This window comes from Psittacula echo (assembly GCF_963264785.1).
Source record: "Psittacula echo genome assembly, chromosome: 3".
Taxonomy (NCBI): Eukaryota; Metazoa; Chordata; class Aves; order Psittaciformes; family Psittacidae; genus Psittacula; species Psittacula echo.
This window is the reverse complement of record NC_137736.1, coordinates 55,921,484-55,993,572: the sequence shown is the minus strand read 5'-3', so window position 1 is coordinate 55,993,572 and position 72,089 is coordinate 55,921,484. Positions and strand designations below refer to the sequence as shown.

Here is a 72,089-nt window from a genome sequence, read left to right as displayed (position 1 = left end):
CAAGGGAGGTGATTGTTCCACTGTACAGTGCACCGGTACAGCCCCACCTCAAGTACTGTGTGCAGTTGTGGGCACCTCAGTATAGAAAGGACATCAAACTGCTTGAGGGTGTGCAAAGGAGTGTGACCAAAATGGTGAAAGGCCTCAAGGGAGTGGCTGAGGTCACTTGACTTGTTCAGCTTAGAGAAGAAAAGGCTGAGGGGAAACCTCATCACAGCCTACAGTTTCCTCAAGAGGAGCAGCAGAGGGGATGGTACCGATCACCTCTCTCTGGTGGCCAGCAATAGGACACAAGGAATGGAATAAAGCTGTGTTTAGCTTTATTTCATTTTTTCTTAGTAGGTATTAATATAATGTAAGCATAGATGTTCAAGCAAAGACTACTATGATTGGACAGAGAAAATACATCTTTTTAATATGAACTTCTAATGATTACTCATTATGTTTATGCATTAACATGTACCTTTAAGCCCAAAATGAAAAAAACTTACCTGGTTTGCAAACAGCTGATATCTTGCTTAAAAGCACATGTACCTTTTCATCAGGCCAGTCATGAAGAATACGTGAAAGGATATAGAGATCTGCTTCTGGAAGATTATCCTTGAAGAAGTCACCTGTTGGAAAGCAGAGTTAGTACATTCCTGCAGAAACCACAGAGGACATTCCTACAAAATGAAATGAAAATACTGCAGAAAAATGAGGAGCTTCAGCAGAGGTAAAGAAAGAAACAAGAATGAACAGGTATAGGTATGCACTGATTTGCAGATAGGAAAGCATAGTTAAAGAGAAGAGCAGAACACAGGTAAGAATTCCGTAACATAAACATGAGGAGAAAGCCTAAAGCAAGGAAGGAGACATCGAAATCTTTTGTAGCCACCATGTTGATCTTGCCTAGAAAATAAAAGCCTGAGATAACGACATGCAGCCTCTGCACCCAGTGGTATTAAAAGCATTACTAATTCATACTTCCTTATTTATCCATATTCTCCAACCATAGCCAGGTTTTTTTACTCCCACAGGCTTGAGAAATACAATGTCCCCATTTAGCGTAAGTAAGCATGCATTGCCTTGGACTAAGACAAGTCTGGGGTTGGAGCAGGATAGCAGACCACTTTCTGCAGCAAAAGAGTCTGTGCTGTGCTCTAGGATAACAGAAATAAGACAAAAGATCATGTATTACATTTACCTGATACAAATGTTACTGGAGCTGTGTGTTGTGCTGAAGGCTGAAAGTAAGAGGTGTTTGCAATGACTTCTGGAAGGTCAAATACTGTGACCTTGAGATTTGGGTATATTTGTACTAATTCATGAGCCAGAGCTCCAGTGCAACCTGTTGAAAGTTTAAAAAAGTAAAATCAAGACTTTTCTCCCAGCATTTGCAGACATTTTTAAAGACAAGGCTGTATATAACACTAAACCAGAGACATCAAATCAGAATTAAAACTACACACAAAACAAACCAATTCTAAAAGAATCAAAACTTTTTGTTCTAGCAGTGTAGTGTTTCAACTTTGACACCTCAATACAAATAAATCCTTCCTTACTTTTAAAAATCTTGGACATGCTAATGGACAGCAACAGCACAGTTGAAAACGGAGCTCCCAGCCCAATATTCTACCTCCTGAGCCACAAATCTTGTTTTCTGTGTTGAGCTGTGTCAGTAGGTACTGATTGTGACAAACACTCACTTCAAACTACCCAAAACCCATTTAAATAACTCTGCTTTCAGTTAATTGTACTTAACCCTTTTATCCTGACATTACCATACCAGAAATATGACTAATAATATGACTGCAGTTTAGTAAAAAAATACACATATGTTTTAAGTAATAAAATATGGAACTGAATAAAATATGAAACTGAATTCAAGCTTTTCCCTTATATTTGTTTTAAAGTTCAATTACAGGCAATACCTCCTAAATCACAAGCAGATTTAAACCGTGAAAGATCAAATGCTGTAGCCACGTCTCTTGCTGTCAGGTGGGCAATGCTGTGCATGGCAGCCATAAAACGTTGCTTCACTTCCTGGCTGTGATAATAGTCCTAAAAAGAGAAAAAAAACCCCACAGTAATTGAAGTTTAGTTTCATGACTTAATTAAAACTATGTACAACCAAAGCAGTAGTTGCACACCATTAACATTAGAATTCTAAAATTAAAAGATCAGTTAAAAGTGCTATTGACTAACTGTTCATCCAGCTTCTTCGCTGTTTCACTGTAGTGATATTAACATTAGGCTAACAGGACCTTAATTTCCAAAAGCCCTTATTTCCTTTTATCAACTGTGTATGAGGGATGTAGATATCTCCTCTAGGAGACTGGCTTCTTCAGCATCTAGAAGATTAGTACTAATTAAGAACCTCAGGATGTAGTCTGAATTACACTTTTTAGCCAGCTCTGCTGTCAGAGCTGAAGTTCTGACACGTTCTGCTCACTCTACTAGCCCTCGCCTTAAACAGGCACAAATATTTATGCCCCCCAACATGCTTCACCAGGTGGCTAATTGACAAGTCTGCATCAACCCAAAGTAACTTTGAAAACAGCTCTGATTATGCAGTCAGCACAGACTGAACTGAATGCACATCAGCATCAAGTGATTGGCATCCTATGTGGAAGGAGTGAATGTGTGATGAGGTACTACTATCTGGTGTTAAAAAGAGACACAAACGCAAACAGGCCCAGAGGTTGTTCTGAGTATGTTAGCTGGCTGGGCAACACTTTCGCCAGAGAATTTTTGTCAGCACTCAAATTTCCCAGTATATTCTGTGATTGCTCCAGACTTTAGAGTCTAAAGTTAAAGAGAACAGAAGTCTGGGACTAGTTACTACTAACTTTCACAGATGGCCCAGTCTCCATTTGCCCCTAGATCAGTTCTGGGCTCCTCACAGCTAGTTTTGATCCTAATGAGAGTTTATATTACCTTAAATAAATCCTCTGCTTTCTTTCCAAAGGCTCGATGGTTCTGCTTGCTGCCTTCTTTGACAGCAGACTCCAGGTATGTGAAGAGAGGCCAAAGGTGGTCATTAGAGTGGATAATGTAGCCATGAAGTGAGTATTCACCATCTGAGGTCAGATACGTATTTGTTGGATCTGTATTACTGTACCCTTATGGGAAGAAAACAATTGCAACCAGGCTTTGTTTCAGTATAACTGTTGCTTAAAATCTGAAGGCATGTCTTCCTGCATAGCTGTTAAACAGCAAGCAAATCCTGATGTTATCTTTACTGGGCAAATATTTATATGAAATAATTCTAATAGTCTTCTTATTCTTAAAGGAGCAAGTACTTTGTTTATAAAAAAGAATTTAGATACTGGATGATACAGATAGGCATTTATTATTATTTTTTTTAATTTTATTTTTAACCAGAGTAGCTCAGTTAAACACCTATTATTTAATGGAGAGTACTAGAAGTTCCTCATTCTTGGCTGCATTTTGCTTTAGATTACGGCTTCTCCTTCTCTTAGTTCAAGTTTTCTCCAGAATGTTTTGCCTTCAGGGCTTTCTCCTTGGTCTTGTCCTCTAACAGAGTTGAAAACCTGCTGTATTTCCTTTTCTTGACACTTTACCATTTCAAGTCTTACTATGTAAATGATGCATATGTAAACTTATAACTATGTAGAGTGGACTGGAAGAGTTAATTCTGACTCCCTCACCTATATACACCTTCAAGCACTGTTCCAGTTAGGAGCACTAAAATTTAAGTTGTTGTCCATGAAAAGGGACACATTCCAGAGCACTCCTTGTAAAAACCCTTATTCACTGCTGAGGACTGTGACTCTGCATTGCTGCATCAGGCAATGGAATGTGGTCCTTATTTTAGACAGAATCATAGGATCATTTAGGTTGGAAAGACCCCCAAGATCATCAAGTCCAACCGTCACTCCAGGACTGCCAAGACCACCACTAAATCATATCACTGACGGCCTCATCTACACAGTTTTTAAACATTTCCAAGGATGGTGACTCCACCACTTCCCTGGGCAGCCTGTTCCAATGCCTGACAATCCTTTCCTTGAAGAAATTTTTCCTAATACCTGATCTAAATCTCCCCTGGTGTAACTTGAGGCCATTTCCTCTTGCCCTATCACTCGTTACTTCTGAGAAGAGACAGATACTGACCTTGCTACAACCTCCTTTCAGGTAGTTTTAGAAAGCGGTAAGGTCCCCCCTGAGCCTCCTTTTCTCCAGGCTAAACAACCAGTTCTCTCAACTAATCCTGCTCAGCCTTGTGCTCCAGGCTCTTCACCAGCTCCTTCGCCCTTCTCTCACTCCAGCACTTCAATACTTCGTAGTGAGGGACCCAGAACTGAACACAGTATTCAAGTGCCAAGTACAGGGGGATGATCACCTCCCTACTCCTGTTGGCCACATTATTGCTGATACAAGCCAGGATGCTGTTGGCCTTCTTCACTGCCTGGGCACAAGCTGGGTCATGTTCAGTGGCTGTCAATCAGCACTCCCAGGTCCTTTTCTACCAAGCAGCTTTCCAGCCACTCTTTCCCAAGCCTGTAGCATTACATGGGGTGGTTGTGACCCAAATGCAGATGATACATCTGAGCTATCACACTGCTCCCTGAGACTGCCCACGGAACTGTCAACTTTTTCTTAGAAATCTGATCAGTGCTATATTCAGAGAGCAAAAATAATCTAAGGTTTCCTCGAAGACTTGAATGTATTCATTAGATAAAACCTGCCCCCTAGATGAAATAATTCCAGCTACTAATAATGAAAGCAAAGAAGTAACAATCCATTCCCCTTTCCCCCAAATCCAAATTACCCACAATATCAAGTTAAAACCTGTGACCTTCAAAGCAGCTCTTCCAGTCCTGCGTATCTTTCAGTACTATATGCAGTTGCAGGGAGGAGGAATTAGTCACCTTGTGGTGTTTTCTCCAGTAATCCAAGAGCAGCACATGCATCAAGAAGTCTTTCTGTTCCACACACAGAGGTTCCAACCTCATTTGCAATATCCACAGCCTTCAGTGGACCTTTATTTTTCAGGTGATCAAACATCTTCAGCTTAGAGGCTACAAACAGAGCCTAAAGGTAGGAAAAAAACCTGTTGGCATACTATGTTTAAAAGACTGGACTGCAATCAAAGAACCTTTCACCTAGAATTACTCTGCAGAACTACTCCTTAAGTACAACATAGTTTAATAAAACTCCTAAAAATTGCTATGATAATTACATCATCTGAGGGTTTCTTTCCTGCTATGAGGGTTTCATTATCTTAGCCAAGTAACAGAATTTTTCCAGAGGTGTCTGGGAGAGAAGGGAACTCAAAATATTCTGCAATGCAGCCTACAGATTTTGTATGAAGACCACCTCTTTATTCAGGCATTTAGCATATCTTGATCTGTAAGACTGTCCATAAGGTCAAGCATTCTTAAGCATCTGAACCAATGGCACAAATCAAATGAAATTTGATTTACCCAAAACACAAGGAATGGAAAGCTCCAGTAAGGCAGTGTAACAGCTTCAGCTGCTGTAATACTTGTCTGGTTAATAAAAATTAAGGGAAAAAAAGAAAAATAAAACTTCAGAGCACAACTGTCCTACATGCACACGTTCTAGAGCACAAGAGTAGAAGTGCACACAGCAATCACAGAATCCATTTCTTTGCAACTGCAGGCAACTATAATTATTTAATTAAGGCAGTCAAGAAAAAAAAAAAGATTTGACATTCTGTTTGATAAAAATCAAATGGAGAAAAAGAGATTAATTTTGGGGAAGGTTTTTACAATACTGAGGTAACTGCATCTAGCCTACAACCATTTCGTTTCCGAGACCTGACCAATCTTTGAACCGATATCACCCAGAAACTGTAAGAACAGGAAAGAGAAAGTAAGAAGTGAGGTAAAAAACTTGGTTGATCCAAATCACTCTTTCTACTATTTTGTAATCCTCAGTTCAAGGAGGTAGGGGGAAATCAAAGGAAAAACCCCAAAGGTCTGAGTATGGATCAGACTATGCAAATTCAGAACATACTAATCTTGAGAAAGTAGGATTTAACCCTGATCCCCTCCTGTTCTGCAACAGCAGCTGTTCAAAGTAAAACAGGTGGCAACAACTTCACCAGGAGGACGTTTTGTTCTTCTTTATGAAGTCCTTGAAACAACACTGAAGGCCCAAAACTAAACAGAACTTGAGAGCTTTTGTGAAACTAAATGCCTTTATGCTCTTATTCCTATTCTACAAGTGGAGAGATGTTGTATTTTGTCAGATCACAGGAAGTATTCACTGCAACTGGTAATTAATTTCACAAAGATACAAACCGTGAAAAAAAAAATTTCCCAGTAGTTCAACATAAAATTCAGCACTTCATGCTATGACTTTACACTGGATTAGTGGGAAAAGAAAGCTTCTGCTTCTATTTCCAGCCTCTACCCTCTATTTACTGCACAAAACCAAATTCTACGTCACATAACTGTAAACAGTGTACATAATGTGCAAAAATTGATGAGTCTCCATATTTTACTTGAATTGAAGAAATGCTAAACATCATCTCATCCATTCAAATCCATCAAAACCCATTCTCTATAGACAAAAAAAAGCTCAAATGCAGCAATCTCAAGTCTGCTTTATTCCAAATCTCAGTACTGCTTTGCATGTCTGCAAGCAGCACGCCGACAGATCTACACTGACCACATTATGGTTTTCCTTTAGATCTAAGTACAACTTTCTGCTGTTTCAGCAAAACCATTGTTCACTGTCTGGCGTTTTTCCCTTCATCCCCCTCAAAATTGTTCCAGGTTTGTCATTTCACTGCCACTTTAGAGTTTTTTTCACCTCTTCCTAAAACATGACTGACTGATGGAAATCAGTGACCCATTAGAATGATTGGTGTTTATTTCTCCTTTGCATTCTTCACTATTGTCTTCGCTGCGTTGGAACTGAGTAGAAAAACTGGTAGCATGTAAAATGTCTAGCTACTCATTTCTCATCACACTTGGCTGCTACACAGAGCATGTGACCTGTTTGTAAACAGTTACTTGTATGTCTCCTTCAGATACTGCATGAGTATTATCAGCTAAACATATCTGATGAAAAAAGGGTATATAAAAATCATGAGACATGAAACATAAAAAAATCATAAAAACATGAAACAGGGTATATAAAAATCTCCTTAACAGGGAATTAAAAACCCCATAAGATCCTACACAGAATTCTAATGCTAAGCATTACAAGTTAGAAAGGAAATATAATATATACAGTTACTGTCACAGTTTTAATTCAGATAAGCTAACCATGTTAAATGCTGTCTTTGCAGAGTATACAAAGGTAACTTCCTCTTTGATGTGCTCTTGTGATCAGTAAGAAACACAAACCACCAAACCCAAAAACACCAAAAAAACAACCCCAATTTTTTGCTCTCAAGAGACAAGATTTTTTATCAAATGGGTAATTAAAATTCCATAGAACAGATAAAAGCAAATCCCCAAAAAAACCCCAACATCTGTACTGCACCAGAAGTTTCAGCTATCTTGGACTCTCTAATACTTCAGTAGTCATTTACTAATTATTACTACATTCTTACACCAGCTCAAGTATTTCACATTACCTGTTATATATTGAAGTCTAATGAAACAACTGTATCAGCCAGCCACGTACTAAGCAGGCTTTTGTTTGTTGTTTTTTTTTTTTCCCTTACCTTTGAGGCTCTAAATCCATCCATCAGCTGTAGAATTTTAGATGGAAGTTTTGTTGCACTTTCTGGCACGCCGTTCTGATTTTCCAGAGGTACCGTAAACCCACTTCTGACACTAGAACTGTTTTCAGAATTGTAAATAGATCCCGACGAACACATCCCACTGCTGTCCAACTTACTAGCACCTTTGTGCTCTGTGAAATTTGAAGATTCACTTTCTCCATCACTTAGGTTCTCAAAAGTGTCCACTGAAGGGATAGAGTCATACTTTTTATGTTGTACGTTGTGTTTAGAAGGTGGGTAGTACAATTCTGCTAGCTTTTTGCAGAAGTGATTCAGAGGAAATCCCATCACGTTCAGGAAGTCTCCATGAACATACTCAACTAACATTCCACCAAGGGCCTGGATTCCATATCCACCAGCCTTGTCCCTGGGGGAAAAGAAAGCAAAAATGACATATATTTAATTACAGTTAAGAGTAAAGGTAGCAGAGATCACAAATGCTCCAGACATAGCGCAGAGTCTGGAATAAAGACAAGTGTACTCAACCTAAAGGCACATTAAATCTACTAGACTCAACACTTCAATTTATAAATAACAAGATAAATGCAAGGATCAGTATTTCTACTAGGGGTGAGCAGCCTAAGGTGTTTATCCTTCAGACAGTCCAAGTGCCATAGTAAGCTAAGCAGGAAAGTACATCAGCTGGCTGCAGTCAGACTGCATTGACATATGTCACCCAGCATTCTCCAAGTCCTGGCTACCAGAAAGGTAACAAAACATTGTTGACCATCAAAACCAGTGATATCATACTCCCAGGAAGGGCATTACCACAATTGCCCATATCTTGTTTATTTTTATACAGAGCTTCATATTCTGAACTGGATCCTGAGAAGGATTCTCTACTACAAATACAGCTCTAGTACAAAATCATGAAGCTATGTAGTTAGTAAAAGTTCCACTGTTTTTTCAACAAGTGTCTTCCACACTAAAATCCAGAGTATATCAGTATTTACACAGCTCTCAACTGTCTCTAGCTAATCTGACTGGGTTTTGTAACTGGATACTTTTATTAGCATAGCACTAACGTCAAGGTTTCATTTGTAACAGTATGCACAGCATCAGTTAATTTATATAATAATAAAAAATACAACTCACTTTAAAGACCTTTTGACAAACAGCAAGATCACTGCTGCAACTGAAACATTTTTCAGTTACCAACTGTTGTAAAGATAGATGATTTCAGCAGGAATGTGTGCAAGATTCACTGATTTAAAGACAAAACCACCACCAACAAAAAAACCTTTACAATCAGCCAACAAACAAACCCTCACACAATGCGGCAGTAATGTGTGCAACACCTACTGTTTTTTCCTAAAAAACCCAAACAGTCCCCAAAACCTAACAGACCCCCAAACAAACCAACCCACAATATACAATGGGGGGAAAAAGGTTAACAGATGTAAAATGGAAGTAACTCTTCCAAATGCAACATTAAAGCACATTTACTTTTTTAACTGTAGAATTTGAACATGCCACAAAATAGTATAACCATGTATACACTATTTGTATTGTTCAACTGAGTCAATGATCAAATAAAACACTTTTGCACTAACAAACACTTCAGCTCCTACAGATGAAGGGAGATGCTTGGTTGGGTTTTACGTGGGTTTCCAAAGGCAAGAATACATGTCTGACAATATATGTGTCTTGGTCCATATAGCCATGAATGTAGAACTATTTCATACAGACAAGTCAACTGTAGCAACATGACATGTAAAAAAACCAAGGTTCAAAGTCAATTCCAGAATAAGAACAGCACAGCTCTCTCTACTTCTGTAATCCTGCACCTGAAAGATTTTTGCCCTTACGCTCTCAGAACTGATAACCTCTAAGCTATCCCTGAGCTTAGTTATGCTGCAAGACTGATTATTTGCAAAATCTAAATTATACATTTGCTATAGCTTTGAAAAAAGTAACTCTTAAGATAAATCATACAAGCGAAGAAAGGCATTTACATTCTACATTTATTACTTCATAGTTAAGTCTGAAATTGTACAGCTCTAGCTTCTGTAATCACCTCTTTCCCAGAGTGCAGTAGGGTCCTTTGATTTCACTGCCACCATTCAGAGCAGAGTTACCAAAAACCACATAGAATCTTCAGACTGGAAGCTGTTAGCAGAAATGGAGGAAGTTGTTCACAAGGGAAACATTACAAAGTAAGAAGTCGGGTCAAAGAGGTGCGCAGAAACTAAGTCTACTCATTACACAAGTCCAAAACTGTTAAGATTACTACAGTCTAGCCTTTTTGTACACAGCAAGATCTGCCAGCCAGCAGAAAACCCTTGGTTGGAAAGAGAAACAGGAATAAAACAAGGGAAAGGCCATCTTTCTGCAGCCAAAATTTGAGGGGCTTTATAGCCTCATCACAAACTACCTTGAGTCAGCGCTCTTTCCTCGTTCCTTATGCATATGTTAAGTCAGCTATACACTTTTATAATTAGTCCCCAAGCCACCAGTGACAGACTTTTGAAATAATATATGCCAATTTTGTCCTTGCTATAAAAAGAACTCTGCCCAATCCAAGCAGCACAAAAGAGGCAATTTTCTTTTAGTTTTTCATGTGATCATTGATTTTTGTTTTCAGAAACTTAAGTAGCCATTAAAAAAAATAAACAAATGGTCATTTGAACTGCAATAGTATTTAGAAAAACCTATATGCACATAAATGTGTAAGTAGTATGTATGGGTGGCCACGGAGGAGGGGACAAAAAAGCCCAAACAAAGGAAAAAACCCGTAAGGGACTTCACCTTACTGTTTCGCACAATTTAAAAGGACATTATATTTAGTAGTTCTTTCCTAAGGCCAGAGGAAACTCTTCCTATTGTCTTGAAGACTGATTGGCTTCCGCTTCAGAGAGTAATGAAATACATTCTCTGAAACTCTGGTCCCTGAGAAGCCCTTGCTGTCACACACCCTGCTTAGCAGAATGAACAGAATTACCCAGTGCTGCTCATGAGCCTTTTTGCTTTAGCAAAGAACTGCTAAAGCGTATTTTCTTCCAGAGGAAATAATCAGAATATCACAAAATATTTTTCAAAATGACATTCTTCCTAAAAACCCATGGTCATTTCTCCTTCATAAAGTTGCAGTTCGATCAGCTGCATACTAAAGATCACCTTCCAAAAACCTACTAGGAATTTCTGTTACAAACTGTGTTCTTGCCAAAACATTCTTCACTGTGTAATCCAATTTAGCTTCAGTCTCTGTAATAAGGTGGGAACCTTACATGTTCAGAAAACTTGCCCCATTTACACATAAGCACTTAAAATAAATTCTAAATCTACAGTGGTTCTTCTTTCCCCAGTGAAAAGTGTCAGTGTTGTTTTATAGCACAAATGAGCTTAAAAAACACCAAGACTGATATTCTTACACAGTCGGAATTGAAGTTACAGAGCCAGAATTTCACCTCCGATCACCAGATATGCCTCCATAGTGCTAACTACGGCCTGATTTGCCTTCACTACCTTCAGCTAATACAAAGGAAAGGGAAAGTGGTTTTGTCTTCAAATAAGTTCTTTAAAAAAAAAAAAAAAAAAGCCAAAATAAACAAAACAATCTAGTCAACTTCATCTTAGGAGTAGTCAGACATTCTGTTCTCATCCTATTTATTCTGGGGAATCAATGTTGTTTGTAAGTAATTAGGATATTACAAGGGTAGTGGAAACATGGAAGTTAAGAGATAACTAGCATAGGAACACATATAAGCTGGCCACAAGAATAAGTGTAAATTTAGCTGTCATTCCTTGACGCAGAGCAGTGCTATTTTAATAAACTAAACCAAGTTCTAGTCTCCTTCAATAAAGTTGTCCAATACTTAGTCTATTCACCTTTTTTTATAATGAGAACTATCCATTGTCTCAGGTATCCAAGCTCCCTGAATGCCTCTGTTAACAGAGAGGTAATTGTACATTGCATGAGTACTAGCTCTAATTCAGATCATTTCAACAGCCTTCACTTTCCAAATTTCTTAGGGTACTAAAAAGGTAGTTCACTTTCCCTGGAGCAATAAGCTCTAGACAAGAAGAAAAGAATACCTACCTTGCATCACCCATGCTATCATTTATCAAATATACACAGCAAAGCTTCGCAGAACACGGGACAAAATGGTTTTATGCCTGTAGCTAGTAACACACCCAAAGGCCTATTCCTAAATACTGTGTGATAGCTTCTGGGTCTTACTTACATTGGCTCCCCACTATGAATGTACTCCCACAAAAGATCTTCAGACAGGTCAGAAAATTTTACTTTAGTCTCTTCATAGAAATCAGTGACTTCCATCTCTAGCTGATTATCTACAGAAGGGAAAAGGTCTCATTAAAAACAGAAACCGTAGTTTAAAGAGCATAAAAGCTCAGTTTTATTTTGTATTCATCTGACATTTTTGCTTGGGAAAAAATAAGGTATTACACAGATGTATGAAATGACTAATAATGCTCTTTAGGGACAATGGACTCAACTTTCCCCAGAAAATGAAAGTTTGCATTTTCACAGCCTCCTCCACAGCCCTGTCTTGGGACAATTCCTATGTGGGATGCACTCGTAAATTAACAATGCTTATGCAGAACTATTTATGGACTCCTAGAGTACACATCCAGCACTGTGAACAAAGGCGGCTACAAACACCCTTCTAATTTTATGACTGTTGTCAAAGAACTCTTAACAAAACTTCATAGTTAAACATATAGCTGTTATAAATGCTTGAATGTGGATTTACATCTACAATGCAGACTCAGGCATCCAGCAGTCCCATCAGTAACCATCAGTGTAATTTTTGTATCATCTCTCAAGAAATAACAAGATTATTTCTGTATCTAGAAGTGGCTGAGAGAAGGCCAGAGGTGCAATAACGAACTGCACACCTGGGTGTGGATCCTGTTGCTAAAAAAAGGTGAAAATCCTATCTGTAACATGTACGTGGTGCTTAACAACAGTGTTTTAATTATAACCTAAAACTAAAAATGTATTCTACAAAACTCAACTGATTGAATCCCTTGGGGAATATGCAGACTTATGGTAAATTTTATTCATTTGAATATCATATGGCTTAAATCTGTATATTTCAAATGAGATGTGCTGACACAGCATCAGTAGTACAGTTGTGTGTATTTTTACTTTCTTCCTAAACAATTATTATTCTTGCTGCATAGCTCATAGGAACCCCTTGATAACATGTTTTATTTATTTTGCAGCAGCTCTCTTTCTACTGTACTAGCATATTAGTAGGGGTACCAGATGACTGACAAGAGTTAGGAGCAATCATTTCATTAAAGATTAAAAGCTGTAAATAATTTGTCTACAGAAAGACTATGTCCAGTAAAATTTCACAGAAATGACCCATGCAAAAGTTCCATTGAAAGAATGTTGGCATAATTATTAGAGGAGGTCCCTCAAACCAAACACTCCTTAAATTATATATTAATGGTAGAGTTCTTACCCCACTTGCTTACTATATAAATTATCTGATAAAGAACACTAACATATTGCTTCCTACAATTCATTAACAATCTGAGGCATTAAGCCATTATTTCACTCATTGCCTAAAGCTTCCCTTATTTACTGAAAAGAGAAAAAAACAAGCAACTGCTTTTATTCATCAGCTAGTGTAAACAGAACACAGGAATAGTTAATATGGTTCGAATCTGCCCAGCCCCACATTTTGTAGTGCCTTACTTGAATTTCATTTAGAATATTCCCACAGTTTAAACTAGTCTTTTAATTAGTCCTATAGCTTTCAGAGACAGCATTTCTGAAGTCTACTGTATTTTGTCATCCTCCTTCCTGTGTGAAAACTGAATACAATGAAAAAGCTGGCTTTTGTGGGAACCCTTTAATTTACATATTGATAAGGTAAATCTCATCTGAGTAGGAAGCCAGTTCAGACTATGTACGAAACATTTCCATTCTGTTTCTTCACTTATACAAATCCTTATAATTTTTAATGCAAACACTGAGTTTTAATAAAATGACACATATACCTTTACTGCTGCAATGTATAATAGCCACTCCTGTGAAAACACTGTGCTCTTTCCCATTCAACCTGTGAGGAGAAAAAAACCCATGCTTTAAGCAACAGTTTTATGAAATCTGCCATGTGCAAAAATATTCTATATGATTATGTTACTACAGCCTGAGAGACAGACCGTTATATTTATATATGCTTGATGTATTATCCTAAACAAACACATTTTTTTTATTCCAATATAGGTGAAAAGACATTGACAAAAAAATACTATAAAGAGATTCAGACATTTCAAGTCTCCCAAATCTCACTTGTACTGATGTTCACAGCAGTCTACGATATCAGCTTATTTATTGTAAACAGGGAGAAGTGACTATTTCAAATGCATAAGAAAAAGCCAACCAGCATGAACACTACTTTTGCAGGCACCTTCACTGGAAGCTGGCAATGAATAGCTAGGTGTTGCAACTTAGACCAGACATTTGATACGCAACTAGAGGTTATGTACTCATTTCATCCAGACTGGCCCCAGGGATCCCATGGCAAGCCAGAGGAACAGCCGGAGAGTGCAGAGGAAGATCCTCCCCCGGGATCTTTGGTAGTGGCTCCAGAGCGCCACATTGTGGCCGATTCCTTTTGAGAGCTTCAAGTTTTTAATGTGTAAGCAACGGGAGTGTAATAAATAGCAAAAGAACTTGAATCTTTGAAGATAGTAGTTAAGGAATAGTCTCCTAAATATTAGCCAGTCTATTTGATATAATCCATCTCACACTCTTACTATCCCCCCTAGGATTCTACCTAACTAATTGTAAGATGAAACAGTGAGTGTCTGTACTTTATTCTTTTCATATAGAACAAAATTAAGAGGAGTTCTAAAAGGCTAAATTTTAAATGCATTTCATACCCATGATTAAGCAACTGACCTACTGAACTTAGGCAAAAACCAAACAAACAGACAAACAGAAAAACCAAACCAAAACAAAAACATCAACCAACCAACCAGCCATGGAGCTCTTCATATGCATCAATGAATCTGTACAGCTCCTTTTAGAACAGCTTAACATATACATTTGGAATCTTACTTAAAACTACAAACCTTGAGAGCATCCTGTATGCATCTTGCTTGTCAACTGGTTTCTCCAGAATTTGCTCATCCACAGACTAAAACAAAGATAGAGAAAGTGTGAGGCTTTTTTTTTACTTTTCAGAAACTGAGGTCAGAAATTATATTTGAACCATAATTTCAGCCAGGGCTTCAAACATGAGTCACTGAGTAGAGCAAACATCACAGGTATTTTGTCAGAACAGGTGATGAATTACCAAGCACATAATGAGTGCAACACTCTATACTCCAGTGGCTGCAGCTCTCAAACAAAAGGGTAATTCAACCTCTTCTGTCCTTATCCTTTCAGTGTTTCTGTGGAGATGACAGGTAATAAGTGATGCCCACTACAAGGCACAACACTGAACAGTTCACACGATCTGGACTTCTAGACAGTCAACAACTGCCTGAGAACAGAACTTCCCTTATATACTAGATGATCTAAGGCAATACTTAATATAATATTAGCATCTCTGCAAAAACAGCAGCAAAGCTTTTAGCACTCAGGATACCAAAACCTGCCTTGTTGGGAAAAAGTACTCTAAAACCCACACCCACAAAACCCACGAGATACATCATATTGCAGGTGTAACTTCTCAGTGAAGACAGCTTTCAAACTTTAAACCTAAAGATACAAGTACTTTCTACACTTGCCATAAATTAAAACAATGCTAAACCACAGAAGACTTCTTACCACAATAGTGTCTGCTCCTATGACAACATCAGGTGTTCTCAGGTGTTTCTGCAAAGGCATAAAAAAAATAAGGTATTTCTCAAAAGATGAAGAAAGAACAAAGCCTTTTATAACTTATGGTAAGAAAACAAAGCTTGCTGGTTTACAGGAAGGACTTAACATTGGCCTGAGAACAAGACACTCCTTTTGTAGTGTTTACAAAATAGTAATAATTTATGTCAACATGAAAGTGAAGAAAACAGGAGGCATGAGCAGACCATTCCTAGGTCATGATTTTGCCTAAATACATTACTGATGAACAAATACATCCAGGAAAGGACTACTTGCATTCTCAAAAGTCATGGTCTTCAAGGTGGCAGGCAGAATTCCTTTAAAGAAAGTGCCAAGTGTATGGAAGCCAGGGAATACAGCCCTCTAGGATTGTTCTTCACGACAAGTTTTGCTAAAAAAGGGAACACACGCTCTCCATTTTGGGGAATTGAGAGGTAAGAGTATAAACTCAAAACCTGTATCTGTCATCATAGCTGAGATTTGACTGACTTCCATGTTATAAGGTACATGGTTATTATTTAACACAGCAAGACAAGAAACTTGTTTGCAACTGTGATCATTGTATTAAAAGAAGTTTGTAGGCAGGTGATTTTTCTATAGAAAGGCTGTTGATGTGTTTTAAATAAAACTAATTCCTTGCATCATTAAAAAAATTTCCATTTTGAAACCCACTGAACTAGCATTATCACAGCATAGTGTTTTGCAATGAAAGGCCAATATAAGTCAGTTAGCAAGGCTGGGTTTAAAATTCACTTTGCTAATGTTATACCATTTTCTGAAAAGAAGCCGACAGAAACCTGGATAACGATTTACACTGGACATCAGGCAATATTTGTTCTGAAGATCGGTGACTTCTGGCAGCACTGTTGGTTTAAAGTGTTTAAAATTCCTTTTCTGACATCAGTATAGGTTCAAACAAACACACTCTTCTCTTCCAGAGTTGTATTATGGTACACTTTGTGGGATCTTAATCAGCTAGACTTTGAAATAGGTTCTGGTAGGGAAAAATCTTATGTACTCAGAGTGATCACAGCCAAGGCAGAAGTCAAATATGCCGTTTATGGTGTAAGCTGTATCACTGGTTTTGACAATATTGAGGATACAAAATGGATGCACTGACTACAGAACCTGAAATCATGTCAGCTTCTCCTTTCTTAAAAGAAAATTGCCTGTTTCTTTGCCCAAAATGCTTTAAAACTGAATTTGTCTTCTTTTTCTGCTTTCCCCCAGCACCTCTATACTCACAAATTCTGAGCTTGTTGTGGTTTAAACCCAGCTGGTAACTCAGTACAACGAAAGTCACTTATTCACCCCTCCCTCCTTTCCACCCCCCACAGGACAGGGAGGAGAATCAAAGGAATGTAAAACCCGAAGGCTGAGATAACAACAGTTTAATAACTAGAGTACAATATATTACTAATAATAATGATAAAGGAAATAACAAGGGGAGAGAATATAAAATTAAAAGGGGAAAGGAAATTAAAAAACCAACAAGAAACAGCAGTGATGCACAATACACCTGCTCACCACCCACCAACCGATACCCAGCCCAACCTGAGCAGTGATCTGGTCCTTCTGGGTAACTCCCCCCAGTTTATATACTGGGCATGACATGCTGTGGTATGGAATACCCCTTTGGCTAGTTTGGGGCAGGTGTCCTGCCTCTGCTTGCTCCCAGCTTCCCGTGTCCCTCCTCACTGGCAGAGCATGGGAGACCTAAAAGTCCTTGATCAGGGTAAGCATTACTCAGCAACAACTAAAACATTGGTGTGTTATCAGCGTTGTTCTCGGACTAAAGTCAAAAACACAGCACTGCACCAGCTGCTAGGAAGAAAATTAACTCTATCCCAGCTGAAATCAGGACAGTTACACTCCTGCACAACTGTTCAAATTTAACTACTGTTCAATGAAAGCTACTGCAATGTCCTGGATTCACATCAGTGTGTTTTTGCATAGAGTCTGCCTCCACAGACAACAAATACCTGGGGTGCACAACTGTCCAGCCACACATCTGACTGCTGGAAGGAACTATGGACTTTATGTATCCCAAGCAGACACAGGTGTGCTGCTGAGAAAAGACATGTCACTTCTGTTTGTGGCAAGCCTGAACTGCAGGCACAAGCCCTTCTGATTTGGTGAGCTAATTTCAGGAAGCTAACTTTTACAAATGACAGAACAACATGCATTTGCCTTCAGTGAGGAAAAAGCACTCAAGAGACCACCTAAGAAGTACATGCAAATTAAGTCACAGTAACACACACTTAAAGATGAAAATCTCATTGCTGAAATAGCTGGTGACTTACTACGTGCATTCTGTTTGCTACTTCAAGAGCCTTCTGTTTTGCTGTTTCCACAGCATATTCATAAGGGGCTGCAAAATATGACTTTTCAAGTGTCTCCTTGAACCAGGATGGAACGACCTCAAACCGCAGGCCCTGTAACAAACGAATGCAATACAGTCAATCTGATCTTGTTATTAAAGGTTGCTTCCATAAAAACCTAACAGTATAAAAACTTAGACATTTCACAGACTATTCTGATACAGGGCTTTTACTGAATCCATCCACTTCACTTTACTTGCATAACAGTAGTACACACTCTTACAGGAGATTTGCCACCCACACTTTATGTGTCATTATACATGTGATAAACAGAAAACATGAGACAGTTTCTGTGTGGTTTTGTCAAAATCTCCCCTCCCCCCTTCTTCCTATGTCTTGCCTCCAGGTTATACCTGTAAATTTACTACACTCAGCAGGCACACCGTGCTTCTATTAACTTTGTGCATGCTTGAACCTTGGTGCTTCCCCAGTCTCTGTTCTGAAAAGAATATACCTCTTCCTATTTAAATTCGACTTCTCCCATGAAGAATAACAATAGTAAGCAATCTAAATCTGATGCATTATAACACTCAAGTGCAACTCAAAAGCTCCCTGCAGCCTGCCCAGTGGGGTCAGCATGTGCTTCCATGCAGCCCGAATGGTCTGAATGACGGATTTCAGCTTCCTTAGTGTCCCAAAAGCACTTCGCAGAATGAATAAGGAACAGCTACCTATTCTCCCTTCTCTCCCCCTCATAATACTAATCCCATGAAATTTTCATACATTTCAGAAGCTGAAGTAAATTTTTCAGAAATTTTGGTATTAAATAGCTAAAGGGCAGGTAATGGAAGCACATTTTTAATTCATTTAGTCTGTTGTAAGATCCTCCAAATTTTACTATTATATAGAATCACAGAATAGTTAGGGTTGGAAAGGACCTTAAGATCATCTAGTTCCAACCCCCCTGCCATGGGCAGGGACACCTCACACTAAACCATGACACCCAAGTCTCAGTCCAACCTGGCCTTGAACACCACCAGGGATGGAGCATTCACAACTTCCTTGGGCAACCCATTCCAGTGCCTCACCACCCTCTCAGTAAAGAATTTCTTCCTTATATCCAATCTAAACTTCCCCTGTTTAAGTTTGAACCCGTTACCCCTTGTCCTGTCACTACAGTCCCTGATGAAGAGTCCATCCCCAGCATCCTTGTAGGCCCCCTTCAGATCCTGGAAGGCTGCTATGAGGTCTCCACGCAGCCTTCTCTTCTCCAGGCTCAACAGCCCCAACTTTCTCAACCTATCTCCATACGGGAGGTGCTCCAGTCCCCTAATCATCCTCGTGGCCCTCCTCTGGACTTGTTCCAACAGTTCCATGTCCTTTTTATGCTGAGGACGCCAGAGATAATTATGCTGGCGTTTTCCAGTCTCAGCAAGTCTTCCATTTGCCTAATCACACCAACCCCCTCTCAGCAGGATACGTTAATCCATTCTCATATTAACCTTGATGATAAGTGAAACTGACGCACAAGGTACTTGCTTACAGAGGAAACCTGACCAAGAAATACTGGTATTGAAAAAAACAGTAACATTCCTATGTAAGCTAGCGTGCGCTCAGGGACAGCACCCGCCGTTTGAAGCCCAACCCCGGGCCTTTCTGTCTCTGCCCAGGCCGGCAGGCGGGACGGCCTGGGGAAGGGCCGCTGGCATCGCCCCGAGGCATACCACACGCGGCTGCCGCAGGAAGCACAGCGCGGGCTTGTGCCGGCTCTGCGCCGGTGGACCGGCGGCCCGACGGGCGAAGGACCCCGCAGGCCCAGCCCGGCGCTGAGCACCTGCACACCCTCAGCGCCAGGGACCGGGGGTCGAGCTGCAGCATCACCGGCCTTGCCCCCCGGGCCAGGCGAGGCGGGGCGAGGCGAGGCGAGGCGGGCACTCACCACGTTGGTGAGGATCTCCTGCCGGCGCGGCGAGGCGCTGGCCAGCACCACCCTCTTGCTGACCAGCTTCCCCAGCACCGGGTGTAACACCATGGCGGCGGCACCCCACCCCACAGCTCTGCGCAGGTTCGGGGTAAGCCGTGGTGGCGGCAAGGCCTTATATGACGGCAGGGCCGCGGGGCGGGACCGGGCTGTGACCGTCCCAGCGAGCCACAGAGACATTGCGGAGCGAAGGCGGGGCAGCCCGCGGGGGTGGGGAGGGCAGGAAGTGCTGCCTCACGGCTCGCTCGGGACCAGGCTGGCTCCCAAGCTGGTGCTTCCGGGCCCTTGAGGCCGCGGGCTGGCAGCCGCAGCTGGCAATGGAAGGGTGAGTGCGTGGGGAGCCGTAGATGTACCAGCGATTAGCCGTACAGCACCAGCGGCAGGCTTAAATAAAGAGGGACAGACATCAGGCAGATTTCGTGTCGTAGGAGCCACGTTTAGCACCAGACATCCCCTTTCCGATAGTTCCTGAATAAACTGAAAGAGGCTAGATTTAGATTGGATATAAGGGAGAAGTTCCTCTCTATGAGGGTGATGAGACACTGGCACAGGTTGCCCAGAGAAGCTGTGGCTTTGCCACATCTCTAGCAGTGTTCAAGGCCAGGTCGGATGGCTTTGGACAACCTGGTCTAGTGGAAGGTGTCCCTGCCCATGGCAGGGGTTTGGAACCGGATGATCTTTAAGGTTTCTTCCAACCGAAAGTGTTCTGTGATTATGTGATTCCTAGCATTGGCAAAGAGGCAATATAATTCTTTTTTTTTTTTGGTCAGAAGGAACTATGATCATCACCTGATTTGATGCAAATCTTAGATATCTTCTATTTGGCTTTTTAAGCAAGTAAAGTTGAACATAAAAAGTCCAATAGAAAAAGTCAGATTTATTCCCAATAAAATAAATACATATTCAGCAGTGAGTCGGAGTTGTGCCAGCCAGCACACATGCTCACAGGTGTATATGTGTATGCATGGCTAGCCACACAGAGCGTGCTCACACAGACACAAACGGCATCGAAGGACTCCTTTTCTCCTCACTGGCTGGTCAGGATGAAGGTCTGATAGTGGAAAAATACATGCACACAGGCACACATCCGTATCTAACTACCTAGCCATATGCGGTGTGACCCCTCCAGTAGCAGAGTTCAGGGCTTCTGTGGTAGCAGGAGGGGCTGGGGCAGGGGACTCTTTTGCCCCTGTGGGGCTGCTGGGGTACCCCCACCCTTGGGCCTCCTGCTGCTGTCATGGTGCATGGGGATCAAGCTGTATTCACCACAACCTCACAGGTTGTACATCGTCCTAAATTACAGAATTTAAATTTTGAAACTTTTTTTTTTTTTTAAAATGGGTGACAGTGACTTGAGAGCAGAATTGAAAAAATATCTTTAAAGATGTTTAAAAAAATACTGTGAACCTAGAGAAATTATACTGAATTGAAAACGGAAATAAAATGCTTAGATTAAATACAACTGGGAATGAAGACAGCTGTCCTCTGTAAGTCCATAATGCTGAAAATAGTTCTGGGATAGCTGGCGAGCCAACTAGGAAAAATGCACTTTTGTGCAACAGGGGGAGGAATAGTCTTGTCATAGAATCATCATATCAAAGAATGGTTTGGCTTGGAAAGGACCTTACGATCACCTAGTTCCAGCCCACTGTCATGGGCAGGGAGCCCTCACACTAGACCACATCACCCAAGGCTCTGTCCAGCCTGGCCTTGAACGCTGCCAGGGATGGAGCATTTACCACTTCTTTGGGTAATTTCAGTGCCTCACCACTCTCACAGTAAAGAACTTCTTCCTTGTATCAAACCTGAACTTCCTCTTTTTAAGTTTAAGCCATCGTCCTGTCACCACAGTCTCTGATGAAGAGTCCCTCTCTGGCATCCTTGTAGTCCTCCTTTAGATACTGGAATGTGATTATGAAGTTTCCCCGCAGCCCCAACTTTCTCAGCCTGTCTTCATATAGGAGGTGCTCCAGTCCCCTGATCACCCTCGTGGCCCTCCTCTGGACTTGTTCCAACAGTTCCATGTCCTTTTTATGTTGAGGATACCAGAACTGCACACAATACTCCAAGTGAGGTCTCACAAGAGCAGAGTAGAGGGGCAGGATCACCTCCTTCGACCTGCTGGTCACGCTCCTTTTGTTGCAGCCCAGGATACGGTTGGCTTTCTGGGCTGCGAGTGCACACTGAAGCCGGCTCATGTTCATTTTCTCATCAACCAACACCCCCAAGTCCTTCTCTGCAGGGCTGCTCTGAATCTCCTCTCTGCCCAACATGTAGCTGTGCCTGGCATTGCTGCGACCCAGGTGTAGGACTTTGCACTTTGCTTTGTTGAACTTCATGAGGCTGGCATTGGCTCACTTCTCAAGTGTGTCAAGGTCCCTCTGGATGGCATCCGTTCTCTCCAGTGTATCAACTGAACCACATAGCTTAGTGCTGAAGGTGCACTCAATCGCACTGTTCATGTAGCCAGCAAAAATGTTGAACACGGACCCCTGAGGGTCACCATTTGTAGCCAGGCTCTAGTTGGGTATTGAGCTGTTGACAGCAACTCTTTGCGTGTGGCCATCCAGCCAATTCTTCATCCATCATTAAAGATGGGTGGAGTGGTCCATCCATCATTTTTGACTGAATAAAAGGACAAGGATCTCATCAAGTAAGAGAAGCCTGTTTCCTGGCACACATAGGACAAAGATGTGGAGTTACTCCTCTTGTAAAAATATTACATCCCTACCCCTAATGCCTGCAAGTTTAACATAGTTGTAAATCCTAATATGTGTACATCTTCTGTGTGATTGCAAGACTAACCAATTATATGGATGCACCTAGAACTTGGGACACAGTTCTTATCCAGAGTCATCTTTCTATATGATGCCTTTCTTTGTGTGGGAACTAAGTGAGATTAATAAACTAAATTGAGATACTCCAGAGGAGTAGGATGATAATGCAAAGTTTTCCATCTCAACAGGCCTTATTTTCTTCTCTTTCTGATTTTATTTAGTCTTCCGGTATAGTTTCATTGGTATAGAAGTGCAGCAATGAAGTTGTGAGTCCAACCCAACACATATATATGTATAAAACCTAGACACGACCAGAAAGAACACCACCTGTTCCTGCCAGCTTGTTTTGATAGACAATAACAGAACAGTCTTTAGTCACTTGTAGAGTCTGTAGAGATGCTTGCAACATAGCTCATCTTTCCTACATGTGGTGACTGATTAAAAGAGTGAGACACACATGACTTGCCTCTCTTGGCTGAATTCTGCGTGTATATTGCTCTTCTGACTTGCACAACAGACTTTTTGAGGGTTAGATAAATAAATAAATAAATAAAAGAAAGACATATGTGGAACTTCAATAAAATCTTTTCCATGAAAGTTTAGGCAATGTCTGAAAATGGAGATCACTAAAAAATTTTTTTATGTGAAGAAAATAAGATGTGGCTTTTTAATTACAGTTTTCAAGGAGAGTTAATTACTAAAACTGTTATTCTGGTAAACTTTCATGCCAGAGTGTTTTAGTTTATTGAAATGAGAAAAACATTAAGCTGTTGAAGTACGTGTTTTCATTTACCTATATCTTATTTATGCTGGTCTAAATATCTATCCTAAGAACCATATGAGAAAAAGCCAAACTACATCACATCAGCTACCACAGCTGGAAGAGATTTGACAAGTAATCAACTGCTCTGTAGCAGCCTTGCAAGCATCAAGCAGAACAAGTGTGAGGCTGCAGCGGGCTGACTGAGGTGACGATCAATGGCACCAGCAGTTATCAGAAAAGTTTCTGTCTTGGCTGACTGCACTAGTCAAAGATTATCTTGCCCAAGGTTGATTATGAAACTGTTGTCTTTTTCAAGTATCTGGGCTATTTTGAACAGAAGAAAAACAGCAGAGAGGGCTCTGAACTGCAGAGACCTTTCCTCGACATTTTTGTTCTGACCTCTCTGCTTTTCTGCCTATGCATTTACGCTGCGGCCATTAAGTAATACTTTTAAGCGTGTAAAGAACACTATGGTAATCAAAACCTTGTGCCTACTTTTATGTGTACCCCAAATGAGTGTATGTATTTCAATGGGGATGTATTATTTGCCTGAGTCACCTGTGCAACCACAAGATCAACTTGTTTGAGGAATAATGCATTCCACTGTGAAGAAGTTAGTGAATTCTGATGATATTGCTATGAAGGGAATGAACGTTTCATCTTTTACAAGGCAACTTGGTTTTTCTATGATAACCTCAATAATTCCAAGAGCTCAGACTTGATTTTTCAAGGACCCCCTTTCTGCCTTTAAAATACTTGCCATAGTCCAATGTGTCTACACAGTTCATGAAATATGTCTTGTTTCTATTACTACAGCGAAAAGAAGACTGGTGGTTTACAGATGGGTTCTGTTTCACCACCTAATCATCACGAATTCTCCTCTGATTAAATAACGTCATTATGTCATTTAACATCACCTGTGCTATGTTCTATTTTTATCATTTTATGTACAACTGATACTTAGCTAGCAGTCTTCTGAGCAAAGAATTACCTGCTTCATGTAACATTCTATCTGCTTTTCATATTGCTTTACATGTTCAGCTAAATTTGAGGGTTATGAAGAGGTGTTCTATATTTTTTTAATAAGTTCAGATCCTTTCAAGGTGTATAAAACAGAAGTACATGTTAGCTCTCAAACTGTTTTGTCATTGCTTGTTGCAGAGTGCTGCTGAAGTTTTACTGGAAAATCGTAAGATTTTCAAGAGCCATTTTTCCAGACTCAAGGAGCACTTGCAGAGCGGGTACCCCAGATTTCATTCACCAGTCTTATTCTTTAGCCCTGTGTTCCCGTAGTCCATTTTTAAGAACCCCTATAAATTCAGTTTCTTCCAGCTCAGGACTAAATGCTCCTTCCTTCTATTCTATACAACTTAGAAGGCCTGCAATAGCTCAGTGTGGCTACGTGATCACTTCCCAGAGTTCCCTTTCTGTTTGAAGTAGAGTGATGTTACAAGCACATAGAAGTATCTTGGGGAAACCACAGGAAGTCAGATTAAATAAGATTATAAGTTAAATATGTGGGCTGTATAGTATGTAATGTCCCTGTAAATGTTTTTGCATATATTTAGTTTGAAGATGTTTATCCCACATAGCTATCAAATAACGTATTACCTTGTCTGTGAGGAAACTTCACAACTGTTGAGGGAATGTCAGCCTGTTGACAGGAACATCACAACAGGAGGAATGCTAGCCTATCTTTCAGGCAGCCAGGGACAAGGAGAAGCAGCTACATCAAATGTGTGTAGCAATGCCCAGGAGGAGAATGTGACCATTCACAAAGCATCTTTTATCAAAACAGAAATCACTATCCAAGCCCCAGTGAAGGATCTTTGGCCAACATATTTAAATGGTCTAAAGAGTTTCCTTCCAAGAATGACTAAAGAAGGGATGTCAGGGAATCAGAGTTTTGGCCTCTGCTATGGAGAAAGTATTGCAAGGTGGAGAGGTCTGTAAAGAAGACCACTGTTTCTGAATTGTTTATATTTGAAAAACACATTAGAAAGTTCATAAATATTTTTAGAAAATATTTGTGTATGTACATGATGAATACACAACATTCACATGATATATGTAGTGTGTATTTATATAAAACATGTATACACATGTATAATGTAAGATACAAATACATATTTGCCTAAGTAAGAAAAACAAGTATTCCTTCTACTTATACAGTATAATGATTACTGCAAAGACAACCGTATAAAGTTAAGGAAAATGAAGATAAGATTCAGGGAAGAGAAGGTTTATTGGCTAAGCTGGAGTCTAAGCTCTTCCAGAAAATGACTTCTGTTGCTCCAAGGTCAAGAACATTTGTGGAGCTCGTATGTTCATTTTTTAAATCTCCACAAGAGGGCAGTGCATCCCATAATTTTTCTACGAGTTTGCTCTCTAATTTTCAGGTAGCTGTAGCGAGCTATGAATTCTAAGGACTAAAGGATTGCTTAATATAACTGGGTATGCATGCATGTTTGTACATATGGGGCAATCAGAGCTACTGCTAATGTCAGTAGGTCTAGCAGTGTCTTGAGAGAGATGCATTGAGATTGGAGCCATAAAGAGACGTTATAAACACAGTAATAGATGCTAAGATATGTTTGTAACAGAGCTTAAGGCCCCTCCAGCAAATTGGCATGATTGTAAGAACAAGAATTTCCACCCTGTGACCCAAATACTTGTATTGAATATGAAAATAAAAATTACTGTAAGATTAAAGGCTTTTTTTGTGTCTTCTATCTTCTCAATCTGAGCAAATTTATCAATTTAAGAAAAGTTATCTGCTGTATTTTATCTCATTTATTTATCCTTTAAAGGTGTAGTTTTAGCAGCAATATGTGGGAACACCCGTCTTGGTAAAAAAAAAGCTCAAATATACGGACATTTTACGTGAAAGTTTACAGAGTAGTTTGCATTATCAGAATGGGGTGAGGTACAGATGAATTTTACATATAGTATGGAATGCAAGGTGAAATAGGGAAAGGAAGAATGTCAGCAAGCCTGTTGACAGTAACGAGAAACAGGGGAAACTGGACCATCAGTATTGCAGTACTGAAAATTTTTGAAGGAGAAAAAGCTGTTGTACTTCCATGGAGAGTTTCTAATTGGGAAGGTGAACAGACTCTGTGTAGAGGTAAATGATGTGAAGAGGCTTCCAGTCGCTCAACATCATTATTTTCCTTTATTTTCCCATGCGAGCCTGGGAAGGTGAGAAAGACCTACAGCCTGTGTGTTTGATCAGGTCCCCAGGAATATTATTTCCCTGGCCATTAGCCCTCATCAGATGAACAAACTGCTGTTACAAGCATGAAGATGCTAAAATCCAGACAGCTATTAAGAAGAAGGTAGCAACAGTCCTGGGATGCTAACACTGCTTTTTTGCTGTGGGTCTGTGTTAACATGAGAGTCTACCATCATCTGGATGTCTGAATGCAACCAGTAGCCAAAGCAGCTACCATGTAGGTTTTGGAAACAGAGGAGGCAATCAATGTGAATGCTGCAAAGCAATAAGATGATTAGAACAATACTTCATATCTACTTTTGATCAGATAAGCTGCACCGTTTGTGCTTGGCAAGCCCACATTTCCAGAGATATGAGTCCCTCTGTGAGATGTTTGCTCTGTATCTAGGTAGTGGTTTATTTGTCTGTTAATCACATTCCTTTCCTTGCAGCAGAGATCTGGAGATATGCTGCTGCTTCCAGCTTTCATACTGAAAGGGCTCCACATTTCTAAAACGAAACTGGCTGTTTATGAAGAAAACTATTTACAGACATTCTCTAGCTGCAGATGGCTTCTTGCAGAGACTAACTTTCTGGATCCTTTTCCAAATTCTCTTTTACTGTATTTCTACCCCAAGCTGCCACAGAGGTTACTTCTTCAACCCCTCTCCCATCTCTAGCTTAAATCTCTTTATACCTCCCTTAAGTCTGTTGTCTTTTCCCCTTTGACAAGGCTGCTCAGGTATACAGCAGAGGAGCCAAACCATTATGTTTCTTCAGATTTAAGGCACTCAACAAAACACCATTTTCCTGGTACATTATCATATCCAACAACAGCATTTAAGGGTGTAGAACATCCTGGGAAAAGCTTCAAATGACAATTAGCCTTTGTAGCTCCTAGCAGGACAGCATGTGCCCTTTGCTTTCTTCATCTGAGTAACTGTGGCATTGCCAGAGCCAGGTCATATGGGCAGTGGTGCAGAAAGTGGGGAAAGAGAACAGTCAGTGTCCTAGTGCTGCAAATTTCTGCAGAAGGAAAGAAAAAGACTGACTGCAGGACATCATCGTGAGCGAGGACAGTCAAGCAGGGGACTGAGGTATTTATTTATGCTAAAAGCTAGAAAGTTATTCTGTCTGGCAGCTCGGAACTTCTTGTTTTGTAATTAAAGAGGCCTGAGAGTCTTCTCACTTGATAACATATTCCAACTGTTTAGACTTGAAGGAAAAATATTAGAAGCCATAAGACTTGAACAAAGTCATGAAAGACCAGGAGCTCAATAGGAGCTCAGACTTCAGACAGGCAGGGTTTTTTTTTGTCAAATAAAACCCCAAGCTTTAAAAATGATATTTCAGCTAAGCATTATACTCTTATTATGCTGTCCATAAGTACACTTTGTAGGTTTGACAAGAGAACACTTACAAAAATTTAATCCAGAATGAAAGTAATCCAAATATATCAAGATGAACAGTATGATTGAAACTTTGCTCTCAATAGCTCCTTTTCAGACTATGAACTGCTGCATAAATGAGGAAAGACAGTACAAGATTTATTCCAGTAACGAGTTCCTCTTTATTTCAGGATGGATTTAACTACAGGGCAATCACATAATGTCACTTCCCCTTACTATTCCTCCTGCCTCTGACCATTTTAACCTTATGGGTTTTCCTGAGTCTACTGTGGTTTGCCTATTAGTAATGTCTAATGGATTTCTTTTTCAGGTGCTTTTCCAGTCTCTCTGTGGAACCATGTACTATGTGCAAACACAATGTTCTTGTCAAGATGTTCTCCAATGACACTATGTGTTGTGAGAAAAGATACTAACTTTTCCTGGTTTTAAGCCTGGATCTCATTAGCTTAATATTCCCCAATTCTTGCTTAGGCAAAAGCAGTGAAACTTGTCCTGATGAACTTCTGCACTCCACTGAGGATTTTGTAGACTTCTTTCTAACCTACCTTATATTGTCACTTTTCTGAGCTGAAGAGCCCTAAACTATTTAACTCATAAGTTTTAAATTCATACCCGAGATTATCCCACATGCCTTTCTCTTGACCTTTTCCAGTTTTTGTAGATCCTATCTGTGATGAAGAGACCAGAAGTGCACAAAGTAAGCAGGTGTGGGCAAACCATGGGTTTCCACAATGCTGAGATGATGCAAGGGGTTATGTTTTATGATTCATAGTGGTCACTGCTAAGAAACACCATTTTGTATACAAAGCTATTACTGGATTTCCCCATGTGCATTATTTCACACTTACTGACATTGAAATTCACCCTCAAGCATTCATGCTATCATGCACACCTTTGGGCATATAGCATATACCCTAATTATCTCCTTAGAGAAACGCTGCTTTAGTGGTTATCAGTGTAGACATCACGTTATTTTGAACACTTTGACCTGGAAAAAATGGCAAAAAGAGATTGAATAATGTTAGGATGATCTCTGTTCCTCTCATGTATCAGCATAGATGTAGCTAAACAGACATTGAACCCAAACCAGAACATAGTCAGCCTAGGAAATGTTTATCAAGGCACTACCAATTCTGGCTGTCCCTGTCCAGTCTCCCAAGGGCTCCTCCTACCCTGCCCAGGACTCAGGACCCCGTGTCAGGGGTGTGAGCCCCTGCCCCAGCAACTCCACAGCAGGGCCAGACTCCAGCTCCCCACAGCCATACCCAGCCATGGGTCCTGCTCAGCCAGACCCAACCCATGGGCCCATGTCCCAGCCTGCCCTTGGCCTATCCCTATACCCAGGGAGGTGCCCAATGCCTGGGGCTGGAGCTGCCCTGATCCTGACTGGGGTGGGACAGCCCATGGCTACCAGCCCCCTCCAGAAATGCACTGAAATTTAAATATATATATATATATTTGGTGCACCTACTGAGCAAGGAGAAGGATTCCAAGTTAGCCAACATCTCATTCAAGTATTGCTGCTTTTAAAATTTATGTGAAGGGAGTATGCCAAAGCCAGCTTCTAAGATATAGATATACAAAAAGAAGAAAAATAAAAAGTATGAAGAGAAAAATAATAAACTTCAAAAGCATGGGAAAAATAAGAGAATTAAAAACATACAGAAATTTTTAAAAAAGCCAATAGCAATTGGAAATGGATTAATTTAGAGAAGAGATTCAGAGCAGCCCTGCAGAGAAGGACTTGGGGGTGTTGGTCAATGAGAAAATGAACAGGAGCCGGCTTCAGTGTGCGCTCGCAGCCCAGAAAGCCAACCGTATCCTGGGCTGCATCAAGAGGAGCGTGACCAGCAGGTCGAAGGAGGTGATCCTGTCCCTCTACTCTGCTCTTGTGAGACCTCACTTGGAGTATTGTGTGCAGTTCTGGTGTCCTCAACATAAAAGGGACATGGATCTGTTGGAACAAGTCCAGAGGAGGGCCACGAGGATGATCAGGGGACTGGAGCACCTCCTGTATGGAGACAGGCTGAGAAAGTTGGGGCTGTTCAGCCTGGAGAAGAGAAGGCTGCATGGAGACCTCATAGCAGTCTTCCAGTATCTGAAGGGGGGCTATAGGGATGCTAGGGATTGACTCTTCATCAGGGACTGTAGTGACAGGACAAGGGGTAACAGGTTCAAACTTAAACAAGGGAAGTTTAGATTGGATATAAGGACGAAATTCTTTACTGTGAGGGTGGTGAGGCACTGGAATGGGTTGCCCAAGGAAGTTGTGAATGCTCCATCCTTGACGGTGTTGAAGGCCAGGTTAGACAAAGCCTTGGGTGTCATGGTTTAGTGTGAGGTGTCCCTGCCCATGGCAGGGGGGTTGGAACTAGATGATCTTAAGGTCCTTTCCAAGCCAAACTATTCTATGATTCTATGATTCTGCTTCTAATTTTATTTCATAACTTGGGTTTCCCTGCCCTCTGCTAAGCTTAGAAGTTTGTCATATGGCAGGTGCAAACAAAGGGAAGAATCTTAAATCATCTTTTTATGTTTGTTTGGTTTGGGTTTTTTATTGTTCTTATATATGCAAAAATGTCCAAGCACATTCATAGATTATATTGCTAAACAATAATTAAAACAAAATAACAACCCTACCAAACACAAAAAACACCCGCTAAAACTCAAACAGAAGCCTATATATTCATGTCTTCTCAGTAAAATTACATTAACCACAGAGGCAACTAAGTAAGCATGTTGCGCAGGACCCATATTCCCTAAGTCGAAGGCAATATAGTCATGAACTTCTCAATAACCTCTAAAATGGCAATCTCCATATATGTGTACATGTTTATAAGTATATACATGTATGTCAACTCACACCCATTGACCAAGGAGGGTAGAAGTCTTCCTACCTTATGATGCCCCAGTAGGGCATGCCCCAGTGTCAAAGAACACTTAAAAACAATTTCTTCTTCTCATCTCTGACAAAACTCTTCAAAACTTCACAGTGTACACCATTGGACTTGAAAGATGGCTGTTGTTGGGTTCATTTAGATATTCCTTTCTCAAGGAATAATCCCACTCACCTAAATGGGAATTTTGCCTAATCTGAGCTGACTAACGGCTAGTCGGTAAAATGGCAGAAAGAGGTACCTGAATGAGCCATCCTTCCTCTTCCCTTTTAGACTATGTCGGAAGAGGGATGAAGGGCTATGAAGAGCTGTGTGAGGCTGAACAGAAGAACATTTTCAGTCAGTTGTGAGCATCTTTTCTCTCTTGCAAAAGGAGCAATTCAGTATTTTTCAAAACATAGCAGATGATGTCCAAAGTGCAGTTTCTGCCCTTTTGGCTGTTTGGTGTCAGTTGCAGATCAGGCACATTGCAGCATGTTTTAGGAGGCACTAGGTGCTTGAATATCAGGTTCAAGATAAAACAGGGTGAAAATCTGCATTAGGGCTAGGAGAAGTAATGATTTTCATTGTAAAAATACTGACATGCTTAAAAAAAAAAAAAAAAAAAAGATAAATTTTAAAGGAGAGAGATTTCAATATAACCTCCAGAAATGTTCCTGCCACAGCAAAATGCTGAAAACAGTTTTGGTAGAGAGAAAGCTGGAATTCTGTGAAAGTGGATGGTCAAGGGGCTTGCACAGCAAGGTAGACTCATACAGAAACATGTTCAATGGACACGCTTTTAGCACATGTGAGGTGATTTAAAGTAGCAAGCTCATCTCACGGCACATATGCACACAGCACAGAGGCTGGTAGTGCAGGGTACCTTCCGGGCAAATTGATGGGGAGGTTTGGACGGATTCTGTATCACTAGGGCTGGCCTTGTGGGCAGAAAAATTGCAGATCAATTAAAACCAATGCTGTGAAATGCCACAAAACACTTCAGATGGCTTTTAAAAGGTGGTCCTAGGTCCACTCAGATTTATCCTTCTCCAGTAACTGACCATAATTTAGCAGAATGTAGGACATACAAGTATTTCACTGTTGATTTTGTGGTTATCCAGCTTCTATTGTGAAGAAACTCATGGTGATTAGTGGTAGAAAATTGTGCCTTAATCATGTCATATACAAAGAAAAAAGTCAGATTTTAGGGGCCTTGGGTGTTGCCTTTTACTTAGGCACAGGAGCTCAGAAATCAGTACAGGCCTGCTCAAGGCAGACCTAGCATGTGATGTCTGAACCAACTATCCACGATGTCAAAGACAGCCTCATGCTCAGCACTGAATGGAGTGACAGTGCACAAAAGGATACCATATAGCTTTCTCTTGCTTGTGAAGGGAAGCTCGTATGGTGCTGTCAGGTGTTTATTGACTCTTCTCTGCCAGTGAGGCCCAAAGGCACTTAAAAAGCTGTAAATACTACAGAAAAAACTTTGCCTTGTTCTGTCCTCAGCACATATTATGTAGCAGTTGTCTTTCCAAGCACACAGGCAGTTGTTGAATTGTGAGAATGATTAAACCATGACATAGTATATGCAAACAAGCTGGAGAAGGATATTTCAGGGTGGAGTCCCAAACACAGGACTGCACATCAACCTGCCATAACCTATTTCCAGAGTATTTGGTCCATCTCCCATTCTCAATCCTTGCTTCATTTGTTAACTTTTCTTTCTGTTTGTCTGTTTGAAAGAAGTACATTTCTGACATCTGGCCATAGGAACAGGATTTTAGCTAGCTTCTGCTGACACAGAATCACTCCAGTCTGTGATTGAATTCTCATATATCCGGCTGAAAATCTGGTCAATAATCAATACTATCACCATAAGAAAGGTAAACTCGCTGCCTGTACACTATATAAAGCTAAGTTCTCTGCTGAGGGGGATGGTGCTTCTGTGTATAGCCTGTAGGGAACTGGTGAAAATGACTTGTTGATACCAATCACATAAGAGCAGCAGCATTGTCACTGTAGTAGGTCAATGTGAAAAAAATCTGTTTTCTTAAATCAACTGCTCCCCACTGTCCTGAGAAATTAGTAACTTCAACAAATGAAAATATCCACTCACCAGCTGAAGTAGTCTCAAACTACTAGCTCTTGCTTTCCCTTCATTGTATGAGATATTTTGCTGTTTAAAATTGAAATGAATAAGTCAACCTAAACTTTTCAAAGGTTAGTGTGGTTTGGTTCTGATAAACATTTGGGTGACTGTTGTGGTAAATTCACAGTGGCTATGCATTATGCATTAATGGTAGAATGACAAGCCATTTTTTCTCATTCTTTTATAGAAATACAAGAGAGTAAGCAGTACATTAAAAAGAAACCAAAAACAAAACAACAAAACAAACAACGGAAAACCAAACCCACAAACAAAAAACTCAACACATTGCTTATGAAAATAACTCATTCCAAATCCAACTTCAGTGTATACTCTAATTCATATACAGTAATATTTCACATTCACTGAGAATCACAAGCCTTTGGTTAAACACTGAGGTCATACAACCTGGAAGTATTTTTTGTTCTAAACTTATCCCTTGCTTTCATGCAGTAGGACTAATTCCAGGCCAACACCTATTAATCAATACTGGATTTGCTTCAGTGCCTTGAATAAACTCAGTTCCTCCAATGCTTCCGTTTCTTACCAAAAAAACCTGAAGTACAAGTATGGCTTGAGGTCTGTCACTGGAGCAAGGTATTTTGAGGGTAGCTATTCAAAAAGAAATGTTTTCTGTGTCTACTGAGGGATCTCATGCCTTTCTTCTAGGGATCTCTAAGGCTAAAAAACACTCTCTCGCCTTTGCAAATAGACCTTTACTCCCTCTAACCCATCCACAGGTCCGCTTGACATCGACCTGGCTGACATGGTCCTTCCAGAGAATAAGCTTTCCCTTCTGGTTTCCAAACTGTCACTGAGCAGAACCTTAGGGCGAAACACTTCCATGAATTTCTGATAAAATTCTTTGCATGCAAAATAATAAATGAAGGGATCTATGCAGTTGTTGAGGCAACTGAAGCATAAGGTGAGCTTGTAGGCAGGGTACAAACTCCTGCCATAAAACAGGCGGATGATCATATGCACAAGTAGGATAAAGTTATTGGGGGCAAAGCAGGTGACAAATACCAGAAGGACTATTATTGCCAGGTATATGGATCTAGTCTTCTGCCTGTTACCATATCTGCTCGATGTCTGAATAAGCTTCCGAATTATGCCAATATAGCATCCAACTGTTAAAACAAAAGGGATCAGGAAGAGCACGACAAATAGCGTGAGGAGAAAGGCTACCCAGGCTGCAAAGTTGGGCAGCATATCCCACTTGAGGACATCGAAACAGGTTATAATCCCCAATTCTTTCACTTCGTAGGTCAGATCCGTGCTTTCTAGTGGGTAGAAGGCTAGTAGCAAGAACATCCACATACCTAGGCAGGCAGCAAGGGCATATCTTTTTCTTCTCCACTTAATCAGCTTCATGGGATATACCACACCCATGTACCGCTCGATGCTGATGCAGGTCATGGTCAGTATGGAAGAATACATGTTGGAGTAGAACATCACGGTCACAAGGCTGCAAAGAGTCTTGCCAAAGGTCCAGTGATTGCTTTGGATGTGATAAGAAATCTGGAAGGGAAAGCAGCTGGCGAGCATGAGATCCGTGATGCTTAGGTTGATCATGAAGATAACAGAAGGTGTTTTGGGTTTGATGTGCCAGCAGAGTACCCAAAGGGAGAACAAGTTGCCAGGGATGCTGATCAAAGCCACCAGTGTATACACAACTGGGAGGGTGATGGAGATAGCTTTATTCTGGAGCATTGCCAGTGTTTCACTGTCCAGGTGGGATCCGTTTTTAACCATTATTCACAAGGGGGTTGTTGATCCCTATAAGCCTGCTGGATCATATCATGAACACTTGGCTTAAAAACCTGGAGGACAAATGTCAAGAGAGAAAAGAAATGTCAAAACAGAAATGAAGAATGTACTTCTATTAATCAAACTAAAAACAAAAAAAAAAGTCATATATAGCTTGACAGATTATATATTTTATTTATATTTTCTTATTTCCAATGGGAAAAGGAGAACATGCAATCAATTATTCTTGGTATATTCATGACATAAACAGAATATATAAAAAGCACCATGTATAACTGAGAACAAGGGACAGATTGCATTTGCTTGGACTGGTTTACAGGCTGAAGGGACCAGGCCTACAGAAGTAACAAACCCTCTTCTAACAAAGAGAACGGCTATTGAGTTTCAATTTCTGCAAGATTTAAGTTGTTAAAAAATGTTCTCTTTGCAGTGGTCTTTTTGGCATCACCTGTAATTCTGATGTAAAACCGCTCTTTCACTGGCTGGCCTATATAGATCTTTCTTGGCAGACACAATAGTTATGGTTTAGCTCATTTATTTCATACAGCATAGCAGCATTTAGCAGCTGCAAGCAAGAACTCATGCCTCAATGTGCCATACGCATGCATGCTTACTTTCATTAAGTTCTTCTTTTCTTGGTGCTGGTTGACTCTAGCTGGAAGTGACCATTCTGACAAAAATTGTGATTTCTGACAGAGGCTCTTACTGAGTAACTTGCTAGACTTTTCACAAAATAGCTGTTGGTGATTCCTGATATCTGGTGAAGGTGAAGTCTACTGAAGGCTGTAGTGCAGTAAAGAGATACTCAACTCTAAAAATAAAAGGAGTGCAGACCCAGAAAAAGTATAGGTACAGCAGCAAGAAGCTCAGTGGGGGCTTATTTCTGTTGTTTCTTGATCTGATCAATCTGACATAGTGCTTCAAATGTCAGCTGAAAGTATTCTGAAGGAGAGTCAGCATCAAACAAGTGATGTTAACTAATGTTGCCGGTCTTCCAGGAGCTTCCAGCTGAGCTGTTGGAAGCCCAGGAAAAGGCACAAGAAAATAGGAACTGCAAAACAATCAGCGATGTGTTCATAATATATCATGCATGTGACACAAAGCAAACATGTTCCAAGTAATGAGCACATCACATGATCACATCTGCAAAAAGCCCTTTGAGCCAAATCCATTGCAGATGAAATTCTGTTCTTGTCAGCGGAGCTATATCAAGAATGAAACCAACTCTTCAGTTTTCAGAGGAACTTGAAAAATGGCTCACTGACACAAAGCCCTTGGAAAAACCCTTAACACTTCTATTTCAACTCTTTTATCTATGACTTACTATAGTAAATACGTATTCATGAACTTTATTTCCTCAAAAATCCTTCTCAAGTGGCACCCCTTTGTGCCTAACAACCCTAAAATTTCTCAAAACAAATAAACTTTTTTTATTTATATGAAAGTACCTACAAAGCTCTATTAATAAAGCCTTTGTAAGTGAAAGATATTTGCTCTCACAGGATAAGGGATCTAAATCCTAGATACTATTCCAATAGAAACTACATGTACTTGGGAGGTAGGACTAGGTGAAAATTTCCATTAAGTCTACCACACTGGTCATAAAGCTATTGAATATCTCTTATGTTCAGGTTTGGATTAGGGCTGATCACAAATCTATTTTGTTCTAAACTTGTTTTTTCTAGCTGCTGTAGTAATGAAAACCATGTCGTGGCCTGGCTAAAGGTCTTTTTATGCCTTTGTGGAGCACTATGATCAGCAAAACATAAGTGCCTCTCAAATTTAGGCACCTTTTTGAAGAGAGCTTGAAAGGCACCAGGCTTTGTGTTTAAGTGCCTACAAGAGCTCTCCAAAAAGGGTAGGTCCCCTTGGCATACTCTCCAGTCTCCATAGTAAGGAAGATGTCTATCAGAAGGAGCAAAATAAGAATGATGCAATGGTTTGCTAGTGTCCTTTCCAGGGGAAGATAGGGCATGCAGAGTAAACAAGACTTGTTGCAAGTCATTCTTGAGAGCGAGGAGCCTCTTGGGGAGATGTGTAGTGCAGAAAATCCTTCTTCCAACTTTGTCTTTCCTTTTGCCAAATCCTTCTGGGGCTGTAATTCTGAATTCCGTGTTCAGGATTGCTGGGCTAGCAAAATCCCTGCTCTGAGTCACCCTTATTTGTGATGCTTTGCTTTTTAAATGCCCAGGTCAAGCTGCTGGAACCACAACGTAGCATTAACTTACTTTACCTCTCCCATTATTGCATCTGTTTGGGTTTAGTTAATACTGGATTTATATTTTCATCTTGTTCAGGGTAATTTTATGTTCTTCCCCCACTGCAACCACAGTCTCTGTCTGCATTGTGTGGTTTAACTTAAAAATGTCATAAATCAAATGAGAAAGTAATTTTTATGAGTTTTAGATTCTCCTTACGTTTTATGAGTTGCTTCCTTTCAATTTCAGATTTTCAATTCAAATCAGTGGAGCTTGAATGGATTCTAAAAAATCATGGACTGTAAAAAATCAACTCTCAGCTAAGGTTTCATATCCATAATCTGTAAGAATATAGTTTTATTACATCAATATCCCTGTTACAAAGATGTGCTTTTGCCTTTATGTTGGAGAAAGCTATATTTAAACTACAACAAATGGACATACAGGTAAACTGAAACAAAAACTCAGTGAGAATTCTTCAAGTGAGAAGATCCTGTCTTACTACTATTTGCATCAGTCCCCAAGCTTCTGAGATGAAAAGAGAAATGTTAAGCTTTTCTGCTGGCCTCATTTCTGAAACATTTAGTGGATGGATATATTTTAGTTTTATATTAGGTACTAAGAGCACCTACAGCCTCTGAAGTATCGCTTGCTAAATCCAGGTAGGATTTTTTCACTTGTCTTCTCACCAGCTCATGGCACTCTGCACAGAAATCTCACTTACTTAGACATTCATTAACACAGGTTTTCATCCAAGCTGTAACCATAAGCGAAGGCGACAGCTGCTTGGTGCCTTTTTGACAGAAACAGTAATTCCTTCCTCTCTAATTGACAAAAGATGACAAAACATTAAAGGTTATACTGAAAATCAAGCAGTAAAAAATCAGAAGAGTATTATTTCTTTGCCATGGAACAGTTGCAATAAAGATGTGTCTACTTCCTTTTTAGGGGACTACTAAATTAAACTGATGTGTTTCTTCTCTTGCATATATTCTTTTCCTGTTGTCGGTCAAGTGCACGTGTGAAAAAGACTGAAAAGCCTGTGAGCTTAATGAAAACCAGAATTACCATTTTATAAAAATGTTTATAATTTGTTTTGTGATTTGAGATGGAAAAATAAACCTCAGAACTTCTCATACAGCAGCCATCCAAAATGTATTCTGCTTCATAGTTTTTGGTTCACTACTTGCCAAAGCACTATTGTGTGGAAGGAAAAAAAAATCAAAAATTCATAAATTCTTTGATATAGATACACTTTTGTAAACTCACCCTTCCAGCTGAAGAATGTAGGATGGCTGGTTTCAGATTAAATGAAAAAAACCTGCAAACTGCAATGCAATTTTAACTGAATTGCAAACAGATTCAGAATGAGCCACAATGAAAGCACAGATTTTATTGTAAGCACTTAGAGAAATAGTATTAACAGTTTTTAATCAATGCAAATGTGGCTGAAGAATATATTTCATCTCTCAAAAGACTGCATTTTTTATTTTTATTTTTTAATAAATTTTCTACTTGTTCAGTTTAATACTATTACAAAGCAGCAATAAAAGCAAAAGTGTGAGGGTAGTTTATGTCTACCTTAATGTAGTTAACAATGGAGAAAACTCAGTGACCCTCAGTGTGCATTGCTCCTGCTGGGAATTCAGCTCCTTCAGGACTGTCTCAATTGCTAGTGAAATGAAAGAATATTAGACAAGAACAAACAACAGACACTTAATTTCTATTGTAGACTGAGTATGAGGAGAAGAAAGGACCTGGAAGAAGAGAAGCCAGGAGCCAGTCATCTTGAATTGTAGAAAAAGTGACAAACACTTTGATATCTAGGTAGAGTAAGGGGTTTAATATCAGGGACAAGAAGAAAAAGTGCCCTTTTGTAACACATTTCAGTTATTGTTCCTAAATTGTCATTGATGCAATTCAGAGAAACACTTCTGCAGATGCTTGTTCACCAAACTGAGGAATGTAAATGAGTGCATCTCTGACTGCATATTCTTTAAACTGAACAGGGACTTTACCAAAAGAGGTTGCAGGTTTTTTCTGGATGGTTCTTTCTCACCCTTGCAATAAACTTTCATGCAAATTTTAGCTTGTAGGGTTACATCTCTAAAAGCCAAGGGTTTGGTTCCCTCAGCCAAGATCTGAACAAAGTCTTCTAAGAAACTTCTTTGTATTTGGTCTTCCATTTTCTTTTTGCCAATTTCTTTTTCTGTTTCTGCTGTTTTGTTCTGAGTATATTGCAAAGATCAGAAACTGTTGCTGAGCCCATAGTTATGTTATCACAAGGGCATTATTTCATGCTAGGCTTTAGCTCATCTTCTTTTAAGAATAAATACATCTGGGAAATGAGACTTTTACACTCTGTGCACTTATGCGTACAAGTACTTTGAGCAAACGAAACAAATCTGAAAACATCTTATTAGCTGCAGTATTCTTGACCTTCTATGGCATTTTGCTTTAGAAAAATAAAACTGTTCTTTATTTCTTATTTTTCACCAAGTATTCAGATAAAGAGCATAGAAAACAATATGTATGCTTTCACTGCAAAATATGGCACATTTTTTACAATGAAAGAGTTACATTATAATCACTGTATTAATCAAAAAACTCTTGTGGAGACAAACTTCAGTCTTTATCTTAGTACATCTAGTCAAGGTAAACCTTATGGTAGTTATAGCTCTGACCTCAAATAGTTAGGGCAAGGCAAAACAAGAGTGTATTCTCTCCACAAGGATTTCACATTGAGAGGTAAAAAAACTCTTTTCAGTAAGAAAAATGTAGAAGCATTATCATCTTTGGTGTAGTGGAGGAGTACATGCCTGTTGGGCTTGTTAGCTATATCAATCTAGATAAAAGCAACTTTATTCAAGAGAGAAGAAAAATAATCCCATCTTTTCTGCCTATTAGAGAGTGCTTCTCTTCTCCAGCCTGAGACTGCAAGTGAGCAGTTTCCAAGATTCAACAAGACTTACTGAGTGTGAAATCTAAATGTATAGGTGACAGGCAAAGAAACATCACAAGGAAATACTGTACTCTTTCTTCAGAAGTTGCTAAGTAGTGAAACTAACTGTAAATTACTTCCTTCACATTTCTTGTGTCTGTCCTGGACTATGCAGTTTTGCTGATAGTTGATATTTAATTCACTTGAAACTTCACCTTTGCTACCCATACCTTAGCAAAGTGAGGATTCTGTGCTGGTGTTAGTAATGTTCACCCTAATTTAGATAAGGTTTGCATAAAACCAGCCACTATCATCTGTGTAATAACCCAGTTCAGACTGAAACTAGTCACTGTGGTCTTTAAAAAAGTTCATTTCTGCAGCAGTCAGGTTTATGGAAATAGTATGGCTGTGGGCCGGTATTGACAAAAAGCTCTCCGCATCTGAAGAGTGATTCTGTGCTAGTTACAGTACAAAATGAAGCGGTTTGCAGTTTCATTTATTGGTGTGCAAGATAGTCAGCATTATGTGAGCAAAACCTTAGGTCAGCTGAAACCCAACCTGTGTAGTTCCACTGATAAGTTGTCTAGGCTGGTTTAAATTTCAGGCAGAGTAAGCATCCTCAACTGGATTTAAAGAGGTTCCAGTTGATGGGGTAATAGCTAGAATATTATATATATGTTAGACTTTCCTAGTAAGCTTAATATTTCCAAACCTGATATTTTAGAAGGATTAGCAAAGCTATGGCAACACCTTTTAAGAATTCAACAGAACAGTTCAGGAATTCATTCTGCACAACTTATACTTTTCAGTTATTGCCCATGTGCATGCTCTTATCTCCCAACACCACAAGGTAACTTGTCCCTTGGTGAGCTAATGCTAACTTGCACGTATCATTGAGGAAAAGCATGCATGCAAACAGTTACTGAAATATTGCTGATGCCTAGCAGGGAACCTTGACTTCATTAGACTACAATTTTTGTCAGATGGTGCATGGCCATAGAGAACCAGCTCTTGCAAAGCCCCTTTTAACCACTCTAGCAGGCATCCTGGTACTGTGGAGTTATCCTGTGCCAGAGGGCCCTACTGCAGGTAGCTTGCCCTTGAGTTATGGGAAGATGGTGAAGATTTATGTTTTTATAGAACTTTGACTGCAAAAAGTGCCCGATCAAGTCTAAATTTAAATAACACATAAACTGATTTCATTTATAATTTTAAATCTTTCAGATATTGTCTACATCCAGGATTGACAAACAATGGCTTCTGGTCTCCATCTACTTCTAGAAGTAATTGTCTCACATAACTGTTGTGAAAGTCAGAGGAAAGTCAGTCATTTCCCTTCTGTCCTCAAATGTTGGCACAAGGTGTTTGTGGTAGACAATAGGACAGATTCCCAGCAGAGATTCCCCGCAGTCTTCAGAAAGCTTGATGGTCTTGTATTAAATCTGTCTGGTCTGGTTGGCATTTTACAGCACACGTATATCTATATATATTCTATTTAAAATCTGTACTTTCTATCTTTTCATCTCTCTTTTCTGTGAAAGCCTTTTTTGAATGTTTCCTCTCCTGTTCAGTCCACAAAGGCACAAAGGAATTGAGATAAAGCTGCATGCCTATTTTTTAAGATTGCCTTTATAGATTAAAAATAAAAAAGGATATGGCAGTCTGTAGCTGTTGATCAAGTTAACATATGATGGGGTCTACAAACAGGACAGTCAAACAAGTGTTGCAAGTGTAGCTGAAGGGATAATTTGGCACGGTATTTAGGAAATGTTTGAGCAAAGAATGTAGGGTAATTCTAACACTCATGTAATGTACAGGGGCCAGAAATTGTGAACCATATTGTTAGAGGTGAAACAAAGAACTTGGCTGATCATGCAGGCTATGTTCAGATAGGTCTTCTTACCTTACTTCCACTGGTTGGTCTCAGTACGTACAAAATCTCTTTACTACCTCCGAGATAAGTAGACCTGTCCCCAAAAGCCCATGTTGGGTACGTAACAACTGGTGATTTGTAAATACAGACTGAATTGTTGTTTGTTTTGTTAAGTAAGATCTATATGAATATGCAACCTTTTTTTCCAAAGCAGTAGCATTAAGTAGCAGGATTTGGGTATAAGTACAGACTTTCTTGCCTGTTCTTTGCTACAGGTGTGTATTTAGCATCCATAAAAGTCTAAGTGTCTATTTTAGGGTGAGTTGGAAAGTGTGGGTGCCACTGACTGAACTGGGCAGTTCTCCAGTGACTGTAACAGGCTCATATACAGTCACTTCCATTGTAAATGCAGGTGTTTGAAGCTGAATCCATCCCATTTTAAACATCCCGTTGATTCAGATCCTGGTTTCCTGGAGGCCTGTAATTGCCTGGATTCTGTCAAAATCTGAACTAGTCCACTAAAGCATAATTGTCCCCTTTCACACTTGAACCGCTGCCACTTTGAAACAACCAGGCCAGCTTCTGTGTGAAAATGAATTGGCACATGATAGGACCAAATGAACAATTTTACCTGTACTCATCTTCTTCCACCTGTGTACCAAAACCTACAACAAGTTTTCCGTGATTGTAAAATTCTTTGTACAGCAAAGATTCCACAGCTAGGACGCAGTATAAAAATTATTGGGTCTTCTGTTGGTCATACTGCTGTACGTGCTCAGCACATATTGTTTAGGCTTTATTGAAAGCCCAACTATAGGACTGACTGCTCTGCTCTCTCCACAAGTCTCATGCAATGTATTGGTAGTGAATTCCTGGCAGACTTGGTGTTCTCCTGGCTCAGACATCAGTTAGAAGTGATTCTCCTGTCAGCACTAGTGAAGATAGATAGTCTTGGCTGAAAAATACATGAGACCGAGGACTCTGTAGGAGCTAAATTGACATGCACTTGGCAGCTTTCTTTCATATCTGATTCTCTGTTCCTGAAAGGGCAAGAAGAGCTAGATGTGCAGAAAGAATGAGCCTTGCTTCCTGTCAAACTGTGCCTCTTACTGGAAGGCTTTGATACAAAAATGGGCTACCGGAAGCTCTTTTGTGTGACCGGGACTGATACAGTGTCCTCTCATTTGAAAAGGTAAAAAAGGAAGACCCAGAGAACTACAGGTCAGTCTCACTTCGGTGCCCAGCAGGATCATGGGCCTCCTGGAAACCATACTAAGTCACATGGAAAATAACAAGGTGGTTGGTCACAGCCAACATGGCTTCACTAAGGGCAAATCATGCCTGACAAATTTGGTGGCCTTCTATAATGGGACCACAGTGTTGGTGGATAAGGGAAGAACAACTGATGTCATCTATCTAGACTTGTGCAGAATATTTTACACTGTCCCACACGCCATTCATGTCTCTAAACTGGAGAGATATCAATTTGATGGATGGACCACTCAGTGGATAAAGAACTGACTGGATGGCTGCATGCAAAGAGTTGTGGTTAATGGCTCAGTGTCCAACTGGAGACTGACAAAAAATGGTGTCCCTCAAGGATACAGGATTGGTGTTGGGACCAATCCTGTTCAACATCTTTGTCAATGACATGGACAGTGGGACTGAATGCACCTCAGCAAGTTTGTCGATGATACCAAGCTGTGTGGTTTGATTGATACACTGGAGGGAAGGGATGCCATCCAAACGGACCTTGATATGCTTGAGAGATGGCGTAATGCCAGCTTGATGAAGTTCAACAATGCCAAGTGCAAGGTCATACACCTGGATCGGGGCAATCCCAAGCACAAATACAGGCTGGGCAGGGAATGGACTGAGAGCAGCCCTGAGGAAAAGGACTTAGGAGTGTTGGTTGACAAGAAGCTCAAAATGACTCAGCAACTTAGGGCACATGTAGTACTGCTGCAGAGCCCAGATGACATGGCCAGCATTGATTTATCCCAGGACCAGTCCTGCAGGTCCAGGATTTATGCAAATCCAAATGAAGTCTGAGGCAGATCTGTGCTGTGTGCACAGCACCTCAGAGCTCTTTGCTCAGTAGCTAGAAGCCAGCTCACCCTGTCCAAGCTCATGCAAACTCACTTCATTCTTGTGCTGAAAGAACTGAAAGTTGGCTTTGCTGAAAAAACTCACAGCTTATGTTGAGCATCAATAACTGCAGCTGCACTGCTTGTGTCTGGCACAGGGCACAGTATAAATTCACATGTGCCTGAACAGTGCTGAGCAGATGTACACAAAGGCATAGAGCATAGGTAGCAGGAACCTCAGAAACAGCTAACTACAGGAGCAGATATACTGTATGACCTATTTTTAAAAGCAGTGTTATATATGCACACAAAGGAAAAAGGAAGAGCCACCATAATTATTACTTAGCATGTTTTCCTGACTTCTCAGTTTGGCAGTTTGATACTAATTAGAAGTAGAATCATAGAATCATAGAATAGTTAGGGTTGGAAAGGACCTTAAGATCATCTAGTTCCAACCCCCCTGCCGTGGACAGGGACACCTCACACTAAACCATGTCACCCAAGGCCTCATCCAACCTGGCCTTGAACACCGCCAAGAATGGAGCAAGTATGACTGTAACAGACAGAAATGGAGATTATAAAATGGGAAAAAAGGAAAAGATTTCTAACAAAAGCTTCACCTCTTGTTCAATTTCCTTCTGACAACTTGAGCTATCACACTAATACAAAGAAATACAACAGAAATAGCACCCTGAAACCACATCTGCTATTGTTTCATTCTTCTGAAAGTACTAGAGGGCAGTTGAGGCAGTAGGGCAAAGTTCAGCTCTTCAGATGAACCAAGCTGCAGGTGCCCTCGTATTCAGGCTTTGGTTTTTACCCCAAGCCCTCACTGCACTTAGGTAACTTAAATCCATAAATAAGACAAAAACTGGATTCTGTCCTTGTCTAACATACTCCTTCTGCATTGAGAAGTATATAACTGCCCAAATTATAGTCAAGATATATGCTAATATATTATTATATATATATTTATATTATATATATTATATATTTTTATATATATTATATTATGTATATATATTATATATGTATATTATATTATATATATAATATATTAAGATATATGCAAATACATTATTTTATGCATATTACCTATGAAATAATCACAGGCAGAAGTCAAATGTGTTCTGCAGCTGGTTTTGTTGGGGGAGCCAGCCTCTGCTCTTAAACAGACAGTACATTGCAACAGCTTGTTATTGGCTTTACTTGACTACTTCTTTATTGCTAGAAAAATACCCTGAGATATCTGGATCATTGGTGCTCTAAAAGTCATTACTGGTATCTTGCTGTCTTGAGAAAAAAAAATGAAAGTGGAGATGCTGTGCTTTGAAGGGTTTTATTTGTTGACCTGTACACTAAAAATTAGTGTCTTAACTATTATTTTTATGACCTTGGCATTTATCTCTGACTTATAGCCAGTTCTGGGCTTTCCATTTGTAAAAATCTGTATCTCACAATTTCTTCTACTACCTATATCTGTGGTCTGCTGTTTTCAAGCGTATGGGCAAGCAAACACATTCTTGCTATGTAAGTGAAGGTATCTTGTCAGCCACTCTACATATTTGTCCTCACTCATGCAGACAAACAAAGTTGCTTACCCCTTTGGGATAAAGTTTTTCAAAACAGCTCCAGGTTACTGTGTAAGAAAGTGTATTCATTACTGTACCATAGAACATTCTATATACTACAGACAGTATATTACCACCTTATGCCCTACTTTGTCGCTGCCATGAATTGTCTGCTTGCCCATATGATTAAGGTAAATAAACACCGCCAAGGTATTTTAAATGGCAAAAACATGCAAGCAGGACAGGCTGGTATGAGGTGAAAGCAGCCTTAGCATGATTCTGAGGCAGGCATTGGCTCAGGGCAGGGTACACCAGCAAAGTAAAGGAGAGGTGGAGGCTGTCATGAGGAAAGACAAACATTCTCATTTATCCAACTTATAGAATGAATATTATGCATGATATATTATCATTATAATATACTGATTTTATATATTATATATTAAACATAATTTATATATGTATGCTGTACTTTTTTTTTTTTCCCCACTGGTACCACACACTGAAATGTCTATAAACCTCAAAATCGACACTCCAAGTGCTATAATTTCTCTTTTTTATCAGATGATACTTTAGCCTTTATTAATGATTCATCATATAGATATATGCATGTACATATATATGTGTGCACAGTATTATGTATCATGATATTGTATGATTGTATATAATAATGTGTGATATTTTTTGTTTCATAGTGTAGCTAAAACTGATAACATTCTTCTGTCTTTGATTTTTTTTCATAACTGCAAGTGAAATTTCTGCTATTCGGATATGAAGTGCTAGTAGGATAAACTTTTACATGAAAGGAAAGCTCCTCCTACAGCAGAGGAGTTCCAAATCCTGATGTAAAAAGGGCTCAGACTAAATTTAAAGTTTGAGTTTCACTAGGTCCAAAACATTTAAAGAGAATTTCCTTTTAAGGTGACACCTAAAATTAAGCCACCTGAAAAATTGTGCTACATCTGTGAAGTGCAGCAACAAGGACATATACACAAAACTGCATTAGGTATTTGAAATTTACTTAGCTTGACCTCTAGACTGGAGAACTTAAAACTTTTCAGGTTTTATCATAAAACAAATCCATATATTTTAAATGCAAGCTGTAGGTGATTCCAAATGTGGCTATCTATATACATAAGATGTGGTATAACTCAGTGAGAGAGTGACAGCTCATTATTTGCCTTTAATTGTTTCCTGGCTGTGAATCTAACTATGGAGGTTTAGCTGAGACTAGGGTCTAACCTCAAGCAAAATATATGGCTTTGTCAGAGCAAGAAGAGGAGCCCCGGATGGCATGAGCTCTCAAAACAAGTCTGCAGAACAGAGAGGAACTTGACCGTGTTCAGAATTCAGGTGTGGAAAAAGAAAGCACAACATTCTTACACTTTGGCACTTAAAAGTGACAAAACAAACCCTATTTCCTTCACCCAAATAGTTTAAAATGAAAAGGAAATTAAACTCCTCCTAATCCACTAAAACCTACTAACACAAAAAAACAAATAATCTGGCAGAAAATAAATACACTGAATAAACTTGCAAACATATCATGAAGGAGGAGTCCCACCACAGATGAACAGTCCCTGCCTTTCTGAGGAGGATGGACATTACTCATTTACTCACAAAGGAACAGCAAGCTGGTGGAAAAGCTCCTACAGATGGTCCTTCAGTGGCAGGGATTCAAATATCATCTGATAAAAACCAGAAATTCTAGCCCTTGACTGGTGAGCTGATTATAGGCTTTATAGATATAGAACTCTAAGGTAGTTTTGAAGACTGGTACAATCATGCTCTGATAAGACACTAATAACAATAGAGCAGTAGGAGACAGTTCTTTGGAGGCAAAATTTGGGTTTCTAGGAGCTATAGAGACCTCTAAATGATGTACTCTGACATATTACTGCATTCCTGCTGCTTCAGTGTGTAAATTGAAGATAGTTGCATAGAAAAATGATGTAAGTGTACTAAGAATAAAGGAAATGTTTGCTGCAGATGGCACCTATTCAGGGAAATATGGTTTTATCTAAACCAAAACAGGTCAAGGCTTCTATTACTAAAAGTTGAGGTTATAGTTTTTAAACTGAAGACTAGAGAAAGCCAGTTGGCACAGAAAAGCATACAGTTCAGGATGACACATACTTAGTGTGGGAATGTTATTAAATCCTCTGTATTCTTAGGAAAAAAGGACAGGAAAAGGTATTAATAAGGTCCAGGAAGGAACTGGACAAACAGTTTCTATGTGTGAAGTGTATGAAGCAGATCGCATAAAACAGCCAGAAAAAAAGAACCCAGACATTTGCATCTCTACAGATACATAAAAGGTGTAAAAATGCTAAGGCTGATTGCCCTGGTTTTCACTGGGAATCTGACCTAATTTAGGCATCTGAGAAGCCTCATGAAGGAAAGTAAAAATTTCTGTAGGAAACAGAATGGCCATAGCACACACTGATACAGCCCTGCCGAAAGAGGCCGTGTCACTGAAGGATTGGTATTATTGCATTACAGAAAGCTTCATGTCACATCCAGTAAACAATTCAGCTACATCAACAAATAAGACAGACTTTCCACGTGCTGAAGGCTGTAACTGCAGGACTGTGTCATCAATCACGTAACAAGGATGGTAAATATGGCAGCAGTGTGCTTGGGATAGAAAAACAGCTGTGAAAGCAAACAATTCAAGACAAAACCCTTCAAGTATCCCTAAACAAGCTGGGCAGATGTGCCATGGAGTGATGTGTATGCTCAAGCACCACAAATGTGACTCTTCGTGTAAGCCACCCATTCAAGGTTCAGAGGGGAGCCCCTCACAAACTGAAGAAGAGCAGCTTTCGACTCAGGTTTCTGTCATCGTGAACCTCCCCAGCAGCAGGAGCACTAACCTGGGGTCTCCCGCACCCCCATGAGGACACCCGAGATCTTTGGCCTGTAGCCTATCTCAGATAATTTTCTATGGCTTCAGCTGCTTAATTATAAAAATAATATTATGTGTCTGTGTGTGAGGTTTGACCCTGCCTGAATTTCGTTGATATGTCTAAGGAGACAGTACTTCTCCTTTGCTTAATTTTCTGGATCCTTAAAGTGCTCAGCTGGAAGATACCTACCACATTGTCTCAGCCATTGCTTTGGCCATTGACACAAGCTGTACTGGATACTGGCAAAGCCCAGCGAAGAGGGAAGTGTACTGATGAGCCTGGCTTTTTGCTACACAAGTATAGAATAAGGTCTTGGAGAAATACCAAAGCAAATTCTATTATCACTGAGGAATCCCTTCTCTTCTTAAAAACACCTTCTCCTGTCTCCAGAAGAGCCACTGCTCTGACTGAAGGTAGAGAACACCTTTGATACACCTAGTGTTGTTTGGTACTGATAAACCACATGTGTTTGGGGCAGTTCTCTGCTGCAGAGGTTGGCTGGCCAGAGGCAGCCTCTGCTCATGCTGTCTGGCTTCTTTAGCAGGGTGATGGCACGCAACTTTGCCTTCTTGCCATGGTCCTGGCTGCTTGGGAACTGCACCAGGGAGCATTCTTGCGAACTAATGGTACAGAGAAGCGTGTTCCAGTGACCAAAAATCTCCCCTGGAGCTGATTAATCTATGAGCATCATATTAATGTAAAAATACAATTTGTTGACCACAAAGAAATGCATAATACATGGAAATATCTGATGAGAAATGAGATTTGATCAAAGTCAGCAAGCTTGAAACCTGGGCACTCATGAGGCTTTCCCTGTCTAAAGGTTTTGGTTCCCTTTTTCACTCTCTTGTAGTGCCATAGATCTTGAAGGAGAATTGCTGCTGGGAACTCCTTCAGTAGCAGGCATCTGATGCTTTGGCGGGGGCTGAAACATGATCGCAGCCCCCACAGCAGCCAGCTTCTCTTGTGACACCCCAAGGATGCCCTTATCTTCCAGGAAGTAGAGACAGGATGGTACTTTTGAAAACACAGTAACACCCCTTCCCGGCTTTGGAGGGAGACCAGCACTAGCTACTTTCTCACTTCTCTTTCTGAGAGCAGCAGAGGTAATTTAATCTTTGCTACTACTTAGTTCTCAGCTGTGTTTTGGAACCTATGGCTCGTGCTAGCTTATGGGAAGTTTAGGGTCTCGAGGCTCTCTGAGGGTTTTCCCACATAACTGCCAAGCCTATGGTCTCCCCAGCCCTGCTCAAATCAGCTGGGGCTGGGGCATGGTTTATGCGGGTGCACTTGGCGGCCAGCCTGCCTTGCAGTGTGGCATCAGTGGAGATGCCCATCAACATGTTTGAGATGGAGTCACTGATGCCTGTGATAGTCACTTAGCATTACAGACCTTGGAGGGTTGGTGCGGTTTGGCAAGCAAATGATGGAAAAAGCTGCTGTTTTGAAACTCAGTCAGGGAACTGATGGAAACAGGCCCAAGTCCTTTTTATTTTAAAATCTCAGCAAATATTTAATGAAAACATAAAGGTAATGTAAATTCCAGGAGAGCACCTTTAGTGTCCTTTCTTTTTCTGTGTGTTTCTCTGTTTCTTGCTCTGCCACACTGTCAGATACAGAGAGAGAAAGAAAAGGAAAACAGAGTTTTAAGCTTTAAAATAAAGCCGTTTTCTTGAGGAAAAGGATTGTGTATTATCTTACCATAAAACAGCCTAAAAAGGCAACATAAATTCTCACACCCCCTTCTAAAACCAGCCAGCCAGCCATGCACGTGAGCAAAGCCATAGTGCTCTAAGACCTCAGATGCCAAAGATAAGGGTGCAGAGATAAAAGACATCACATGATGTAGGGAAAGTTTTGCACAAGTTAGGACTAGCTGCTCAGCGCAGGTTCCTCTTTCAATTCTCTGAAACTCTTTAAAAAACATTATACACACACACAAAAACAAATTTCAAAAGCGGTTTCCTCAGTTCAGACCTCCCACCACTCCCACACCATCTCTATAGATGTTACCTCTAAGACGTACCATAAATTACACATAAAAGTTGCTTGTATTTGCACTGCATAGACTCATAGTTTTTAGAGCATTTTGTTCCATCATGTTGTAAACTACCCTACACAAAAAAATGAGGCTTGTTACTTAGTTCTGTTTACCTGTTTCTTTAATGTAAAAGAAATCTGTCCTTTATTTACCAAGACTAGCAGAAAGAAAAAGCACCTAACAATTTATCACCTAAAACCTATCCTTTCTTTTTAAAGGTTATAAAATGACAACAGGAAATATTTTTAAATGGTCACAGTAATCACAAGACTACTGTTTAGGCTGAACATGTGTTTATACTGGTCTCCTATTTTTAGGTCACATCACATGATAGTTCCTTGCCCCTGCCATTTGTTTTCAGTTATAGATGAAATACTAATTTTTAAGTCTTTAGGAATAATAGGGTCATACTTCATTCTTGCTTTGTTCTTACTTGCTCTACTAAAATCCATAATCTGACCAAAGCAAAGAGTAAACCACCTAATTTACATTTTATTAAATGTCTGGCTTTTGTTTGCCTTGTAGCTACTGCCTTTTTTTTCGGTTTTGTTTTGTTTCTTTAACCAGCTACAGCAAAACAATATTTAGTAAAGATGTTCATTTTGGCCTAAGTCCTCAAAAGTAATTAGGCATCCAAATATATTGGGGAATCAGTCCTTAGCAGTAACATTCCTGACTGTTTTCCAAACACCTTTCTGCAAAAGCAAAAGCAAGTTTGTCTCCTGCTGCCTGAACTGAAAAGGTAGCAACAATACTTTTGACCAGGAAATCAGTATGTCAGTGACCTCTCTCAGTGGCACAGTAACCAAAACACTGTAACTTCCTAGATTAGCATAAGGATCCACCTTATTGAACATGCCTGTGTAGAAGGATGGCTCTGGCACACCAAGAGCACTTCCAAAGTACTGGGGATGAATTGGGCTGATGACAACACCCACAAGCTTCCTCATTATCATTCCTACATAAAGCCATGACAATAAGGACGTTAAAATGTTATCAACTTCTCTGTATGTTTTTTGAGAAAGAGCCCCCTTGCAATAACAAAAGGTAGATGATTAAGAAGCAGGACTCTTCTAAGAGTTGACGAGACTGTAGGTGTATCCTTGAGGATGATAATCAGATCATCTTCAGTTCCAGTGGTCTCCTTCACTTGCTCAATGCCTTTTCTGATTTAATTTTCTTTTTTTTTTTTTTTTTACAGTACCAGTATATTTACACTGCTCAGTTACCTGCTGTTGCTGGCTTAAGAAATAATAGTGTCTCACTTTGTAAATGCTCCAACTGTTACAAGGACAACAAGAGGCTTTTGAAACTGCAGGCACAGAACCTGCTTTTATTTAACTGACGAAGCTGTCTGAAAAACCATACTTGCATGCTTACTCCAAGATGACAACTTGCTGTACTACACTACCCATTTACTTATATTTTGCATTCTTTTCTAGAATGCCTGAAGAAGTTAGATACGTTCTGTATCCAGTTTTGTAGACAGTATTAATCTAATTACTAAACATTAGTTTACTGGTATCAGTGGACTTGTTCTCATGGTTTATAACTATGTTTTTCCCAGACAAGGCTTCAAGGTCTCTTATGCTATAATCTCTGCAAACCTTTCAATGATTTCTTGAAACAATGCAGCAAACTTGATGAAATCATTCAAAAGTTGACAGAAAGCTCTTGAATGAGTGAGGTTTTGTGCTATCTTTCTGACTATCCAGTTGAAGCTATATTCAAGTGAACATATTTGTCAAAACTGTGTTCAGCTATTTTTATTTTTAAATTGACCACTACCTTATACATTAAATTACGATACCCAAATAATGAAACTTCCCAAATCAATTATCAAAATAGAAATTTCTTTCTTTACAGGTAGTGTTTTTTTCTGTCCAAACTATAATTATGAAATAATATCCTAAAGTGAAAATATCTCCACAAACTGCAAGGTAAAATAGGATTTTCTGGTCCTCAGATGACTGACAAACTCCTTGAGAACAGATATCCTATGCTTACACTGACTACATTTACCTGCTAAGAGGAGCAATTAGACAGGGAGATACCTAGGAAGCTGTTTTCCCCGCCTTAAGGCCAGAGAAATGGATTCAGTAAAAATGAAAGCTGGGCTCGTGGAGTTACAACATGGGGCAGGTTGGCCTCAGAGCAGAGACTTACGCTCATGGGACATACATGGAACAGTTTACACATATCTCCTTGCCCCAGCCGAAGACATCAGCTGTCTCTTGAGACATCCTGTCACTGCTGGTATAACTAACTCATATCAGTGGGCATGTAGATGCATCACTGTGAAGGACAGGGTTTGGGGAAAGTAGTAGTTGAAAAGGTTGGGTTTAGTGCTGTGTGGTGGCAGATAGCAAGCAATCCTGATACTTCTGGTACAATGTGTGATGTTGGCTTGTCAAAACAAAAAGTGTTAGAAAGATGAATGAGAAGACCGTAAGATTCTCTGTGGTAAAAGCCTGACAAACCCCTAATCCTACGAAACTGTTTCCACCTCTTCAACCGTATCTTGCTTTCCTGATGAGAAGCTATTTGAAAATTTTCTTGGCTTTCATACTCCCAGTTGACTGGGAAGATGCATAGATCAACTTATTCACAGACTGTAAATGAACAAGAAAAGCCTGAGTATCTAAGAGATTGCCTATTAAAGAGTTAAGAGGAAGGGAGGAGAAATAAGGAAGTAGTGGTTAAAACAATTTGCTTTTAAGCATGCAAAGTGAAAAAAGACTTGATAGCATTTTAAGCAGTGTATAAACAACACAGGAGAGCCCCAAACTAGGTGGGTTTTTTATTTTACTTTTTTTTTTTTCTTCATTTTCCTGGGAGCGTTCAGAGTCAGTTTAAACTATAATGGGAACTTCAGAAACGGAAACTCTGCACACTTTTAGCCAAAGAACAAGCACAGGTTTCTTACCCACCCTGACTGAACATGAAGCAAAGGTGCTATTTCTAATAATGAGCAGAGAGGTTGGTTTCCAAACCCTTCCAGTGTAGAGTGGCACCATTTTATTTTTACCCAGCTATTTAATTTGAGGTCTGTTAGATCAAAAGTGTATAAAACAGAGCAAGTGCAGTAAAGTATTTTACCTTGAGGCTTGCTACTAAAGACAGCTGGACTGTCAGTGTCATAAAGACAAATTAAATCTGATTTGCAAAGAGCATTTAAGTACTCTGTAATTCTGATCTAAGAATGCTATGATGGCTTTTTAGAAATTATGCTGAATTTGGCTGTCTCTTCACTGGGGAAGTACTCTTGTCATTTGTCATCATTGGAAGTAGTGATCAGCAGTAGTACAACCGTTGTAGCCCTAACTAGAAAAAGCAGCTCTGTGTCTTACAGATGTCTTGCAGGTGTTTAAAAAAGTTCTGTCATTTGCAGCTGTCTGTACTTAGGGCTAAATGCAACTCTCTGTACACAGATTGCCAATTTTGGCACCATGCTTCATCAGTGTGAGTGGTTGTGGAAAAGGATTTAGATTGAGGATGGTTTAGTATTTATTTATTTCATAAGTGAAATAAATGTGAATAAAATTAATATAAAATAAATAATTAAAACTGAAAACATTTTATCCTGATCTTCAGTGTTATTTAGTAGTTTAATTGCTGCAGGCTTTATTTTCTGCTTGTATATAATCCCATTTAACACTTGCCCATGAAGCAATAAGACAGCGCCTAACAGTGTGTAAGATTTTTATTTACCAGCATCACTGCGAGTTATCTGTCTTCATTGCCTTTGATGGCTACACATCAAGAGAATTTAGCTTCAACTCAGATCTCAAAAAAGGAAATAAGCACCCACAATATAGTCTCTACAGCACATCTCTCTCTGGAGGGGAGCACTGAGGCATTATGTTGACACAGAAAGCACAGACTGAATCTATTTCAGGGGAGGTTTGGATGTTTGTCTTCTTCTCAGAAGAAAATAAAAGAGCACAATGGCACTGGGCTGCAGAAATGGAAGGTGAGGGCTAGAACTCTGTGGACCACTGTGGGGATAACATGCACCGAGAGACTGGACCGGGCAATGCTTTCTATGAACCAGAAACAGCGTAGGCTGCCTCGACTTAAAAGTGAAAGACTCTGGGTTTTCAGTACACCTTCTTACCTGACAAATGGAGTTTGTGGGTGGGCATGTGGCCTCATCTGCAGGGGAAGAATGTGATGTGGGAGAATCCAGAAAGGGATGTGGGAGTCCTGGGTGACTGTCAGCCAGAGCAGGCACTTCCACTTGTTCACTTTATCATTAATTTAAAAGCAAGAATGTAAACAAAACCCAACTATTGAGCCCAGCTGCTGTTCAGCTTTGTTTGAAAAGCATCTTTGGTCAGTATTCACACGTCTGTATTTCCCCTCTCTCCCTCAATAAATGTGGAGGTGTTGGTTAATTCTAGCCAAACTTGTTAAGTTTCTGTGCAGTGCATCAAAATATTTTCCTGTTGGATGGAAGCTTGAGATTCAGACATTTATACTTCCACCTAATCTTTTCTAGTCCATTTCCCTGATTTCTGCAACTGCACATAGCTTTCTGTGTGTCATGGCTGTTATAACTCAAGAGAAGGTTGTAGACATGTGTAATGACAATAATGACAATCTTCACTATATAGTAATCTACTGTAACTCACAGAATTGTAGGAAGAAAATAGGCTAGGGTTTTCTGCTATCCACAGAGAGATTGTAGCTGTTATCTTCCTTTTTGGAAGACTGTCACCTTGATTCTCATGCTAACTGCTCAAAATGCCTTTCGCATGTCCCTTTTTCAGCCTGGGATCAAAGCAATAACATTGTAGCTCAGAATAAATGGCAAAATAATTCAAGGGGTTACAAAAACTGGTCTGCAAATTCTACACCAAATCCTGGTTGACTCAGCGCATGAGAGATCCAATTTATGAATGGGCCAAGACCCAGTGAATACATCTTCCCTTGAAGGCAACAGGAAGCAAGAACATTTAGCATTTGTCTCTCTTGGGCCCACAGCTGGACACAAAAATATCTTTGAAACAGAAACATGACCGTTTTTCTAGTGAATATTTTGGTCAATTCTTTGTGAACAAACCCTTACTTGTTCATTTCTTTCCTTCAGATCTACTGGAAAAGTTTAAGCTGATGATATATGGAAGGTGAGAACTTTTTTCCTTGCTGAAGCAAGTGGGGGTAGAGGAGCATTTGCAGCTATAGCATGTTGGTCTGAACCGTCAAATTGTTGGTAATGGCAAGCTGCAACACTATGTTTTTTTATTTAAAATATGAAAAAGTCAAATCCTAGGTTCCCCCACATTCTTTAGAAGTAAGCAAAGATGCTTCTGACCACCTATTTTTCCTTCTACACTCATGGCTACACTAGTCCCAGAGACAAGTCAGAGCAGCCAGAAGAGCAGGGACAACTAAAAGAGCCGGTATTTCTGCAGTACAGTTTGTCTCTCTTTGCTCTCCTCCTGCTGACTGGCATAGGAATAACCTATCCACATGCTGGTGTTCCCTGCATAAAAAGTGATCACCAGACACTGATGTGAGAAACTTCAATGTTAGTTTTTGCAGTACTGCAGCAGCAAAAACTGGGAGGTGCTGAGAATCCACCCCACTCAGTGTAAGCATTTTCAAGTCGAGGATAGACCAACCATCTCTGTTATTGATATCCAGATCAGTTGTGATCTTTGCCTCTCTCATGTGGAATTAATCATGTACTCATGTAGGACACACCACAAACATGAGCAAGAATGTGAGTCGAGCAAAATTATCGGACTAGTATCACACGTAAAGCTGACCCTTGTCCTGTTAGTTTCTTTAAATGTTGTTGATGGAAAACTTTTTATTTAAAAAACTGAATAAAAGTATATTGCAAGTATATATTATATTAAATCTTGAGCATTTAACATCATGAAAACATCTCAACGATGAATTTGAGACTATTTTATCCACCAAGGCCAGATTTACATCTCTGCACAGCAGAGAACTGCTGATATTGTGAAAGCCAGACACCAAGCAGGTAACCTTATTCTTCACCCTCTTAGAGGTGTTAATGATATTTTTATGCCCCATGGGAGAAATGTGTGAATTAGAAGGCACATGTTTGAGTGCAAAAGTGGGTTCCAGATATTTTCTTTGACAGGCATGTACAAATTTAGGTCATGAATTGGGCTGATAAAGAGATGAATGCAATGTACAAGGCAGATTAGTTGAACTTCAGGGCTTGATCTTGCTTCTGCTTAACTCAGCATCATATTCTTGTACTAACAACCAGCTTCTGTTATCTGCAGTCATGGATAAGCTGCAAACTTTTTGACTAACTATGCACTTCTAATGACCACAACAGGTCTGATCAGTTTTCTGGTTACTTAAGCACTGTGTAACAGATCAACAGCTTTGCAGAGCCCTGGGATTAAGGGGAGGGGAAGATGTCTGTTACAAAAATGTCTTTCCTTTTCCCTCCCTGTCAAAATACACTGGTTACGTACCTCAGGAAGGTTACTGCTCTAGCTGCAGGAGAAATGAACAGCAGAAGAGCCTGTGAACCAGAATTTCATCAGCAGGTTCCCCTGGTTGCTTTGCAGCTTAATCATCCTACTAGTGGAAAGCTTAAAGTCAACAAACTGCCAAGAAGCTTACAAGTCAGCTGGCTGGAAGATGACAAATTTAAGCCTGCTCATTTCCATTTGATCTGTGTTAAAACCAATATCCTCCCAGCAATTTTTCCAAAGGCAAAATACCCCATCAGAAATATCTAGACTTTTTTCTCTTAATTGTTCAATGACTGAAGTGCACTATGTCCTACGTACAGTACACTGTTCAAACTCTTGTCCTCAATACCAAATAAGTAATTTATTTGTAGACATTTTTGTGGCATCCAGTGTTGTGGCATCAAAGTGCTTCAGAAAGATCCACAAATTTCTTCTTTGCAGCCTTCCTCTAATATAAAGATTATTTAACTCCATGTTACAAACAGGAAAGTGAGGAATGGAGACCTTGAGTTGCCTAGGACCTGATTTCTACAGCATGTGGTATTGCATAAAATTTTACTGCTTCAAAGCCACATTTTCATTGACTATATCTGGATCTGTACATAGTCAATACTTCTGCAAGTCAGACCCAGGTGTTTTTTAATGAGCATTTGAAAATGAGGAACTCAAAGTTGTTGCCTGGTTCTGAAAGTTTAACCCCTTGAAGGCAGATCTGAAACAGAATTTCAGGCTCTGTAAAATGAGGAGCGCCACATGGATGGAAAGATTAAAGCATCAATAAGGACTTAAGTGACTCATAATAGGATCTGAAATAGTCAATGATAAGGAACGGTGTCCAGCCAGCACTCTTCACATGCCACATACATGGGTCATCTGGAGGAGACTATGGATAAGCCTTGGAAACATGAAGACTTGGGGAAAAAAAATCTTAGTGAGTCTCATAGAACATCCTCTTTCAAAACTACTGGGAGACCTGAGCCTGGAACCTCTTCTTGTTGAAGGTTCCTTTTATTAAAATTCCCTGTTGCCTTTTCTTTTTGGGGACTGAATATAATTTACTACAATCTTTTAAGATGGTTGATAGAAGATAAACATTTCCCTTCTCTGTCTAAGTAGTAGAGGTTAAAGTTAGGAAATATATGCCTCAAGTTGCCTTCCTAGTCTGACCATGGAACTTATCTGCACAGGAGATTGTTTTAACCACAAAACTGCTGGGTACTGCTCATACTTCGCATCAAAGACACGCAATAAAAAAATTGTTGATATAATAACTCAGGGAAAGATGAAAATGCCATGCAGGAGGACAAGAGAATCTCCAGCCTTGTGACAGGGCAGTCACCAGCTGTAGGGTAGTGGACATGGCTTTGGTATCTACTCTTTAGACTTTGGGGTCATTCAGTGACTACTTAATGTGATATAGTGTCCTTGAAGATGAGACTAAAGATGAGGTCTTTTGCCTTCTAACTGAACAGTATTTCAGGCATCTGCTTTCCTTTTGTTCAATGACCATTGCTTGCTCTTCCACTGGTCAGATGCAAATCAGCCCAGATTGTGGTAACTAGTATACTATCTGGCTAGCAAGGAAGAAGGTGGATAAGGCTTTAAATTCTTTCCAAAGAGAGTGTTGAATGTACATGCTCTTCCTCCCCGGAAAGTACTCTAGAGGAGTTACGCTATTTCCTACCCTTTGACTGTGTTTTGAAATTAAGTACTTGTATTTCTAAAGAAGAAACATAGTCTTACTGATGTGCTTTAAGCATGCTCCTTACCAGCACTAGGACAGCTTTCTCAGTCTCAATTGACGAAATCCAATTGCTCTATAACTGCAATGGATATCTGTTTATACTTGTCCTTAAGTATCTTAAGTACTGCTATCATAAGTACTGCTATCATATGTTATGATAAGCAATTACTAAGGCATAATTCCCCAGTAGTCAGAGGCTGCATGAGAATTGTCCCCACTTGAAACTGAAACTCTCAAGTTCCATGCCAGCTCCGTTTCTGGCATTTCTCATGCATCTTTTTCTTATGGAGGTGCCCTTTTCTCAGCATCACACAAGACTTTCAGGCAGAATCAGTGGCAGAATCTCATTTCTCAGGACATCACTCAGTTAACAAGGCTACTTTGCCTTTTCCTGTAGTTCTACCTCTCAGTCAGCATGTGTTCTCCAGCAGCAAGTAGATGAGAGCTGATCAAGGAGACAGGAAACGGCTTTCCTCTGAATGGGCTGTTGATTGATTTTGTTTGTGTTGAAGTATTCTTCTGTACTATTTACCTTTAGGAGACTGAGGACTGTGCCACATGCACAGGGGAAATGTTACTACATGAAGAGTATGTCAATATTAGTAAATCAAATGCTGTCAGAAGCTGGGCTCAGGCCATGAAATTCAATTCCTCGGGCTGTTACATTTCTGGCACAGTTTTGTTTTACACTAACTAATGCTCCCTCATACAAGTCTGGGCTCCACACAACCATCTTGTGTGGTTTAAGAGTTATCATAGACCAAAGACCAGTCTCAAAAAGGAGCTAGGATATACCCATCATGTTTAAGAGGCTGAGAACAGTTATTACAGTTATGTCAAATAAGCTGAAAAAAATCCGAAGTGTGACTGGTCTCAGCAAATGGATGTAGTGCAAAATTAGTTGGACAGAACCGTATTTTCTTTCCAGACCACTAGAGGGTGCAGACAAACTTACTTTGTCTTGAAGATTTATTTTTATGTTACAGAGACTTGGATATTGCAGGTTTTTCACAAGAGTATTTGAGGAAAAAAGCCGAAAGGATCATGCCTTGCTGTCCTCTACAAACCCACTTACATCATCTGTAGCATGTAAAAACCAAAGTCTGCCTTTCTCCTGCTAACCGCTGTCCTGACACCGCTCTCAGTCCTCATCTACCTCAATTTCATACTACCAGTTTTCCTCTTCTCTCATTTTTTTTTTTCTTTCCCTCACCATTTCTGTTCCTGCTTATCCACAGTTTCCTATCCCACTTCCCACCATCCCCCTGTGTTCCAGGAAGATTTCCCTTTGATCCCTGCACTGCTTGACTGTCACAAGAGGAAGTAACAAAAGTAATGAAGGCTTATTCTCAGCCTGCTGAGCCACTGTAGCCGATAAGTGGGGTCTACTCAGTGCACCCAGGGTCCTGAGAGAACAGAATTTTAATTGAGCATGATTTAGAGAATCTCAAATACTGATAATATTTTTGAGAAGTTGAGGATAAGGGGGAGAAAGGAAAAGTCTTTACAAGATTGTTCCTTTCTTTGTGCTTACTCACCTACTCAAAGCAGAGTAGTTCCTGAATATTCCCTTTTTGCCTCAGCAGTTCCCTCATACAGCTAAACTCTGCGTGTAACATCCTGCCACAGAAAATGCAAAACTTTTCATCTTAAGTGTTGATCAGACTTACAGGCTGCTCCCTAAGGAATTTGTCTCGATGTGGTCACCGCTGATGTTTCCGTGCTGCAACAGATCAGATTTCCTCTATGAGTAGAGCTGCAGAAAGGACCAAAGAAAAAACCTTTTAAGAGTCAGTTGTTACCAAAATAAAAGGAGCGCATCTAAAGATAATGCTGAACAGTGACAAGAACTGATAACATTGCCTTTCATGACTTTAAAACACAGTTCACTAGCTGTAAAACGTATCTGTGCAGGATCACTAAAGACACAAAATATCCACATCTGAAGATGAAGAGAATGGAAAAGGGCACATACTTTTTGGTGACTTGATATTTTCCCTTCTTACTTTAGCAGATCTGAATCAGGTGCAGTGTATCCCATAGTAAGTAACCCTAGCTGCTTCATCATGACCATACAAGTGTGTAATTTCTGTTGTTATTTCAAGACTTAATGAGCAGTTCAGAGAGCGAGAATGTGAACTCAAAATTATTTTCAATTCATCAGCTGCTGAACCTGAATTCCTCATGCAGTAGTGTGAAAATGTGACAAAAATGTGCAGCTCTTGATGGACAAGCTTATAGATGCCTTGCCCCAGCCTGACTCTTGGGCCTTCATCAGTCTGTGCAATATCAATGAGATATCAATGTTATGATATCAATAAGAGCTAAAATACAGCATTTAAAAACCTGAGCTGTTGCATGAAGCACATACAGATATCTCTCTCTCTTCCTTTGTCTGAATATTTAGCTTTATTTAAATACTCAACAACACTGAAATGTAAGACTACCAATGGAAAATTTCAGTAAGGACAGAAGGCTTCCAATCACAAATGTGTGAAAAAAGACCAGATCAAACTGACATTACCAGATTCAAGGATATAGAAAATGAACCATATGGGATATTTCTCATTGATTAGGGTGTAAATTTAGACAAAAATTGGATTATATTACCCATTTTAAACCTATTTTAAAATAACAACCCTAATTCTCAGGCTAAGAGACTCTCTCAGGTTTCCAGCATATAAATAGTAAGCCCAGGAGGAACACCAACTTGACCTTCCCATTCAAGAGCTGGCAGTAAGAGTAAACAAGCCCAAACAACAGTTCCAAAGACATTTACTTATAAAATAAGCTCGTTTCATCCAGGAACTTTTAAGGCAGTAGTCAAGGGTCAAACACTCCCGTTTCTATAAAGTCATTCAAAGAAGAATCTCCTTTTGCAAGCTGTGAAAAACATGAGAACACTGTCAGTAAGTATGCCTAATATTAAAACCATCCTTCTGTCCATTTGGAGGCTTACATTAGTTGTCAGTGGTGAACTCCCCTGGACTTCTGCTTCAAAACAACTTTTTATCTGGAAACTATGCAAATGTCAAATTAAGTTGTTAGACGGCAATACGCGTGCAAAGCACCACCACATCTTTTAAACACATTGAGAAACAGTCTTGGTGTCTCTCCACTTTTGAGCAGGACAGAGGGAGCCCAACATAGGATAGCTTCTTGAGGCTGGGTTTTGGGCTGCTGAGATTCTCCCTTCTAGCCACTTGACCAGAGCACAGCAGTTACTGGGAGAGACCACATTTACTAAACAAGGACTGGCTTTTCCAGGGTTTGTTTCTTTTCCATCCTGTTATACCACCACATATAGCGTACGCCTCCCTCTGATGGAGAGCTGAGGAGTACACCCTATTCCCACACCAAACAATGACATTCATGCTGAAAGAGAGCACTGTGAGCAAACATTTGAAATCACCTAAGTTGACCCTTTCTGCACTTACAGTTGTCAGAGAGAGCAAAATCGTCTGCAGAGGCAGAGTTGAGCCAAAAAGTTGAACCCAAATCCACCCTGAAAGTCAGAAGGTGAAAACACAGTTTCAATGAATGTACCTCAAGGGATGCAGAAGCAGTGGGTAAGCTGCTGGTTGATGACAGGGGAGGCCTGTGTTCAGTTTGCTCTTCCCACGTAAAGCTGCTGAGCACTTTTCCTTGGGTTGTACCTATGCAGTAACTAGGAAATGTGACTGCAGGATGAGTAGACACACCGTAGCCAACTTTCATCCAGGGAGCTGTAGCATAGGCTGCAAGTATTTAGCTGCTAAGGCCATACAGAGATGTAAAGAACAGCAGATTGTTTAGTACTGACGCTCAAACTGAGAAGACTAAGGCTGATGCAAATGCATCTACCCATGCCATAGCTTCTTCCCTAGCAGGATGATGACAAGTTCTCTGGCTGCATCTAAACTGACGTACAGCTCTTTGCAAGGGAAGACCTGGGACTCTTAATCAGATTGCCTGCCCTGGGGAGCTGTGAAAACCAGGGCACAAGTCTCACGTCAACTGGGATTCATCCCAGTTCCTTATTTGTAGATGACAATGACAAAACTTCTGTGGCTCATAGAGTCTTCTAAGGGTCACATTCATTACAGAGGTTCAAGTGACACTGTAGTAGCAATCTCACAGGTAAGGTGGAGGTTACTTAGGGATGAAGTCCAAACCTCGATAAGACTGATGCGTCTGAATCAAACGAATGCTTATGAAAACCTTAGCTAGATTCTCCCGACCACTACGTATAAAATCCAGAGAGTGTTTATACCAAACAGTGAGCACAGTCAAGGAGCCAATGTCCAAACATCAAAACTGATTACAAGCAAAGACTTAAAAAAAAGCAAATTCCAAAACCCTGAATCTCCAATATATGACTTCGCACAGGGATCCTCACGGCACGTACAATTTCACTTTCTGCAGGGCAACCTGATAACTGCACATTATTACAGTACCTGCCCTACAGATGGCTATTTTATGCTTGTTTCTGAACTATTAAAGAAACCTTCACACAAATAATCTCTCTCCCTGTCTACTGAGACAACAAATGCAGTATGCAAGAGTGCACTGTGTTATGAGACTTTCTTCTGGTGCCTGTCTGTCTGAGTTCAGTTTTTATGCATCAAAAGACCCCAATGAAATTATATCATTCTATGATACGGTTCCACAGTCACTTCTGAGTGTATGTTTGGTTGCTGCAAACCTGGAGAACAGTCTCAGGATGACTATAATACGTGACTCTGCAATAGCTAAAGATAGATATCAGGTTCAGATTTACAAATAAAACTGGTCCAAAATTGTCAGATGAGGTTTTTTTTTCCTTTTATTTTTTCTCCTCCCCAAATATATAGAAGCTCATTCTTCCTCCTTTTAAAAATAGTATTTTTATAGTGTTTCAAAATATGATTTCAGTGTTGAAAATAGCACTGAAAACACACTATGATTTTTAGTACTCTCCTTACTAAAGCAAATTTTACACCTGAGAACCCCTTATTTTGATAGTAGTTTGTGCAGAATAAACTCCTTATGTCTGGCAGTAAGTGTTTTCTATCTCTTTTATGGCTGTATTTGCTGTAATAATTCTAATTGTATAATATACTTCTTCGTTAATATTGCTTAATTATTAACCCATGCAGTTCTTTATTTCTACAGCTTACAGTCTTCTGGCACAAAGACACACATGTACTTCTTGGATTGCAATGAACTTTGTTCCCCCTTCAGATGCAAGTAATAGGAAGAAGAACAAATCAATCTTGGCTGAGTCTGACTCCACTGAAAAACAATTTTGAATAAACAATCAAGAAGTGAAAAACTGTACTCCTTACCTGGTCTGAGATGGACAGTGCACCTTGAAAGCCTCTTAAATGACAGAGAAGAATTAGAAATAGTTGAAAGTTTGTACTCATCCAACCACAGGGCTCAGGAAATGACCGCGTATTTTGCAATGATTAACTCCTTCCTCACTTCTTTTTCAAGTACAGTAAAAAAAAAAAAAACCCATCTCACCCTTCCACTGCAGTTCAGTAACTAATGCCATGCCCTACACATGATTTCTGTTTCATATGCAGGTGGCCAGAAGATGTGATTTTGATCACCTCCATGGAGGAGAGAATTTGCAGTGTCTTCAGCATAATTGTGACAAAGTACGTTTTACTGTTGAGTAAAGCTTATGATATGAAGTGTAGAAATGACTCAGTAATGGCTTGGGCTCCTAACTCTCATTTTTAGAAGAGGCTTAGAGTAATATTCTCAACATGACTTCAGTGTTGCGGTACCCAACAGAGCAGGAAAAATAACAATGAAGTTATTTAAAGGAGCAGCATCCATTGCAGTCTGGACAGGCATTGGATGTATAGTGCGTACAGTGATGCTGTTATGCACAGGGGGTCTCTAGTGGAAAGACAGGCATGGTTAAACATCAGTAGTTAGGTCCCTGGTGCATAAAGACCCTTCTACCCTCAAAAAATCCATTCCCCTTGGCTGAACATGCCTGTTTGACTGAAGGGCATTTCTGAACCTAAGCACTATTTAAAACCATTAGCCTGGAAACTAGTAAAGGCCAGTTCCGCACAAGAGTACAGGCAGGAACACAGACTGCCTTTGGGGAGCAGGCACCTTCACACTGAACCCAAGGCAACATCCAGACTCTCTGCATGCATGTGCAGGGGAAAATGACACCCCAAAGTGGATTCCATCCATCAAGCCAGCAGGATGAAAAATAAAACACTTCCAATGATGCAGACTGTAACAATGAAGACAGATCTGTGTTTTGTACCCTTCTCCTGTTTTTACAATTTAGAAAACAGGCCCTGGACGTAGGTGTACATGTGTCCTTTCCACAGCCTTGAAGTCTCTCCACCTAGGCATGTGTGTGTTTTATTTTAAAATCCTTCTGGGGGAGGGAAGTGTTACTGACTGCATTTGGAATGTTGATAGAGGAAGAGAGAATAGAAATGTCACCAACGTGCACTTTCATACAACAGTTTCATAGCTCAAGCACACAGCTATGATGGCTTGGGTTTAGTTTTCTGTTTGAGAGTACCTAAATCCATGTTTTGGGTATAAAGTGCATCAAAAGTCCACAGAAGCTAGAAGATGTAGGCATCTAGTCCATTCTTCTCAGCAAAGCTGAGCCGACAAAGTAGGATGCGTCAACAAGCCTGTGCTCCACAGACTTTTCCATGGGAGAGGCTTTGTATGAACTACGTAAGTGACTTCAGTAACAAGGACCAGAGTTCAGCATTATCCAGATCTTGGTTTGTTTCAGAAACAGCTTTCTTCTTAGCTTATTCCTATGTACAAGACCTGGTGTCTCAGATCTTGGATTCCACTCAGCAGAGTGGTCCAGATTCATCAAACGATGCACATCACAGCCTTGTGCTTAGGCATTATCCCAGAAAGTGGGAAGGGGGAGCTTGAATCTGACCAGACTGAAGGGTCTCAACTGCCTGGGTCAGTATTCTGGATTACTGCACCATGGGTGGCTAGGACCATCTTCCCCAGAATTGTGCACAGCCACTATGTGGAGATCACTGCTTCATCCACTTGTGTTTGGGAGGGTTCAGACTCCTCTGGGCAGGCAGACACCATGTGGTGCTTCACCCTCCCCCAGATGACACCCCTGAGATACCTAATGACAGCAGATCTCATACCTCAGCCTGCAGAGCTTCTCAGAATTTGGAGAGACCTCACGTTTGGGTTATCTGAGACAGGGGTGAGGTTTTCTCACCTAGCTGTAGGCATTTGCTCTACATATGTCTACACAAGAGAAAGTCATTCAAGGTACTCCTGAATACAGGCAATGGAGGGAAACAGACCTTTGCAAGGTGCTTTATCTGGGAGTTTTAACAGATAAATAAGAGTTCTTTTCGCAATATATATATATATGTATATATATATGCTTGTATAATTCTTTTATGCAATCAAGATTTTATAAAAACAACAAAATTAAATCCTTATTATCTTGAAGTTAAGTTCTTCCATTGACTTCCTAGGGATTATTTCCAGTAATAATGACTCCTATGGCATGCTCCTGAGAGATACTGAGGAGTGTTATCTTCCCTTGGTGTTCGTCCTTTCACAGTCTACCACAAAAATAACAGGATCCTCAGTGTAAGCAGGTGCTTAGTTGTTTTTCTGTAATGAAGGCCAAAACATTTGGGTGATTCCTCAAGCTAGGGCTATTTATTAAATAGCTTCATATACAGAAGCATAAAATAGTTTTACATTAAATGTAGTTGCAGGACAAAGACTCAAGTTCTTCTTGCCTTGACTCCTCTCACTTTCGCATACAAAAAATGAATCAACTGTTAGCTGCCAGAATTGCTTCTCACCTTGAGCCTACAGGTAAACAGGAAGGAGTTTCAATCTCACAACCTCAAAGCATGCAAAATATATTGAATCAGACCTCTTAAAAACTAATGAGATTTGGTTTGATTCTTAGGTTGCTACTTTTTTAATAACAATCTTCATTCAGTTCGAATAGAAGTGCAGCTTTTTCCCACCGTTTGATCCTGAAGACTACAGATATTTAAAATTTTACAAATCTTATTCTTTACCATTTTTAAATAAGTTTTTGTCTCTAAAACTGGGGAAAGGGACTTTCAGAACAAAAAACCCAACATTTACTTTTGGCAAAAAAAATATGCAATTTGACAGTCTGGGAGTACTATATAATATAATTAATATAAGCAGTAATTAATGCTGCTCTACAATATGCTATGGTATCTCATATAATAATGAAAAGAAAGTCTATTATTATTATTATCATCATGATCATGATCATCACCATTAGTTATTATTATGAGGAGTATTATGAGGAGTACTATTACAAGGTAATTGGATGGGACTCATTTCACTGTGTTAAAATTTCCTCAGAAAGCAAGTAGATAAGCAAAGCATCACTCTAAAGACTAATGACATCTTTCAAAATTATTATGAGCAATGATGTGAGATTTTATAGATCAGTTTCTTTTAGGTGAAGTTCTAGCTCTGTGTAAGTCCATGGTCGACTTCTTACTGAGCTCAGTAGGGTCAAGAGTTCATCTTGTGAGTCCTCCTGGGAGCCGTCTCAAGCAGTCTTTGAGTATTTGGGTTCCTGCCTTTCTTGGTAAGAATCTGCACTTTGCCTGTATTCTCCTGGGAGATGGGGACATGACTTTTGTGTGAGACATTTTACACTACTCTGGTAGAATTTTAGACTTTTTTATTTTTTAAAGTGATGTTAGAAAGCTCCTCAGTTTATCTGTAGTGCAGAGATCTTCGTCTAGGGCAAATCTGCACCAACCTTGAGGGTGACCTGAATATGGCTCTGGCTCCTAGTGCCCAGAGGAAGCAGTCACATTCTGGGATCCGATTTGCTCAGGGCCTTTGCTTTGCTTGAGATGGGACTTCCATTGTCTGGGGGAGCATCTCAGTCACTGCAGCATAGTTTGGGGTCAGGATCTCTCCAACTCTCATTTCCCTGGACGTTCTATCACATCCAGGGAAACTTCCTGTGTTTTACATTGAGGTGTGTCCTGGTTACACCCCAGAACTTTGAGACCCTGTACATCTCCCCCTCCAAACACACTCACACATGCCCCTTGGTTTCTCCGCGAAACTGAAGGCATTCTCCAAATGAGACCCATGGCATGTGTTTTTCTTGCAGCCTGAGCAAGGGTTCCTGTGCTGTGTGAAGGCAAAGTAGGAACAGGTGAGTGAGACATCACTGCAAGCAAGGGATGCAAAAATGTCTGGGGACAAAGAGAGGGAGAGTGATAACAAATGGCAGAAGGGGAGTGAATACTCTATGATGGGCAAGGCAATGGAAGAAGCAGGGGAGCAGGGAAAAGAGACTTAGGTAGGAGTAGGCAGAGAACACAGGTTTTGACCTGGCACTCTGGCATGCATCAAAGTGCAAGTTCCGATGCAGAATTCATCTTTCCTGTTCTATGCTGTATAAAATATTGAATTACTCTCCGTGCAGATTGAATCTGAAGTCTGGTGACTGGTGACTCTTCTTGGGAGAGAGGTGATGATTGGATCAAGAACCAAGAGGTGCCTCAGTTTCCTCCTGTTGAAACTAAACCCTTCTTTGTGAAGCACCAGAGCTCTGCTTCCAGGTCTGTGGCTGTCACTTCACAGCACCCCTGTGAATCTAGCACTGACATTTTTCAGAAGAAAATCCCAACTAAATAGATGCATTTGGGCTGAAAATGACACTCTCATCAGCACAAAATAACATACACATTTTTTGATTCATTAAAAATTCTTGACAATTTTATCCCTGATCCTCAGTATGTCAGGGGTTTTAAGGTGTTGATCACTGTCATTGCAGGTTTGATCACTGCCTGCATTGCAGACTGCAGTGAAGTGCAGCAGTACACAAGCTTTCTCTGAATAAAACCACCTGCGCAGCATAAAGTGGCTAGAAACATATCTTGAATTGACTCAGCTTCAACAAAACTGACAACTTTTTTTGAAATCGTTTAGGAAGCTCTGTGTTTGCTGACTGGTTGCTGGTCTGACTAACATCTACTACTAGGCAGATTTCAGTTTGATAATCCTGACACTCAGTCAGACTTTAAAAGTGACTTCCTGTTGCTATTATATCTATTTCAGGGTATGATCCCCATATAAGTGGGTCTCCCTTAATTTTCCCAGGTAGTGTAAAAGGGACATTAAAGTTCAAAAAAGAAATAAAGCAGGGATCAGAGTTTCTTCCTCTGTATTTAATTATTGGGGTATTTTTCCACCAGTCATATGAAGTCCAATTATGTTTGTCATTTGTCTTGTTAAAATGTATTTAAATTTCAACCAGCTTAACGACTGGACTCAGGACTAAGCACCTGAGGTTCTATTTCTGTGGGACAAGGGTTTGGAGGAGGCAGGATTCAGACCTCGGTCCATTGGGTTATTGCATTTTGCAGAAAGAACTTTCTCCCTTACAGAGACAAGGAGAGTGGTCGGAAGCTTGGATAACTTGGGTTGGAGGAAAATGCACTCACTTGTTGCCATTCTCCAGGCACCTGCTTGAGCTGGGGCCCCAAGATTAGACAGACAGGATACTCTCTGCTGACATGGCCACACACCCATTTCTCTGAAGCCTTCCCAAAGGCTGGGTTAGCTCAAGAGACAGAACCCTATGGTTCTGCAGAGGGTCTGGTGGTCCCTGTACAGTCTTATGTTTGAAGCAATTGAGAATTGCCCCATAGTTTCTAGGAGAAGCTAGTAAGACCACTTCAACTAAAGTTTTCCCAAAGTGGAGTGGACATACTCTTGGCCTCAGTTTCTGGCAGCATGCCTTGAAACACCTGGGGACTGACCAACTGAAGTCAGTAGGGTCAAAACCTCTGTTACTAGGGATATATAAGTTCAGCAAAACTTCTGCTGGTGGTCATCAAGGTTGTTTGGTTACCCCAGTCACAAGCAAGGCTTGTTTCCTGCCAGACCTCAGCCAACCCAGACACTTGAGTGACTGGTGGGCAGACTGGCAGGAAACCAATGTTTCCTGTCTTCCTGTTCCCTGATTAACCACGCTCATGGATATATTGCAGAATGGATTGGGTTGGAAGGGACCTTTAAACATAATCTTCTCCAACCCCAAATGAAGGACATGCAAGTGGGAAGCCTTTCTTCAGGCTGTCTGACTTCCTAGTTCCTTGTAACTGTGCTCCCTAATTCTTGGACAAAACAGGCAGGAAAATTGCCAGCTCCTGTAAAAGTCAGTGCACTCATGTTACAGAAGTATTTTTTTGTGATTAAAAATAATTGCTTTTTAATGCTTTGGGTCTGGTTTTGCTTTCTGTTTTCAACAACTGAAGTGTGTCTGTTTTGTTTTGCGCCCATTTGGAAAATGGGATTTTTCTGTTTCTGTTGCCCAGATGTAGGATGTGACAAACTGGAATATAGAGCAACCATCAGCTCTAGAACAGCGGGTGCTGAAAATCAAGGCTGTGGCTATCTCATAGAGGACGGTGGGAACCCCTGTTGGTTTGGAGCAGAGGGGGTCCTCTCTGTCCCCGTCTTGTATCACACAGCTGCTGGAAAAATATGTTCACCTGTGTTTGGGAAGCAGATACTGTCAAGTCTCGACTGCCACTGAAAGCCCCTTGAAGACACATTTACTTCTACCCTCACCACTAGGTGTGCAAGAGACAAGCCTGCCTACTGAACAAGAAGGGAAAACAAAAGGTGAGTTATCAACTGGACAGTACGAGTGATTCCACCTGCCAAGGAAGAGAGACTGCGACCCAGGCCTTTGGGAGGACTCAGGACTAGGCCCACCTGGGAGGCAGGAGAGCCTCTTTCTTTTTCTTTTAAGTGTAAAAGGGTTGTTTTGCAGATGTTATGTAAGGCGTCCTATTTGCCTCTAACTTCTCACTGATTACAAACGGATTACAGGAAGGAAGCACTCCACCCAGTTTCTTAATTTATCATGCACCGTTGCTTAAAGGTGTCATCCATGTCTCAACAGAAATCTGTTTTTCCCCTTCTTTTTAATAAAAGGGGGAAAAGAAAGGAAAAAAAGCAGTTGATTTTACTGCTCACTAATTATTAATTGTATGACGGTTACACCCAGAAAAGCTTTTGATGTTTCCAGCCACACATGAGCAAAGAAATTCTTTCAGCAACATACATACAAAAAGATTAGTGCTATTTCTTGCAGAAAGGAAGTGGCATGTGAGAGAGAAAGAAGTTAGGTGGTACATATTTCCACAGATCTCTCTATTGCAGCTCGAATCAGAAACCTGGATCCTACTTCTATGATACAAGCACCAGGCAGTACTTTCAAACTTGTAATTATTCCTGGGAACTATGAAATAAAAAAAAGTGAGGGTCAAATTGTATTCCCAGTTCTGCTGAGAGGGGAGTAAAATCGTTGCAGCTCCTGGAATGATTCCACGCTTACTGACATCCTTATGGGTCTACAGCTTTTTTCCTTACATCCTCGCTGCTTTTGCTTGTAAAGCTGTGCATGCAAAACACTCCCACTCAGGCCAGGGAAGGTACTTTGGGGTGACTCAGGGAAGAACCCATGGCTCTTGGGATACTCAGGGGGCACAGGGAGCCAGCTAAGAGGGAATACAAGGAGGGCAGCACCTGTGGATGTGCAGTAAGATGGGAAAGAAGTAAGGAAGGAAGCAGAATGGCTCACTAAGCCTCTGTCGGAGAGCCCAGGCAGCTGGAGAGGAAAGCTGCCTGCCCAGGGCAGTTACTATGGCAGATGTCCTCTCAGCTGCAGCTTTCCAGAGGAGCAGCAGCCTCAGTGCAAACCTGGTGCCTTAGATGCCTGCAGCACTCCAGCTGCAGCACGACCCCAGCTCTCACAGGGTGCAGCTGAGCCCCATGGAGCCACTTCTGTGGCTGGTGCTCCCTGGCAGCAGACACGGACATAGAGCCAAACTTTGGGCAGCAGGTGAGGCTGTAAGGCCAGCTCCTGGGAGAGGAGAGGTGCAAAGCACCAGGTTGATTTTCTGCTGTGCTATGCTTTGCCGTACACTTCAGATATTAGGGGCTACACAACGTATTGGGCCGTGACCATAAATGGCTGACAAAATCATCAACACCGTTTGAAAACGTATCTACAATGTGCTAACAAATACTGACTGCAAAGAGGAAACCAAATTTACGTAGGCAGATTAAAGCTAATCTGCGTGTCTTTTTGCCATTCTGTTTTTAACTGCAGGCTCTATAAACTCATCTATACTTACCCTTGACCCGGGCAACAATGAATTATGCTCTCAGAAAAGATATTTCTTTGCTGCATGTCTGAATGTTTATTGTATTGACTTCAGTCATTTCCTTTAACAATGAGAACGGGAAAGAAGCTTTAGAAGAGGTTTTTTTTTAAGCCCAAGAAATGTAGTCCAGCAGCGTGCAGGGCCCCTGCACTAATGTGTACCTTGCATTTCTAATACATATCCTGGAATATTCTGATGCCAAGGAAGATCTGCTCCTTTCTTGTTATTCACACTGAGCTGTATTTAGTGCCAAGAATTGTCTCTCAGAGAATTTG

At 40.3% G+C, this 72,089-nt stretch overlaps 2 protein-coding genes across 2 annotated transcripts in view; both read right to left on the bottom strand.

Moving 5' to 3' along the window:
* ASMTL (acetylserotonin O-methyltransferase like) overlaps positions 1–19,883 on the bottom strand; it is a 20,988-nt gene extending 1,105 nt beyond the window's left edge. Inside the window, exons 1-12 of the mRNA XM_080613248.1 lie at positions 19,779–19,883; positions 17,822–17,953; positions 15,468–15,515; positions 14,768–14,832; positions 13,688–13,749; positions 11,896–12,004; positions 7,652–8,078; positions 4,878–5,040; positions 2,920–3,104; positions 1,914–2,043; positions 1,187–1,330; positions 492–614 (exon numbers count right to left, since the gene is read on the bottom strand). Coding sequence (XP_080469374.1) covers positions 492–614; positions 1,187–1,330; positions 1,914–2,043; positions 2,920–3,104; positions 4,878–5,040; positions 7,652–8,078; positions 11,896–12,004; positions 13,688–13,749; positions 14,768–14,832; positions 15,468–15,515; positions 17,822–17,953; positions 19,779–19,871 — 1,681 coding nt within the window. The 5' untranslated portion in view covers positions 19,872–19,883. The remainder of the gene's footprint in view (positions 1–491; positions 615–1,186; positions 1,331–1,913; positions 2,044–2,919; positions 3,105–4,877; positions 5,041–7,651; positions 8,079–11,895; positions 12,005–13,687; positions 13,750–14,767; positions 14,833–15,467; positions 15,516–17,821; positions 17,954–19,778) is intronic.
* A 13,128-nt stretch (positions 19,884–33,011) lies between these two features.
* On the bottom strand, positions 33,012–64,126 carry P2RY8 (P2Y receptor family member 8). Its single transcript, XM_080613222.1, has 3 exons — positions 63,916–64,126; positions 60,280–60,365; positions 33,012–34,834 (listed from the first exon to the last, which is right to left on the bottom strand). The coding sequence occupies exon 3, from the start codon at positions 34,764–34,766 to the stop codon at positions 33,693–33,695; it is 1,074 nt and encodes a 357-aa protein (XP_080469348.1). The 5' UTR covers positions 34,767–34,834; positions 60,280–60,365; positions 63,916–64,126; the 3' UTR covers positions 33,012–33,692.
* Between the last annotated feature and the right edge of the window lie 7,963 nt (positions 64,127–72,089).

Excerpts from the sequence above, each read along its gene's own strand:
- P2RY8 (XM_080613222.1), bottom strand. The coding sequence starts at position 34,766 with ATGGTTAAAAACGGATCCCACCTGGACAGTGAAACACTGGCAATGCTC.